The sequence below is a fragment of the Zingiber officinale genome, chromosome 1B, assembly GCF_018446385.1.
Source record: "Zingiber officinale cultivar Zhangliang chromosome 1B, Zo_v1.1, whole genome shotgun sequence".
NCBI classification, from domain to species: domain Eukaryota; kingdom Viridiplantae; phylum Streptophyta; class Magnoliopsida; order Zingiberales; family Zingiberaceae; genus Zingiber; species Zingiber officinale.
The window spans coordinates 4,208,911-4,273,272 of NC_055986.1; the positions used below are offsets into that span (position 1 = coordinate 4,208,911).

At 36.8% G+C, this 64,362-nt stretch overlaps 3 protein-coding genes across 3 annotated transcripts; 2 read left to right on the forward strand and 1 right to left on the reverse strand.

Annotated features, from left to right (window-relative positions):
• The first annotated feature begins 19,234 nt into the window (after positions 1–19,234).
• LOC122047446 (kinesin-like protein KIN-5A) lies at positions 19,235–26,853 on the forward strand. The gene is made up of 23 exons (XM_042608762.1): positions 19,235–19,509; positions 19,867–20,047; positions 20,147–20,276; positions 20,348–20,506; positions 20,592–21,065; positions 21,243–21,340; positions 21,424–21,580; positions 21,659–21,728; positions 22,061–22,137; positions 22,256–22,309; positions 22,382–22,462; positions 22,555–22,666; positions 22,965–23,051; positions 23,166–23,341; positions 23,503–23,664; positions 23,752–23,859; positions 23,948–24,106; positions 24,190–24,273; positions 25,570–25,775; positions 25,861–25,962; positions 26,044–26,153; positions 26,227–26,378; positions 26,457–26,853. The coding sequence occupies exons 2-23, from the start codon at positions 19,878–19,880 to the stop codon at positions 26,670–26,672; spliced, it is 3,144 nt and encodes a 1,047-aa protein (XP_042464696.1). The 5' UTR covers positions 19,235–19,509; positions 19,867–19,877; the 3' UTR covers positions 26,673–26,853.
• Positions 26,854–27,630: 777 nt separating this feature from the next.
• On the reverse strand, positions 27,631–28,266 carry LOC122050964 (WUSCHEL-related homeobox 3-like). Its single transcript, XM_042612204.1, has 2 exons — positions 27,913–28,266; positions 27,631–27,813 (listed from the first exon to the last, which is right to left on the reverse strand). The coding sequence occupies exons 1-2, from the start codon at positions 28,264–28,266 to the stop codon at positions 27,631–27,633; spliced, it is 537 nt and encodes a 178-aa protein (XP_042468138.1).
• Positions 28,267–52,439: 24,173 nt separating this feature from the next.
• Positions 52,440–53,129, forward strand: LOC122047473 (histone H4). The gene is made up of 2 exons (XM_042608806.1): positions 52,440–52,576; positions 52,680–53,129. Exon 2 carries the CDS (start codon positions 52,713–52,715, stop codon positions 53,022–53,024), a length of 312 nt encoding a protein of 103 aa, XP_042464740.1. The 5' UTR covers positions 52,440–52,576; positions 52,680–52,712; the 3' UTR covers positions 53,025–53,129.
• Positions 53,130–64,362: the final 11,233 nt, after the last annotated feature.

Genomic DNA, 64,362 nt, shown 5'->3' on the forward strand with positions numbered 1-64,362 from the left:
ACATCCACACTATCGTGGCATACAAAATTCATGGGGATTTTTAAGGAGTTGATCTTGACCAAATATTTTTGTGATTCTTAGAATTTAAATATTTGTCAATCCCCTAGTAGTCATACTATAGAAAAGGCTTAGTAGTCCCAATTGTAATGATTGGATATAGGACTTGGACATTAAGGTAGACTGTCTTCTTAGAACTAAGAACAATATAGGTGTATTTGATTCATTAGTTGAAACATGTTTAGTGGTGTTATCTACCAGAACCTGGAGTGTAGATACAGATCCCATTAATCATGTCCGCAATTCATTGCAGGGTTCCAGGAAACCCGACAACTAAATGAAAATTAAAACACCGTCTACATGAGCACTACTGTAAAAATGGTAGCTGTTGCAGTGGGAGATGTTTATCTTTTGATAAGAATAAAACATGGATTTTTGAGTAATTATCTTTACGCACCAAGTTTAGAAAGAACTGGTTTTCAGTTTCTAAACTATTCAAAGAACTTGATATTCTGCCTCTTTTAACAAAGTTGTTATTAAGAAAAAGAGGGAAGTTATCTGTTCTGGTACGTTGGTTGGCAATTTATAAATCCAATAACTCTCACGATGCAACAAATGGAAATTAGTAACACATCTTCTAACTTTAAGAGAAAGTAACCTTCGGAAATGAACCAATTATATCTTTGGCATCTAAGGCTAGGTTATATTAACTTGAGTATGATTCATTGGTAGCTGATGAACTTTTGGGTTCATTAGTAGTGGAAATCTTTCCAACCTGCGAGTCTTACTTGGAAGGAAAAATAACCAAGAAGCTTTCAAGTCTAAGGGGTATGGAGTCAAAGATATTGGTTCATTCTGATTTGTGTGATCCTATGACTATCCAGACAAGAGGTAGTATTGAATATTTTGTCTATTTTATAGACAACTATTTGAGATACGGATATATTTACTTGATGTGTCGCGAGTCTAAGTGCTTTGATTAGTTCAAAGAGTACGAGGCTGATGTGGAGAAACGACAAAGTAAAAGTATCAAGACACTACGGTAAGATCGTAGTGGCAAGTACCTCTTGGGAGAATTTAGGAGTCATTTATCAGAAGTAGGGATTAAATCCCAACTAACTGCACCTGGTACACCCCAACAGAATGGTGTAGGAGAAAGAAGGTATAGGACTCTTATGGAAATAAGTAGATTGATGATGAGTTATTTTACCAAATTCATTTTAAGGATATACTGAAATGAGTGAACATAGTACCTTCCAAAGTCAGAACTCTCTACTCATATAAGAATTGCTGAATAGGCGTAAGCCTATTTCGAGGCATATTCGGATTCGGGTAGTCTAGCACATATGCAGAAGAGAGACAATGATAAGTTGGACAGGAATTCACTTGTTTGTGGGTTATCCTAGAGAAATGAAAGTAGGTTTATAGTCTTAAAAATCAGAAGGTCATTGTTAGCATCAATGACCGATTTTTAGAAAAGTACTATGTAATAAACCATGTGCCCATAAGAAAATTTGTTCTTAAGGAAATAATAAAAGACATGTCTAATCTAGTACCAACTGTACAAGATGAGATACCACAAGGAAACTGCAACACGTATCACAAATGATACACAATTGCAGAAAGTGTCTTGTCGTAGTGGGAGGGTTGTTAGGCAACCTAAAAAGATTCATGTTTTGGGAGAGTTTTTGGACTCGATCCCGGAGGACATGAACCCGATCTCCGCATATACGACGAAGCACTCCAAGATAAAGATGCAATATCTTGGCAAAGAGTAATGAATAATGAATTAGAATATATGTATTCTAATAAAATTTGAACTTGTAGAACCACCAAACGGTGTAAAAGCCTTGGGTATAAAAGGTCTATAATAGGAAAAGAGGGATAGACAGGAAGGTAGAAACTTTCAAAGCAAGGCTAGATGAAAAAGGAAACTTTTTCACTGGTAGTCATGCTTAAGTCTATCCGGATTCTTTTATCTATTTGGTAAGTGGATGTCAAGACAGCATTCCTTAATGGAAGTCTTGAAGAAAGGATCCATATAAAGCAACCAGAAGAGTTCATTGCAAAGGGCTAAGAGCATCTTGTGTGCAAGCTCAATCAGTCTATGGACTGATACAAAGCATCAAGGTCTTGGAACATCCAGTTTATCAAAGTAATCCAGACCTTTGGATTCATTTAGTAACTGGATAAGTCTTGTGTATACAAAAGGTGTGATGGAAGCGTGGTGGTATTTCTTGTACTATACATAGATAACATTTTTGGTAGTTGGAAACAATATCAAAATGTTGTCAGAAGTAAGGGTATGGTTGTCCAAATAATTCGATATAAATGACTTGGGAGAATGTATATATTCTTGAGATCAAAGTAATAAGTGATCGCAAGAAAAAAATATTTTACTTATCCCAAGCTTCATATATCAGAAAAATCCTTGCTCGTTTTAAGCATGCAAAACTCCAAGAAAGGTTTCTTACCTTTTCAGGATGGAGTAACTTTATCTAAAGATATGTCTCTGTAGACATCAAAGGAGATAAAGGAAATAAAGGCAGTTCTTTATGCTTCGGCTGTTGGAAGCCTAATGTATGCTATGCACGAGATCAGAAATCTGTTTTGCCAAGGGCATAGTTAGCAGATATCAAAGTAACCCTGGAGAAGGACAGTGGATTGCAGTAAAGCATATATTGAAGTACCTTAGAGGCACTAGAGATTATATGCTAGCTTAAAAGGCAGTTAATTTGGTCCTTGTGGGTTGCATGGATTTTGATTTCTAATCGGATAGGGACAATAATAAGTCAACCTTGGGGTTTTGTGTTTACTTTAGGAGGTAAAGTCATAACTATGGAAGAGTGATAAGCATAGGTATTTTTCTGGACTCCACCATAGAAGCTTAGTATATGGCAAGCCTCTGAGGTAGCTGATAACCATGATTTTACTTTATTATTTTCATTCATACAATCATGGTTTGATATAGTTTCATATATAGAACCCATATTTACACTACATTTTTATACTTTGTGTTAATTTTGGACTTAATTGTAAATTAGTCTATTTTCATGGTATTTTGATACTGATATTTGTTCATTATCTTGTAGGTATCAAAAGGGTCATGGACCCGATCAGATTAGGCTGCATTTGGGCTCAGATTTAGGGTTAAACGAGGCGATCAAGCTCTGGATTGATTTGGATCGTCCATTGAAGTTTGAAGTAGATCTACACCATCCATTGAAGATCTGGACCATCTGACCTAATGTAGAGCAGATCTTATCCGTTGATGAAGATCCAGAGATTTTTGATCCAGATCTGAGCTCATTCAACCGTTGATTAAGCCCAGATTGATTTGGACCGTTGGATCAGATGAGGAGAGGTTTAAAAACGTTGAGAAGCTACAGTGCTTTCCCGAGCTCGGTCGCGATTTCTGTCTACAGTGTCTTCGTTCTCTTCGCGAGACGGCCGGCGCTCCCATTCCCAAATTCAGATCCGAGAGTTCATCTTCTTCTCCGACGACGATTCCCTAGCTCCTGCGTTCATCTTCCGGCGATCAGAGAGCAGCCGAGGGAGGTTTCTCAGCCGCGCCTTGTTCTGTTCCACCGCCACATTGCCGATCGGGGAGGTTTCCGATCAGTGATCTTCGCATCCACCAGGGCTTCGAGGGAGGTTTCTTGGAGTTTCTGTACCTTTTCCGCATTTCATTCCGCAGCGAAGCTGGTTTGTTCTGATCAATCGGATTAGCTTGGCAAATCACAGAACAAACTCTGTTTTTCTTCGGTTGATGATGATACCAGTCAGATGCGAGCTTGAGGGGAGGTTTCCAATAGCTATGAACGTCATCTGGTGATAGTAGAGCGCTTGGAGATTGTCTGTTGGGTGTTGAAGGGAGGTTTCTGATGCACCTCTGTTTCGGCAAAGTGAATGAGGTTTGAGCTTAGATCCGGATTAAGGAATGTTAGGGTTTTTGTTTTCTTTTGTTTTTGTCTATAATATGTTCTCAAACTAGCTCAGATCGACAGATCTGATTCATTTTCATCATTGTTTCTTCTTGATTCAGTTACTGTAGTTTTTATATCTGTTTTACTGCTTTGCAAACCCCAGTTCTAATCTGATTTGTTACATATTTCTATTCTGATTTCTAACTTGATTTCCATTTTACTTGGAATTTATTGTTTAGGGTTCAATAGTTAGATGTAGTTCCAATCAATGAATTTTGGAAACTCTTATTAGATTCATTGGATTTTGTTGTGGTTGTTAGCAAGCTTAAATTGTGAATGCTTATCTTGAGATTCGGTTGTGATCCTTTGTTGAAAGTTGCTGTGATTGAGCATTTAAGTTTAATGGTTGAATTAAGTGTAAATGAGAATTGGATGATACTTTGGTTTCACAAGTTGTTTGAGATTTTGAGTTTAATTGTTATTTGTTACCTTTGTTTTGTGAATTGGATGGTTATGGCTTACCTTGAGTTAAATTGTAAATGAATAACCTGAGTTTTTAATTGTTTACCTCTATTTCACATTGTTGAATGAAGTTGAGAATGGATGGTTATGGCTTACCTTGAGAATCTTGATGATGTAAGAAGTTGATTGGAACCAATTCTAGAATTCACACATTTTGCTAGTAACCCTTGGAAAAAAATACGACTTGGGACTCGTTGCTACAACGCTTGTATTAATTTTAATGAGTTTCAATTTTAATTAATTTGATGTGCCACGTGACATGAAAATGGCCGACACCAAATTTTGGCGCCGTTGCCGGGGAACAAAACTAGCAATGTGTGTTTAATTTTAGATTGATCATTGAGTGATTTTAATTGTTAGCATCTTTCTTGATTGATTTGATTGCTTATTTCTCTTTTGTATTTTCATGTTGGGTTGTTCTTGAATTATTAAGTGCTTTTACTGTTTATACTTTTATGTGTTTGAAACTTTATGCTCTTGAGTCTTCTAACATTGATTTCTAGTGTTGTAGTGAAGAACAGGAGATTTCTTTAGCATGGATCCATATTTTCAGAATTTTGGAGGTGGAATGGAGAGTTATCAATGTTTTCAGCCTGAGTATCAGTTTTACCCTAACATGGATCAACAAAATAGGTATGAATCATTTTCTAATGGTTTTAATGCTAATTGGGTGGATAATTCATGTTTCAGGTATGAAAGTGCACAAGGATCATTTATTGAGTCATATCCTACTTATCAGAGTTCATATGGGTTCCAGGAAGTTTCAACAAATTTTATGCCAAATTTTTTTCAACAAAACGAACCTCAGATGGATGAGTCAACATGGAAACTCAAGGAGATTATGCAACAAATGAGTAAACATCAAGAGCAACAATTTTCAAGGATTCAGAACATACAGAGTCAGATAGATCAAATTGCATCATCCATTCATCAGTTACAAATACAAAACTCCAGTGGAGAGATGGAAAGTAGCGATTCTGTCAGGCCTGACCCTACTCCCATTACTTCACATGATTTTTCTAATATTTTTTGTGATGATTATGTAATTATGCAAATTTTTGATCCTAATGATTTTGTTGTTGAAGATGTTGTTAGTGATTCAGGTTCTGAACATGTTTTTGAAGATGATTTAAGTGTAGGGGAATGCTTACTGGAAGCATTACCTCAAGAATCACCAAGAGTTGAAGATGTAAGTGTAGGGACTTGTGCTATGGAGCCAAGCACCCAAGAATCACTACATGAGGATGAACATTCACAAGAACAAGAGCTTGAGCCATATCATGATGAAAAGGAGGTAACAATCACCACTCCAGGTACCTTTCAACATGAAAAGGTGAGTTTTTCTTGTGATTTTTTAGGAAATTTAATTAAGGTACCAATTGTTGATTTTATTAGTTGTGATTCATTTCGTGATATATTTTATACCCACACTAATACTCTCCTATTTTCTTGTTATCCCACACGCATGTGGGAGGTGTTTTCTTTGATTGATGTTGTAGGAGAACATGAGCTTCCAGAGTGGATGCTTACACTGAACCGCCTTAGACCTCCAGAAAAAGTTTGCAATGGAAAAATGATGAATAAAAAGGATATCATTGGAATCACAATTCCGCCACTGCCGGCATGGAAAAGGGGAGTTTGTTCCAACTTAATTTTCTTTTGGCATTTTTATTCATGCTTAATGTTTAGTATTTTCTATAATAAATTCTTTGAATACAAATGTTGATTTTCTTTTTGCATTTAGTTATATTTACAATTGGTAATTTTCTTTTTACATTTAATTTTGAGTGTGAATAAGAAAATGACACCCCTAGCAATTTTTCTATAACATGTTAGAAGTAGAGAATGTGAGCTAGCTTTGAGAATCTATTTTGGAGCTTAATGTCAAAAATGGATTTTTAATTTTCTCAAGGTTTCTACTTAATGATAGACATTTGATTGATAATTTGAATTGATACATTTTCATGCCTAGTAAGGATGAGCCTTAATTGAGTGATGCTCTTGTGTTATTGCACTCTAGAACTTGCTTTGATTCTTTCAAAACCACAATATAATGGATTAAATCATGTTTATGAAGGTAAATCTATTTTTTATTTCTTTCACACAAATTCTTGCTATTCTTCTTGATAGTCATCATGGGATAGTCTTTCACACAACTTTGAAGAAGCCACTGGAGACAAGCTGTTCATGGGAAACTCAATAACCTCAGACATCATTGTTAGGATGTATACTAAAAACCTAGCTTTTGGTATAAACATTTATCTAGAAATAAGAATCACATTGGTCAAATATCTACATTTATGATAAATGTAGTTGTTCAATTAATTTATATTGTCGATAACATGGTGTGTGGTGTCACACACAGAAGATCATGTTATCGGTTCCTTATAAATTATAAACAGTAGCTCATGACCAAGATGGAAAGGAACAAACTATTGGAAGGTCGTAGTGTAATTAGGTATTAGTTTATCTTAACTATATAATTACACTAGTACACTTAGAGTGTATTGAGTAGGACCATTTGAGGTCGTTCCTTTTATACTGACTTTATGAAGGAACAAAGACCTCAGTTATTATGGAAGTGTGTGCTCTTAATCCTAATATAATAACAAGCACATATATTTGATATTTATTTCTTTAATTTATCAATGGGTGAGATTTAGTTCGATGAATCAATAAGCCCGATAAGTTGGGAAATGATATCACTTATAGTGTGTGTTGTTGATTATAGAAGGAAACTGTGTCCTAGTAATCTAGGTTGAGAATGTCCCCAAGAGGAGCTCATAAGGATTGTCATGTTAAACCCTGCAGGTGGATTTAGTCCGACATGACAATGAAGTTGAGTGGTACTACTCTTGGAGCTAGATATTAATTAAGTGAGTTGTCAGTAACTTACTTAATTAGTGGACATTTGTTATCTTAAACACAGGGAGACTAACACACTCATAATAAGAAGGAGCCCAAAATGTAATTTGGGATTGGTGCGGTAGTTCAATAATAGTTCTTTAGTGGAATGAATTATTATTGATGAAATTAAGTTGTGTGTTCGGGGCGAACACGGGATGCTTAATTTCATCGAGAGACCAAAACCAATTCCTCCTCTCGGTCCCTATCGTAGCCTCTTAATTATATAGTACTATACCCACCTATACCCACCTTCTTACCCATCCTATAGGGGCCGGCCAAGCTAGCTTGGAGACCAAGCTAGGGCCGGCCATGGGTATGTTCATGGGTGAATTCATGTGGCTGGCCCTATTAAAATAAAAAGGAATTTTAATTTTAAAATTTTTCTTATGTGGATAATATAATTTAAAAGAGAGCTTAAAATTTTAAATCCTTCATTTTATAAGATTCTACAAAAGATTAAGATAAGAGTTAAAATCTCTTTCCTTATTTGTAGATTAAAAGGTTGATTTTAATTTTGATAAAAACTTTCCTTTTAATTATATTCATGATTTAAAAGAAAGTTTAAAAATTAAAAATTCTCTTTTATTAGTTTCTACAAAAGATTAAGAAAAGATTTAATATCTTTCCTTATTTGTAGATTGAAAGGAGATTTTAATTTTTAGAGATAACTTTCCTTTTTGGAAATTATCCACATGTTTAAAAGAAAGATTTTAATTTATAAAATTTTTTTTTATTAACCAATCATGAAGGGATTAAAATTATTGGAGAAATTTTTATAAATTTCTAGAAACAAATTAGGAAATTTTAATTTTTGTTTTAATTAAAACTCTCCTTGTTTTGGGGAGAAGAGTGACCGGCCATTATAATTTGAAAAGAGAAAATTATTTTAATTAAAATAAATTTTCCTTTTCAATGGCAAAAGAATTAAGGAAGTTTTTATTAAACTTTCCTTATTTGCCAAGATCAAAGATTATAAAAGAGGGGGTAGAGGAGGCTTCAATGCTAACGACTCTATTCTATTTTTCCTCTCTTTTCTCCTTGGGTGTGGCCGACCCTTTCTTTCCTCTCCTCTCCTTTGTGTGGCCGAAACCTTCTCATGGTGGAGATAGCTTTGGTGGCCGGATCTAAGAAGGAGAAGAAGGAGAGAAAAGAAACCTCTTTTCTAGCATCCCTTGGAGCATGGTGGTGGTGGCCGAACCTCTTCATCCAAGGAGAAGTTTTGATGGCCGAAACTTGTAAGGAAGAAGAAGGTGCTTGGTGGTTCTCATCTCGGAAGATCGTTGCCCACACAACGTCCGAGGTTAGAAGAGGAATACGGTAGAAGATCAAGAGGTCTTTCTAAAAGGTATAACTAGTAATTTTTGTTTCCGCATCATACTAGTTATTTTTGGAAATAATACTAAATACAAGAGGCATACGATTCTAGAGTTTCGAATTTTTTTTTCGATATAGTGTTCTTTTATTTTTTTTCCTTGTGATTTGATTGTTCTTTTCGGTTAACCTAAAGTTATTTTAGGAAATTAAATATTAGCTTTCCATAAAAGGTTTTGTCTAGTCGGTGGTGGTTGCTCCCATATCCAAGAAGGCCATGTGCCTCGCCACGTCAGTACTGGGAACCAATTATGGAAATTAATATTTAATGGAATTAATAACTTAAGGTGATTTGGGTCGAACGTGTTAAGTTCCGCAGGAGACCCAAGTCAAAACATAAAAGAACGAATAGATTAAGTTTTGGATCAAACGTGTTAAGTTCCGCAGGCGATCCAAAATTTAATTTAAAAGAACACATGGTAGCTAGGAAAAGGTTCAGACCTTTGTACAAAATTTTTGTACAGTGGAACCTCTAGGTTTTCCGAGTAGCAACCAACAATCATGGGTCAAGGAAAGGTGGTGCTGAAGATGACCTTATGCAAGAACCTTACTCTGAACAATGTGATGTATGTTCCAGATATTTGGAAGAATCTAGTATTCAGATCATTGTTAAGCAAGCATGACTTTCGTATTATTTTTGAGTCAGACAGAGTTGTATTATCTAAGAATGAAATGTTTGTAGGAAGATGTTATGTATCTGATGGGCTGTTCAAGCTCAATGTAATGACCATTAGGTCCAAGATAAATAAAAATAAAAGCTCTTCCACTTATATGCTTGAGGCTTTGTATTTATGGCATGGTAGACTAGGACATGTTAAGTACGATATGTTGTGTAGATTAATAAACATGCAAAACATACCTACATTCCACCTTGACTCAAAATACAAGTGTGAGATTTGTGTTGAAGTGAAAATGACAAGGTCATCCTTTCAACATATTGAAAGAAGTAACGAACCACTTGACCTAATTCACACTGATGTGTGACCTAAAAGGTACGCCAACACGTGGTGATAATAAATACTTCATCACTTTTGTAGATGATAACACAAAATACTGTTATGTGTATCTTCTCAAAAGTAAGGATGAAGGTATAGAGAAATTTGCTCTCTATAAAATTGAGATTGAAAACCAACTTAATAGAAAGATTAAGGTGGTTCGAAGTGACCGAGGCGGTGAATATATATCACTGTTTGCTGAGTTGTGTTGAACATGGGATCATACACGAAACAACAACTCCTTATACTCCTTAACAAAATGGAGTTGCCGAGCAAAAAAATCAAACTCTAAAAGATATGATAAATGCTCTTCTATTGAGCTCTAGATTGTCAGAGTCTATGTGGGGGAAGTTATGTTAATAGCTAATTACCTTTTAAATAAGGTGTCATGGAAGAAAATAGATAAGAGCCTTTATGAGTTATGGAATAGAAGATAACCGTCTTACAAATATTTACGAATGTGGGGTGTCTTGCCAAAGTGTTGGCGGCTGATCTGAAAAAGATTAAGATAGGACCAAAGACTGTTGATTGCATATTTATTAAATATGCACAGAACAGCAGTGCATATCGATTTTGTGTGTATAAGTCACACATATTGGAGATACACATGAACTCGATAATCGAATCGAGAAATGTCTTTTTCTTCGAGCATGTGTTTCCTTATAAGACCCGTGATGATGCTAGCTTCTCAAAACGGGCATATGAAACACAAGATGAAGATTATGATGAGGAACCTGTGGAGGTTGAGCCTAAACGGAGCAAAAGATCTTAGGTAGAAAAATCCTATGGATCGAATTTTATCACTTTCATGTTGGAGAGTGAATCTCGAAGTTACTCAGAAGTTGTAGGCTCTTCTGATGGACCTTATTGGAGAGAGGCAATTACATCTGAGATAGAGTCTATCTTACAAAATCACACTTGGGAACTTGTGGATCTTCCTCCGGAAAGTAACCACTAGGTTGCAAATGGATTTTCAAGAAGAAAAAAATAAGTCAGATGGCACGATTGATAAGTATAAGACCAGATTGGTAATCAAAGGATACCGACAACAAGAATGCATTGATTACTTTGATGCATATTCTCCGGTATCGAGAATAACTTCCATTAAAGTATTGTTGGCTATTGCCGCTCTATGGAATATCGAAATACATCAAATGGATGTAAAGATTGCCTTTCTAAACGGGGATTTAAAAGAGAAAATCTACATGGAGTAACCTGAGAGGTTTTCTATGCCAGGACAAAAAAAATAAGGTATGTAGATTGGTGAAGTCATTATATGACTTGAAACAAATACCAAAGTAGTGGCATGAAAAATTTGATAATGTCATAAAGAAATGTGGATTCAAGATCAATGAATGTGATAAATATGTTTACATGAAGCCACAGAGAGTGACTATATGATCTTGTGTCTCTATGTAAATGACATACTTATCATTGGAAGTAATGATAAGATAATAAAATCCACTAAAGATATGTTAAACTCAAGATTTGACATGAAAGACATGAGATTAGCAGATGTGATTCTAGGAATCAAAATTCTTAGAATGACAAAAATACTTGTTCTTAGTCAATCTCATTACGTGAACAAGATTATTGAAAAATTCACCAAGGGTGATACTACGTTGACACGAACACCGATAGATACGAGTCAACATCTATTGAAAAATTAAGGTAAAAGTATCTCTCAGATAGAGTACTCTCGAGTGATCGGAAGTCTGATATACTTGATAAGTTGTATACGATCAGACTTGGCCTACGCAGTAAGTAAACTGAGTAGATACATGAGTAATCCCGGTATTGAGCACTGAAAAGTGATAACAAAAGTACTGAGATACTTGAAGTATACTCATGAATATAAACTGTACTATACGAGATATCCTGCTGTTATTAAAGGATACAACGATGCGAGTTGGATATCTGACATAAGAGACTCCAAGTCTACAAGTGGATATGTATTCACTCTAGGAGGTGCAACCATTTCCTGAAAATATTCTAAGCAAATCATAATAACCAGATCCACGATGGAATCTGAGTTTGTAGCTCTTGACAAATGTGGTGAAGATGCTGAATGACTACAACAATTCTTAGAAGATATTCCTAGATGACCGAAACTTGTGCTGACAATTTGCAGACATTGTGATAGTCAATCAACAATTGGTTTGACACAGAGCCATCTGTATAATGATAAGTCTAGACATATATATCGTAGACATAATATCATTAGACAACTGTTTGCAACAGGAGTTATCACTATTGACTATGTGAAGTCAAAGGATAACCTAGCGTATCCGCTAACCAAAGGGTTAAATCAAGAGTTAGTTGCAAGTTCATCACAAGGAATGGGCTTGATGCCGTTGTCAGCGATCAGTGCAGAGAACACCCAACCTATGCAGACTGGAGATCCCAAGAACTAGGTTTAAAGGGACAACTAATCTGCACTGACTAGACATACTGGGGGATAACCCAATGAAACAGTGACTAGACCATGGTAAGCCGATGTACTTTTAATGATCAAGAAGAATATATGACAACTCTTGAGGGATCACCTATGTGAGAAAGAAGTGGGGCTGCTTCGAAAAGAATTGGAGGCATAATTCTTAGAGCTTCTCACAGAACCAGGCGTATTCATGGCCAAGAACAAACACACTCATGAGAACTGAGTTGTATCAGGGAGAGTCTTGGGTGAGATTTGTCACTGCTTACATAGATGACAGTATAGTTCAGATCTTCACAAGGGAAGGTTCAAAGGGTCAAACCTACCTATCATATACTTGACTCAACTACTGAATGTTATCATATATCCTATCTCTATTCATGTGGGGGATTGTTGAATAAGTGTGAATAGAGAAGAGGTGGAAGAGGATAGAAATTTCATTGTGAATGAGACTTTAGTCCCACATTGGGAGTTTCATGGTATGTTGGTTAGTTTATATTGGTTCACATGCATTGAGGATGTGAACAAATGCATGGGGAGAGGCTCTCTCTCACGCGTGAGTGCGTAGGGGGGTGCAAATCTAGGGTTCGGATTGTACTGAACCATGTTGACTCGTGTGCAGGTACAATCTGCACCGCCGAATGTTGGACCGATCGATCGGGGCAAAATTTGCCCAAGTGGAACAACCAACATTTTGCCATGAAGCTCTCCACCTTCATTCCCTCATCCTCTATTGTGCAACTCTTGCTCGCCAAAGTGTCCGTGACCACTAGTGCTTGGTGGAAGCATGGTCAACCGTTGCATTTTAGGAAATAGACGATAGACGACCAGAGTAATTAAGATAGAAGCATGGTCAACCACACTGCCGGAGGTGGGGCGAATCTGTTTCAAGGAAACTACGTCAATCCACTACTAAAAAACTAGGCTTTTGAGACAAAAATTTTAAGACAGTGACAAAATTCATCTCAAATACTAAGTAATTAAGACAGTAATAATAGATGTCTCAAACTTTTACATGGAGACATTAAATTTAAGACAGTATTTAAGATTTTGTCTCAAATTCAACTAAATATGACACCTAATAAAGACTGATCCTGTCCGAATCGCTGAACCAACGGACGTTGGGCACGTGGCGCTCTCCTGTGGCTGACGTGGATCTTCGACTGGTTGCACGAAACTCCGGCGAACCTGCACAGAAGTCGGGCCGGGAAGGGGTTCCCGGCGGCGACTCTCCGACGCTCAAGTCAGGCAAGCAGATGAAAAAGGTGGCTCCAAAGGTGTCCAAAAACGCATACCTCCGGCGAAGTATGATGCTCTTTATATAGAGCGGTGAAAGAGCTCCTGCACGTCCACCAAGGCGCATACGTGTCCGCAGCCCATACCTCGGTATGTGTTTGTCAGAAAGCTTACCTGACGCCATACTACTACAGTCCAAGCACGTCCTCGATGGGACAACAGAACACCTCGTTGTCAGACTTGGAGTATGGCCTAGCCCTAGGATTTGACAGCTGTCATAAGATGTTCTGGTCCTCCTCTACCGGCCACAGGCCGGGGCATCCGTCCGGCCGGCGGGGCGGGTCTTCCGTTCGGCCGATGGGACGGTGCGTCCGCCCGGCTGGCATGCTGGGGAGATCTTCGGTAAGATGTTATGTAGGGACTACTAGCAGTATGTTGCGTTGCCCTTGGACGATCATGACGTCCGCTCGGCTCTTCGCTATTGTTCAATTGAGCGCCGGAACCCCGACTTCTGTCAGAGCACCTCTTGCCATCGGTTACTCACTGGTCGGCCTGCCGGGAGGCCGACCCATCCCTCTCCGGTCGGCCACCTGGCCCTTTGACTCCCACGCGACAATGACCTCTCAGAATGGGGGTCCCTTGCTCTAACCGCCGGATCAAAGACGGTTAAAAATATAATTATATAAGGCATTCAAATAAGACGGTAAAAAAGGTATTTGTCTTAAATTATCTTGAATATGCTTCGTCGGAACGGTCACGATAATCGTTATATATATTATAATAACATAGAAAAATACATCTACAAATTTAACTTAATAATTTTTTTAATTTATAATTTGTGTTTAGATTATTGATAATTTAAAAATTATGAAAAAAAAATATATTAAATATTTAATAATATACTATCTTTCGATAGGCCTAGGATATATATTGAGATAAATAATAAGTTTATTATATATCTACGTTAATATAATTAAAGGTTTTAAGTTTTTTATTTTAACATTAAATTTACATTTGTTATTATCTTTAAAGGGGTTATGTTTCTTTTGTTTCTTTCGTACAACAAAAGAGAACACGGCGACAGCGAAGAGGGCGACGGAGACAACGACGATCTCCACGGTAAATCTCATGTACTTCTTTAGTTCTTCTCTTCTCTCCATCCAACCTATTGAGATTGCCTCTCTTACCGCATCCGCCGATGTCGAACCTGACCTGGATTTTATTTTAGAGAAGATGGAAATCCCCTAACCTGAATTTTTTAGATAAGGTTATATAAAAGCCAAAAGCTTGACCCTAGGCGCTTGTTCTGTAATATTCAAAACCCAATTGAGATTTTTTTTTTCTAAATTTGTGTTGGTTTAATTTTCTTGGGTGAGACATGTTTGGGTTCTACCCACCACTAGTTTTGAATATAGTCTACTTTATCGGTTGCTCTAGTCTAGATATCATTTTTCTTATGGGTAAAAGGAGCTGCATTATATCTGCCATGGGCATGTTTAGTCATTGCTATTAATGGGTATATGGCTAAATCAATAAATCAGAATTATCTTTGTTTATTTTCTGGTATAAGATCATGTGCTTGTTCAAGTATTACAATAACAACTTGTTGTCGCTCGCACGACCAACTCACACTCCCTGCTCCTGTCCTACCGCTATGCCGCACGTTGCTTTGGCCGTGGCTCCTGTTGTGCACATGGCCATGAGAGACTCCTGCTTTCCCAAGATCACAGCGCGACCAAAGCATCGCACGACAGGAGTTGGCAGTAGTGACTCCTATTCAGCTTCCTGCTTCTAATAGCTTGAATAATTTTCTTATGTTTGATTTTTTTAAATACATTGATGCCATTTCTATCAATTTCCTTTGATTTTTCCGTTCTCAAAATTTGCATTTTCATTTTCTTCATATTTTTTTTTCTCAAATTTTGATTTCATTAATCTTTTTGATTTAATTTTGGTAACCACAGACAAAAAATACCCTAAATCTAATTTAATCTAGGAATATATAGATAAGGCTTCAATTAAATGGGTTACGGATATCAAGATATGACTTCAATTGGATGTGTATTTCATCTCACCAAAGTGGTAGAACTGCCACAGTCAGAGCTTAGCCTCTTTATGGATAATTTATAGCTAGCTTAAAAGTATTTCTTTACTTTTTTCTCTTTTATCAATACGGAGAAAGCTGTAGCAGAGTGTATGAAAGTAGTGACTCCTATTCTAAATCAAATGAAATCTCAAATAAATGTACTTCAATCAAAGTTAGAGAATCACGAATCCCCATTGACTCATCTTCGTATAGAATCCAGTGAATTTAGAAATCAAACTGTATATTTACTTTATTTAAATAACTGACTTTTATAATGAATTTTGATAGTTTTATGATACGTACATTATTTTTTATTTAGGTTGCAAATAATATTATTTCACATGAACAAAGATTAGATAACCAACAGGTACATTAGTAGTTGTTTTCATAAGAATTTTTTTTAGTTTTATTAACAATTTTGGTGATGTAGTAGTGTACATATTTTTAAGCTATAGATAAATTTATTTTACCGATGCAACAACTTGAAAGGCACAAAGATATTGACAAACACATAAACCATCATTTCTTATTACGAGATGAAGAGGTTTGTTTAACTTGGGGTTGTTTATGTTGTATATATATATAGTTGCAAGAAAGAGCATTATGTGTTAGATGATGAGATTTCTTATTGAAATGTTCTATTTATTGATTTTTTAAATAGTATATATTATAAATCATCTTTACCTCTAATAAGAGTTTTTTTTATGTTCAGGATTCTGGTGGAGAATGATTATAGAAGTTATCTCTAGATCACGAAGAATTGTTCTTTAGACTTTCTTTTGTGTAACTTTCATGGGAATAGTTATTTTTTTATTATCAAATTAATGATAGATATGTAGATATTTCTGTTATTGGATGAATGCTGGATGCACTTCAATTAATGATTATAGAATTTTATATTGTGGATATCATTTTTAATTTATAAAAAGCGAGTTTTTCCTTTTGTTTTGAAATGATAATTTAATAAATTTAATCTAGATTAATTTGTATAATAAATGTTCTTTAAAGATTATTAATTTTTGTCATAATTGTTGCAGCTAACAAGTTAAAATATTAGAGACAGTAATTTACTGTCTTCACTTCTATTTGAGATAGCACATTACCATCTCGATTTAGTGTCTTTAGTTTTTTCATAGGATAAGACATAACATTTGAGACAAAATAATAACTGTCTTAAATACTTTTGAAATAATTAAATAACTGTCTCATCACCGTCTTAAATAACATTTGAGATAGTACAACTGCCTCAATATTTTTTTGAGACGCTTGTATTAGGGACGACTACATTACCGTCTCATCACCGTCTTAAAAATATTTTGAGGCACTAAATTTATAATTTAAGACATATTTTGTTATGTCTCAAAACCTTTTGTTGTTGTGTAACTGATGAATTAAAGTCGAGATTAATGCAGAATCAAAATAGTCGAGCAATAATGAGTGCAATTGTCGTTGATCTGAACTCTTATATAAGGAGGCTGCGATCACAGGCAAAAGACACACAACAACACAAGCAGAAGCTCTCCACTTTCATTCCCTCATCCTTTGTTATACAACTCTTGCTCGCCAGAGTACCCGTGATAGTATTCGGGTGTCACTCAGTTTGCCGTGACCACTAGTGCTTGGTGGAAGCACGGTCAACCATTGTATCTTAGGAAATAGACGATCGGAGTAAACCTCGAAGCACTGTCGGAGGTCGAATAAATCTGTTTCAAGGAAACTGCGTCAATCGCAAGCCTCGGTCTGCTCACCCAGTAGGCCTGTCTGTTCGCCTGACGTATCTGCTCGCCCGATCGACCTATCTGTTTGCCGGATCGGCCAGTCTGTTCGCCCAACCTGTCTGCCCGCCTAGCTTGTCTGTTCGCCTAGTCTGCCTCTCACCAAGCCTGTTTGCATGTCTGATTGGTCTTACTGCCCGGTCGGCCTTTTTGCCCGGTCGACCTTACTGCCCGCCCGATCGTACTGCTCGGTCGGTCTCTTTGATCGGACGACTACTTTGCCCGGTCGACCTTACTGCTCGGTCGACCTCTTTCTGTCTCCCGATTGTGCTGCTCGGTCGGCCTTTCTGATCCGCTGCGCCCGCTCGTGCTGCTCGGTCGATCAACCCGCTCTATCAACACCGTGCAGACTGCCTCATCACCTGGCAGAAACCAACCCCTACTAACATTCTGAGATTAATCCCTCAGGTCATCTCTATGATATGTTGAATTTAAATTCGGTGTAATTTTAAATTCAGCTCAGTCCCTAAAATCTCCGACAATAAATTGTTGATCCAACAGTTATCCCCGCTTTCACTGCCTACTGTTGAGGATGCTTTTTGTGCCATTTTTTCGGCATGGGTAGAATTATTTGCAACGTAAGATTGTACCGATCTCATTGATTCTATACGATTCCATTACAAAATCCGATCTCAATCGATCATGTATCGATTTACCGCTTCCGAATTGTACGATCTTACTTGTGATTTTACAAACTATGGTTATATTACAACTAGCTACTACAATATAACTACATGGTAACTATTTAGTAGCTTCTATAATTATTTTAAATTAATTTTAAATAATTTTAATTAAGTTGATAACAAATATTTGATATAACAGTGCTCTTCATAGTTTTAGTTTGGGATTTAGAATCTCGTTATATCTGTATTGTAACTCTTTATTAATTTTAACTTTATGATAGCTATTAGTATCTTTTACATTTATTTTAATGTGATTTTAATTAATTTAAAATAGAAATTTAATAAAGTTTTAATAATTTTAATTAAGTTGATAAAAATTATTTTGATATAATAATATTTTTTATTAAAATAAAATAATCAAAATATCATATTATAGCATTTAATCGCACTCTATATAGAATAAAGTGTATTTTGGGTATAAAATATTTAAAGAAATGCTCTGACTGTTTTTTTTTTAAAAAAAACATCCTTTTCAACCATTTATAAAATTTAAGGATCTTTTTTATTTTTACCTAAATATTACAATATTAATATGATACGAACCCTTCCTACTGTAAGACATGGCCAATTTATACAGTATTTTTATTTTCAGATTTTACATTTTTCACATTTAAATTAGAAAAATAATTTATAGAGAAAAAATCTTTTAAAAAAAATTTAGGGATCATAAATTTATATATATATCTTTAAATTTTTTTAAAAAAATTTCTCTCTACATATCATTATTTTAAATTAATAGGTTCACATCGTAAATATAGTGTGCAAACTATTATAAAAATTAAAATTTAAAGTGATAAATTTGGATTTATTTTTAGGAAGATTATTTTATTGATAAGGTTAATTGTCGAGAGGAATTCTAGTGTCTTATCCTCAAATACTAGAGTATTTGAAGTATTATCTTATTAAAATAACCTAAATTAAAGAAGCCGTCGACCGATTATTTAATTTATTTGTCAAATTTTGCAATCAACGGCGGAGATGGATTCAATGTGTCGAAGAGCACAGATCTGCTTTAGGGTGGTTGCCTTTTATAATTACTTCCAAGTTCGGCCAAAAATAAAAAAGACTTTTTTTTTTGAAAAAAGAAAAACAAAATGATGTCTATTCGGATCATTATTGCCTTATTTGATTTGATTATCGATCACGTGGGACCTGCCGTCCGCTCCTCTTTCTAACGGTCGGATGCCGGCCCGAACGGCTAATTGACGGCTTCAGTGACGGACTCCGTCACAATTCAAACGAAGCCTACCTGTACGGCACTAATTTAATTCCATGAATTCTAATTTCATTTTTTGTTTCATTTAACTCATCGTCCTACCTCTCTTCGTTCTCACTCGCCTCATCTTCTCCGCGATTCGATCCGTCTCCGGCATTCCAAAATCCTCTTTTGACTGCAAAATCTCATAGAAACCCGGAGATCTTGTGCGGCGATCGGAGGGGCGAGAGAGCCCCGACGACGAATCTCTCTCCGTCTCTTTCTGGCCCAGTAATTGGCGTCGGCTAAAGATCTTTCGATTCTAGCATTCTCTCCCAGATTTGTGGATCGCGTCGATAGTTCGCGCCTTGATCTATTCGTGGTGCGTTTTTTTCCCCTAAAGGTTTCGCCGCCTCCTCGACATTGTCCTTTTTCTAGGGTGCCGGCCGCGGTCCCGAGTTTATTCATGATGGGGGTTTTGGTTGGAATTGGCTGTATTTTTCGTCTTTTCTTAAAGCAAGATGTTAATTTTCTGCTCTATTTGATCTTTCTTCTTTTTTTCCGTGCGACTTCAGCTGATGATTAGGGATCTTGAGCTTTTGAATTGTTGTTTTCCGAGATTACTCTTTAATTTCTCGATCCAGAAACACAAATAATGATGCATCTGAGGTTAAAGAACTCTTAGTATTTCTTTTGAAAATTTGACGAGATGTTAAAGATTAGGATTTTCATCTCCCAGGTAGAAGGTTGATGGATAGCTCGCAAAGGAAAGGGGGATTTGTCCCGGTGTCGCCCTCACAGACTCCCAGGTCCACTGAAAAGCACGGAAGAGAATTCCGATCGTTTGACGGGAGTGGTAACTTGAGTGGCAAGTTTGATAAGGAGAAGGGGGTCAATGTCCAAGTCGTCCTGAGATGCAGGTGAAAAAAACTTTGGCGTCGAAGAGATGAGACTTGTATCTTGTATATTTATGGTTTTGCTTTGCTGAATTTATGTATATTTTGATTGCACAATTTCAGGCCATTAAACGATGATGAGAAAAAGGCGAACACCCAGGTGGTCATATCCTGCAATGAACACCGTCGAGAAGTTTCAGCTGCTCAGAATATTGCTAATAAGCTAATTGACAGAACCTTTACCTTCGACAAGGTATCTGGAAGCTCTGGCTTCAATATTCTGTCAATATACCTTTTACTATAATTTTTTTTTTTGAAATGTAGGTTTTTGGCCCAACCTCGAAGCAAAAGGATTTGTTTGACCAAGCTGTTGCTCCTATAGTGAATGAAGTTCTTGAAGGCTACAATTGCACCATATTTGCATATGGGCAGACAGGCACGGGAAAAACCTATACAATGGAAGGGGGAGGAAGGAAAGCAAAGGTAGGCTTTCCCTGAAAATATAATCTGAAACAATTGCTGCTCCTGCACTTCTATTTTGTTTGTAAGTTATTTAACTTCATTGTAGCTTGGAGAGTTTCCAAGCGACGCCGGAGTTATCCCAAGGTCGGTGAAACAAATATTTGAGATATTGGAGGCACAATGTGCTGAGTACAGCATGAAAGTCACATTCCTTGAGCTGTACAATGAGGAAATAACTGATCTTTTGGCTCCTGACGAATCAAAATTCTCTGATGACAAGAACAAGAAGCCTATCGCTTTGATGGAGGATGGGAAGAGTGGTGTTTTGGTGAGAGGATTGGAGGAGGAGGTTGTCTATACTGCTGGTGAAATCTACAAAATCTTGGACAAAGGGTCTGCAAAAAGGCGTACTGCTGAGACTTTACTAAACAAACAAAGCAGCAGATCCCACTCTATCTTTTCCATTACAATTCACATCAAGGAAATTACTCCTGAAGGAGAAGAAATGATTAAATCTGGAAAGCTTAATCTTGTTGATCTTGCTGGTTCAGAAAATATATCACGATCTGGAGCTAGAGATGTGAGTAAATATTTTATTTTTACAAGTAGGAAAGTAGGAATAGGTTTTTGTAATTGATACTTTTCTGTTTTCCCTTGTAAAATTGACTATCAATTTACAGTTCTTGCCACCCATTTCCATCACATTTACATGACTTATTCATATTGAATTTGAGTTCATGAACATCCACCACTACAGGGTAGAGCAAGGGAAGCAGGGGAGATTAATAAAAGTTTGCTCACACTTGGCCGTGTAATTAATGCTCTTGTTGAACATTCTGGCCATATTCCATATAGGTAGTATCTAAAATTTCATGTCTTCATTTGTTTCTCTTACATGTTTTGATCCTCTAGGCTGAATTTTGCGTATTTGGTTTCAGAGACAGCAAATTGACCAGGTTACTTCGTGACTCCTTGGGTGGAAAAACTAAAACTTGTATTATTGCCACTGTATCACCTTCCATTCTTTGTTTGGAGGAGACTCTAAGTACCTTGGATTATGCACACCGTGCAAAGAATATCAAAAATAAGCCTGAGGTCCTCAATTCATTTAGCTTCTTTCTCGTTATCACATTATCTTTGTGTATATTAAATAGTTGTTAAATTATATCGCAGGTTAACCAAAAGATGATGAAATCTGCAATGATCAAAGATTTATATGCGGAAATTGATCGACTTAAACAAGGTGATTATTTATGTTTTTATAACATCTTAAATTGTTCTCACAGTTCTTTTATTTTGACTTGTCATACTGCAAGTTGAGGCATCCAATCCAATAGTCTCCGATACACTTGATGCCTTGTAATGTTCACAGTGATTAAGAGCTCCTGATCAATCTCTAAGCCATTCTTTATGCATTCTGGTTTTACTAAAACACTGCTTCCATTTAATTGTTTATTACTCTGCATGTCAGCTAAAAGCATTCTTTTAGTTGTCAGCGAATGCATTGTTTTTCCTTTTGCAACTATCAAACAGTTGTGTGATTTATGTCTTTTGTTGTAAAATTACATACAACAGAGGTATTTGCTGCAAGGGAGAAGAATGGCATTTACATACCACGTGATAGGTACTTAATTGAAGAAGCTGAGAAGAAGGTTGGTTTTGAATTATTTACTTAGATTTTCTCTTAGTTTATGTTAGTTGCTAAACTGCTGTACTTTGCATTCACATCTTTGCTTGTACCATTCCGTTTAATAATGTGACTCAATTCAGGCCATGACTGACAAAATAGAAAAACTGGAAGTTGATTTGGACTCAAAGGATAAGGTGCATGGATTTACTTAATAAGATGTTATTCTTTTCTTCTGTAGAGGTCTGAATCTGATTATTGTTTTGCAGCAATTAGTTGGGCTTCACGAGCTTTATAATTCACAAAAGATACTTAGTGCAGATTTAAGTGACAAACTAGAAAAAACTCAGGTAAGTGCTGTTTGATTAGCACAAATGATTATATTACTCCTGACTCTCCTGGCTAGTGGCCTAGTGTCTATATAATTTTTGAAATGGAGCAGAAAAAATTGGTGGACACTGAAGACGCATACTTTGACCTAGAAGAAAGATATCGCCTAGCAAACTCTAGAATAAAAGAAAAGGAGTTTTTGATATCTAATCTGCTTAAGTCAGGTGAGATGGGACGTTTCTGGTTTAAATCTTAGAAATTGACAGGATTTCCTTTGAACTATTCTGCCATCTATCTGTTCAAACAAACATTTTACACTGAATTTCTTGCATCCGTAATGCTTGTAAATGTCATTGTTCGCAACAAAAAATCTGGCGACATCTATCAGAAATGATCATGCAATCTTGTACTATTACAGTTGTGATAGTCTTCAGTATCTGGTTTAGAAGCATTTTGTTGCTTCTTGGGTAGTTTACTATTATTTATTTTAGTGCTTAATGCCTCTAAAAATTATTGCAACAGAGAAGGCGCTTGTTGAGCAAGCTTATGATCTTAGAGCAGAGCTAGAAAATACAGCTGCTGATGTTTCTGAATTGTTCTCTAAAATAGGTGTGTAACCTACTACTAATCCTTCTCATGCTCTTTATTGTTGTTTCTTGTATTCACCTTTTTACTCTTGCACTCTCAACCACTAATAGCATCAACTTTTCATCTGATTTTTAGAAAGGAAAAATAAAGTAGAGGAAGGAAACAGAATACTTGTCCAAAATTTTCAATCCCTGCTAACCCAACAACTGGACACCTTGCATAAAACTGTCTCAGCTTCAGTAGTAGAACAGGAGAACAAACTGCAAGAAATGGAGGAGGACATGCAATCCTTTGTCTCTACAAAAGCCAAGGTATTACTACATTAGATATTTAAAAAAAATTATTTTGTAAAATCTGATCTTATTTCATTTGTTCTTGATAATTTCTTGTATACATGTTCTAATAAGTACCTGAATCCTCAGATTATCCATATTGAGCAGCTGTGTTTTACAATAACTTCTTTGATACACAGGCAACAAATGATCTTAGACTACATGTTGAAAGGCTCAAAAATATGTATGGTTCCAGGATTAGATCTTTGGATGACTTAGCTGATGAGATTGATAAGAATTCAGGAGACACACTTGGCAGATTGAATTCCCAAGTGTTAATTCATTCTTCGGCTCTTGAGGATGTAATAATCATTTTATTCTGAGGCTATGTAAACTTTTCAGAGATATCTCTCACTATAATTTAACATATACATTTGTGATTAATGTAGTGCTTCAAAGGAATAGCATTGGACGCAGACCATCTTCTAAATGAACTTCAGCTGAGTTTGTCTCAACAAGAGGATAAGTTGGCTATGTTTGCTCAGCAGCAACGTCAGGTAGATGACTATTAGAAATCCACAAAGTTAACAAATGGAACATTCTAGGGAATACCAAACAATAATTTTTCTTTTTGTGAATGCACAGGGTCATCTTAGGGCTGTTGAATCTACAAGGTCCATTTCTAAGATTACGTCTGTTTTTTTCCAATCCCTGGATAATCATGCATCCAAATTAACCGAAATCATGGAAGAATCACAAACTCTGCAAAACCAACAACTGCATGAACTTGAGAAGAAGTTTGAGGTAACTCCATGTTGACCAGCAGCAATACTAGATAGATGTACTATGACATGTTCTTACTTCTTGATTATTGCCTGTTCTTGTAGGAATGTGCTGCCAGGGAAGAGAGGCAATTATTGGAAAAGGTGGCAGAGATGCTAGCCACTTCAAGTGCTAGGAAGAAGAAGCTGGTATATGAGCTACCTTTTTTAATTGACATGAAATGTGTGCTTTCTTTATATTTGTAATAGCAAAAACACATAGAATTTAAGATATTATCTTTTAACTTTGCTGATGTCATTTTATAATGATAGTGCGATATGCATTGCTTTAGGGATTAATTAAACCAAATTGGAAAATGATAATAAAGCTAATCCTGCATTTTGTTTATCATGTCTACTTTCACACTTTTTTCATTTGCGCTTAGACACCACATAGCCTATAGGAGTAGCACAATATCTGAAATTTGGTAACCACAAGAATCATAGATGAATTAGACAATACTGTCATTCTCAATATATGTGCACTGGTACAAATATCTGGATGTTCAGTACTTGCACAAAGAGATTATCAAGAACTATCACAGAATATGATGAATTTATCTTCCTCATTATCAACTAAAGTTCATATTTGTTTTATATCGATGTTATCAGGCCAATCATTCCTAGTGGGAGTTTGGGACCTATTTGTGCCATTTATTTTAATTTGGACTCTCAGATGCTTGTAAGAAATGGTCAAAAGCTAAATTTTGTTTTCAAGAACTAGCATAGAACATTAAATACTCAATACTTTGCATATAGATGTACCTACAATAGTTTGAATAGACATATTTGCATGTGAATGTTAGATACTTGATAAGGGAATTAGTTACTGTTATGCCTCAGGACAACCAAACTTTTAAAATCATACTGCACATAAATTGTGTTACAACAGCAGAGTTACATAAAGTGAAAAATGGTCTATCAACAATAGTCGAACTTAAATTCCTTGATACAAATTCCTATTAGCATATAGGAATCATGGCAATGAACTATTGACATTGCTAAGTAAGATTTCCTAGATACTAAGGTCAAGCATAAGGCCTGAGAAACCAAGAGAGCAATTGACAAAACACCATGCAATTAAAGAGACAAACAGGATGCCATGAATGAACAACACGTGATGTGCATATAGAGTTTAGCATTGAGTTTAATAACATGAGAACAATAGCAATCAGTATATCATGTAAAAAAATATTCTATAAGCATATCATCATCTATCCAGATGAAAATGAGGAAGATAAATTAAACAACACGCGTCCATCCATCCATTCACATTCATCTGCCAATCCATCCATCCTTCCAACTCAGGCCGCCCTTGATCTCTCAAAGCTGTTCTGTCAAGTGTCATCCCACTGCTAAGTGTTTAATTCAACATTCATTGAAAGAAAGAAATGCTATTACTGCCTTTTTTTACTGCATATTTCAAATTTTGAGTGTCATTTTTAGGTTCAAACAGCTGTTGACAGTCTCCGCACTACTGCTGCTGAGAGAACAAGTAATTTGCAAAGGGAAATGCTGGCTGCTCATGATTCCACTAGTTCTATAAAAGAACAATGGAAAAAATACACAGATGATTCAGAAACTTACTATCTCGAGGATACTGCATCAATAGAAAGAGGCAAAAATGGTCTGGAAGAAGGTTTCGGAATCTGGTAAGTGTTGAAAGTAGAAAGAAATTTCTTCCTCATGGCTTTAGTATTCCTTATTATTTATTTGTTATTTCCTTTTCACTTTCAGCAAGGCAAAGACTAAAATGGGTGCCCAGCAGTGGATAGATGCTCAAAATTCCCTGCTGAAGCTTGGTGAAGGACATGTATTGTCAGTAGATTCAATTATTAGGTATACTGATTGATTTATGACATCTTAGAATTTCTGTTCTCTTGCTGATTATTGAATCATTTCTCATTAATCTTTGTGCAGGAGTGGGTTGGATGCTAATCAACTTCTCCGTGCCAAGTTGTCATCTTCTGTTTCATCAACCCTTGAAGATGTTGATGTTTCAAACAAGGATCTTCTATCCTCCATTGACTGTAAGTCATACTTGTGATATCCTTGCTTCCTAATATTTTTAAAATCGGTATCCAATAACTTACAATCCAACAGGTTCATTCAAACTTGACCAAGATGCTTGTGCCAACATTGATTCCATGCTTATCCCCTGTCATGGTGAGCTGAGAGAATTAAAGAGTGGCCACTACCATAAGATTGCAGAGATAACGGACAACACTGGGAAGTGCCTTCAAGAAGAATATGCGGTAAGTTAATTAATATGAGTCCTTCTGCCAGTAGAAATTTTTACATAACCTCAACTGTGCTTATAACAAACTGATCAGGTGGATGAACCAACCTGTTCGACCCCAAAGCGTCGACCGATCAATACGCCCAGTGCAGCATCCATCGAGGACCTGCGCACTCCAGCTTTTGAGGAACTATTAAAGTTGTTCTGGGAAGCAACCCCAACTGTTAAGCTGGCAAATGGTGATGCAAAAAACTACTCCGGTGCAAATGAGCCAAGGGATTCCAGAGCCCCACTAACTGCCATCAACTAGGGCCTTGAATGATGGCATGTACAAAGGTATAATTTGGCATGGAACACGATTCGATGATTCTTTATCTGATTGGTTTAGGGTTTATTAACCCAGAATTGAGCTGTTTGTAAAGAGGAATGAGGTTCTATATTGCATGGTTGTACTAGTCCAGAATAAGTAGATTAATTATTTCTTTCATACATGAGCAATGAGTTGCACTTCAATCATGGTTTCATAATTTTTAACCATCATCTGGTCAATGAACAATAATTACGCTAGCAACAAATTGACATACTCGTCTAATGGCATATAGTTATTAATGTTTGGTCAATGAAAAATAACTGAGATTAACGTTGAAGTTGAATCAAACCAGAGCAGAAACAAAAAGCCCAAATAATGGTTTGAGTATATAAATGTGTTTGAGAATTTATGCATCTTGGTTTATTAACGTTTTAATGAACAAAATTATATATATAATATCTAGTCTAAAGTTCTATTAATTATGATATATATAACTTACTAATCTTAATTCAACTATAAAATATATAACACGAGTATTATTTTTATATTTTCAATATTTTATGTAGGTATTACAATCGATTAAAAAAAAAGATGGATGGAAGGAACTCAAAGATCATTTGCTTAACAATTATAGAAATTGCTTAAGTTTGTTGTATTTAAATGTAAATGGAATATAGTTATTTATTATTATAAGGAGAAATTGCTTGTTTGATTTATATATTCTTAAGTGCACTGATTGAATGTAATTTCTCTACTCTGAGCCTCTGATTCATTTGTACACAGAGAGAGATCTGAAGCCCTGATCAAATTAAAACCAAAACAATTAATGTAATTAACATAAGATCAGCAAGTTAATTATAACCATGCACGTATGCAAACAGATAATTAACGTACAGCCTCACAGATATAATATCAGACCACTCCTATCTATTCATAATAATGTTAATTATTTAATTAATTAGCGAGCTTCCCCCCTATTTACTAAACTAATTCCTTGTGGTTGCGCCATTAGAGGCACCGTTGCAGCCTTGGGTTCTTCCTCCTCCGCCCCTGCACTGCTGCTGCTCTTCGTGGGGAAGAGATCAAGCGTTTTGAGAGGCGCCCTGCAGCAACCAAAGTTCGTTGCTTCAGCATTTACCTCCTGCAACGAAACACCGCTAATAAGTAATTTAATTTGTAAAACTCTCGACAATTTTAATCGAGGGAAAGATTAACACTGCAAATTAGTCGATCAATTAACCTGGCTATTGAGAAAGATTGAAGGAGGTGGAGCCGTGTGATAATGTTGCAGAGCATGGTGTGCAGTAATCAGAGGCGGGGGATTGTTGAAGAAGGAGGAGCGTTGGCAGTAGAGGAGGTGGTGGTAGTGGCGGCTGAGCCTTCGCCGGAGCTTCTGCCTCTCCCTGGCCTTGTGGTTCTGGAACCAGTAGAAGACGTTCTTCCCCTCGATCCTGCCGTAGCACGACAGCTGCCCGGTGATCTGCTGGATCTGGGCGGCGTTCGGCGTCCGCACGCCGCTCCGGTACATCTCCTCCAGCAGCATAACCTGCTCCGGCGTCGGACACCACCTCGTCGTCGAGCCACCCGAAGCCATTTCTTAACCCTCTCTCTCTCTCTCTCTGCTATGGCACGCAGCGAGCTTGAAGGTCTATTTATAATACGCAGTGAGCTATGTCATCATGTGATCACTGCTTCAGAGTCGGTGTTGGAATTCAAACTGATCACTGCTTCAGAGTTGATGTTGGAATTCAAATTCCTTTTTTTTTTTTTTCATAAAATCTTCGATTCCATTGTAGATCATAGAGAGAGAGCATGGTGCCTTAATTGGTTGGCAGAGGAGGGGAGTTGACAAAGAAGAGAGAGGAAGAATGACACGAAGCTTAGCATACGCCTTTTTGTCGACTGATTGATGCAGAGTTGGGAGTGAAGTACATTATTAACGTTATTGAATTATACGACCATCATGATCAACCTTTACTGCTGCCATTTCTTACTTTTTTTTTAAAAAAAAAATCTTTCAATATCATAAATAGCTTTTAACCATCTTAAATAAAACGTTTTAGTTGCATCAGAATGGAAATGATATGAATGCCCTTACTATTTGATCGTATCAAATACATGTAATTGGGTATTAATATCACATATATATCATGCAATTTACAAATGCAGGCCTAGTGTATACACTCCTTCTGTTCCTAGCTAGAGATTTCAAGACCAGTACAGTAGTTAAGTTTGCCTTGGTAATGTGCTCTCTAAGTAGTGCTCTAAGAGCCAGGCATCTGTAGCTACTCCTACACTCGTATACCCTACTCCATGCTTGCATGAATCCCAAAGATCATATATTAATGTAGATTTATGAAGATCAATGAATTAGAGAATAATGCTTGTCATGCTCGTGCATAGGTCCAGACTCCCAAAATGACTCAGTGAGAGATTACGTATCCCTATTTGTTGGCATCTAAATGAATTAGCCGCATCAAATTAGTTCCCAGTTGCCAAGAGAATTCATGTCTCAGAAGTAGCCTAATTCAGAGACCCCTTTTCCTAATCGTACTGGAGTTGAATGCTTTTTGACTTGTCGAAAGAAGTCATTAATTAATCAACGTTTATAGGAGCGACCGGCCTGGGAAACTTAAACCAACGAGGGTACATAATTTTTGATACGTTTACGAGTCAACTCAGTGAGTCCTGTTCTCTCCTACATAATTCAACCTGCTCTGTCGTCTCTTTGCATTTGTCATCTGAGGCTGTACATGCATGCATGCCTGCCTGCAAACAGACGTACGCCTGCAGCTTTTCTGAACTCTTATCGAGTGACAAGATGTGGGTATCAGTATCGACGACGTTGGAACATTTCAACGTAGGAGAGAATGGCAGCAGAGCCGTGATATGCTCGCTTCATCGATACTGTAGCATGCATGGCCGCAGCTAGCTACATACTATTACTGATCCAGTTCAGAGATCGCATTTAAAGCCCTCGAATCAAACAGAGATGGATTATATTAGTGCAGCTTGGCAGGCATCTACTGTAGCAGATGATGCAATGCATGAAAACAGAGGAAAAATATATATTAGAATTTAGGGGAGAGAGTTTAGTATAGTAGAATAGGGTAGGAGTATAGGAGATGGGGGCTACAAGAGCATCAGAGGAAGTGAAGGCACGGAAAGGCAGTGGGCGACATGACTGGTCTTGTAAGGACTGATCATCTCATTCTCTTCTTCCCCACGCAAGCTTTTTTCTTTTGTTTCCTTTTTGTGGTTAATTATATATGGGAGTGTGGCTTTAATTTGAATGAAGTGCATGGTTCTGTCTCAGGCACTGTGGATATGCTCATGGAATCATCGATCTTCTACTATTGCTGTTGCTGTGCATGATTAATTTATGATCATCTCGATATCCCAAACTTTTGTCTTTACCAATAATATTCTATCTTGTTTACGGTATCTCTTTTATACTAATATATGGATAATTGTTCTAGAGACCCTTCAATCATCGAAGAATTAAAAATGATGGTGATCGAAGTCGCTGATTATACCCCGAATTTGAGAGGAGAAAAAAAAAGTAGAAAAGGATTATAATGACGGTCAAGGGTACTATGATGTTATCATTCCAACACTCAAATAAATTTTGACAAGAAAGGTGGAGAAAATTATAGAAGATGAACAAGACTTTAATTAAGGATCTACGCATACCTCGTCCGCATGTGCAAAAGTCTTTTAGAGTACTATCGCCAGATACCTCTATCTTCTACATTAATGGTGCATTAATCATTGATGAGACGCATATTATACTACAATAAGGGGAATGTCATATCGTATTTAGTAGTATCATGTGGAGCAAGACATGGAGGATAATACCCCTATGTACTTTGACATTCCGCGTGCTGTGTCAATATAAATGTTGTTGCCCTTGGGTTGTAAAATAATTGGGTTGAAAGTTAAGTCTTCTTAAAATAGAAGAACGTTGGATTGTCAAGGCAAAATAGAAATGGACAAGGCATGCCCAATTGGTACAAAAGGTGCACCTCCGGTTGCCCTGACCATCTGGGGCTATATTGCAGCATATCCAATCGGAAGGACCGACCAAGGATAAAGGGCATATCCAATTTGAGGGCGAAGGATGCCCGATTGGTGTGACCCATTGGGGAGAAACAAAGAGTATCCAGTCGGTGGAACCAACAAAGGGAGGCAAAGAGCAACCAATCGGGGTCCAAGGGACCACCCGAGCGGATCTGCCACAATTAGGGTCGACTGGGGAGAAGTGAAGAGTATCTGATCGAGGTTCAAAGAGTTACCCAGACAGATCCCTATCAAAACCGACTATGGAGAGGTGGAGAGAGTCCAATGGGGGTTCAAAAAACTACTCGAGCGGATCTGTCTTTTTATTCGACTTATCTATATTTTGATCTCCACTTGCGTATAATGCTTAACACTTGGGAATATGTGAAGGCTTCCCATATTCACCATATCAATAATTATGTAGTTTAGTCAGCTAAACTAAATTCATTAATAAAAAAATAAAAAAATAAATAAATAAAAAGAGGGAGGGCAGACTTTGCTCAATTTAGAATCTTGATGTGCATTTCTTTCAAAGTAAAATTCCTTTTTATCAAAAAGGTGATAGTCCGTCCTCAGGTTATATGAATAAAGATAAATCTTATAGTCGACCGTTGAATAGTTAGGGTGTAGGAGGGATTTCAAGGACATGCACTACATTTTGTGATGATTTTTTTTAAAAAAATTATCGCAAAATGAATTTTTAATGAAATCTGCGACAAAAAAGTTATCATTGTGAATAAATCGTCACCAAATTTTGAACATGAATATATCTGAAAAATCTAATTTGTGTTCAAAAATTTATTGATCTCAATATATTAGATTAAATTAATATTCAAAAGCTGGATATAATAAAGAGAATTAGGCGAACGCGAATTAGTTTCATATCATTTCAAACTCTCTAGATCCATCAACCGATTCCAGATAATTTTATTTTTTTATTTTAAAAAATGTTGGTGCAACATCCCTCAGGTCAAGGTTGACCTGGTTAACCAAGCTGAGTCTTGGTTTGGGTTTAGATGTTTGACAATAAGATATTGATCGAAGAAGAGTCAAGTAGGTCAAGGTTGACCGGATACTTGACTGGGAAGTCCTAACAGTGAAGCTAGGCAGATGGGAAGTCCTAGTGAGTGAAGCTAGGCAGATGGGAAGTCCTAGTGAGTGAAGCTAGGCAGATGGAAAGTCCTAGTGAGTGAAGCTAGGCAGATGGAAAGTCCTAGTGAGTGAAGCTAGGCAGATGGAAAGTCCTAGTGAGTGAAGCTAGGTGAAAATCCTGGTGAGTGAAGCCAAGTGAAAGTCCTAGTGAGTGAAGCTAGGCAGATTGAAAATCCTGGTGAGTGAAGCCAGGTGAAAGTCCTAGTGAGTGAAGCTAGGCAGATGGAAAACCCTAGTGAGTGAAGCTAGGTGAAAGTCCTGGTGAGTGAAGCCAGGCAAGGAAGGAAATCCAGATGGATCAAGGATGATCGGACATCTGGTGTTGGGAAGTCCAAGTAGGTCAAAGGATTGACTGGATACTTGGCAAGGAAGGAAATCCAGATGGATCAAGGATGATCGGACATCTGGTGTTGGGAAGTCCAAGTAGGTCAAAGGATTGACTGGATACTTGGCAAGGAAGGAAGTCCAGATGGGTCAAGGTTGACCAGACATCTGGTGGAAGTCCAAGTAGGTCAATGGAGTGACCGGATACTTGGCACGACGAGTAAAAGTCCAAGTGGGTCAAAGGATTGACCGGACACTGGTGGGGAGTCCTAGCAGGTCAAGGGAGTGACCGGATGCGAGGCATGATGTACCAACAGTCAAGGTTGACCGGATGTTGGTTAGGAGGTTTGGGACTTGGTTTTGGGCAAAATTGAGTTGGATCGATCCGTGGATCGACCGTGGATCGATCGCTGGATCGATCCGCATTCTTCCCAAAGAACAGAAGCTCGGATCGATCCGTGGATCGATTCAGGTCCCGATCGATCACCGATCGACGGACGATGCCGCCGATAGCGCCGGATCGATCCGTGATCGATCCAGCGCGCTTCTGAGCACGGACGCTCTGGATCGATCCGTGGATCGATCCAAAGCCTCCCCGATCGATTCAGAACATTCGAATCGATCGGGATCCGACCGTTGCGTCGGGTTTAAAGCCGCAGGCGAGCGTGGTCTTCGGTATCTCTTCACGAGCTCTTCTCAGATTCATTCCAGCTCCTCCACAGCTCTCTACAAGCACGTGATCGCCAGTTCTTGAAGGTTCTTGGAGGCTTTCCAAGTCAAGAGGCGGATCTATTGCAAGAGGAAGAAGTTAGGGTTAGGGTTTTTACTGCACATCTTGTAAGCTTTTGCTTAACTTGTATTTCCCTTTCTTCTTCTTGTATTGAGAGTGTTGTAGGGCTTCTCCGCCTTTGGTAGTTACCATAAAGGAGTGTTATTCATAGTGGAGGGTGTGTGCGTTGGTGTGGATCCTTGGATTAGTCACCTCTTGTGAGGTGGATACCAAGTAAAATCCTAGTGTTAGCGTGCTTGTGTTTGTTTCTGTATTTTCCGCTGCACATCCAAGAAGAAACAAGCAACGCCAAGCAACGTCGAGGAACGAGCGAGCGACGAGCTATTCACCCCCCCTCTAGCTACTTTTGGTCCTAACAAGTGGTATCAGAGCAAGGCCGCTCTTCACCGGAATCATCGCCGGAAGGGTCAAGCATATCAAGAAAAGCTAGAGGGTGAAGAAGTTGGAGCAAATTCTTCAAGTTCAAGATTTTATCAAGCTCAACTTCAAGATGCAATTCCAAGATGGACTTGGATTTGACACAAGGGTGGCTCCACCATACACTTCTACAAGTTTTGATTCTTGGAGATCAAGAATCGAAAACTTTCTTATGATGGAGATAGAGCAATGGTTTGCTCTAATGGAAGGCTTCAAAGCTCCAACGAACTCCAAGGGCAAGCTTCTAAAGAAAAGCAGATGGAGCTCTGAGAAAATTCAAAGGGCGAGGCAAATGACAAAGTGACCAAGCTTTTGGTCAACTTATTGCCTAGCCACATCTTGGCTCGAGTTGGAGAATTCGAAGATGCCAAGGAGCTTTGGAGCAAATTGGCCAAGCTTCATGAAGAGATCCCCTCCACTGTACAAGATCATGAAGAATCCAAAGAGGGTGACTCTATGGAGCAAGACCAAAAGGAGGATTCCGAGGTTGATAGATGCTCAACCTCCCAAGAAGAGGAAATCCAAGAAGCTTCATCCTCAAGGGAATGCAACGAAGGGAACAAGGAGGGAGCATACTCCTTGTTTCATATTCAAGATGATGAAGCCTCCACCTCTAGGATTGAGGGGGAGCAATCCTTGGTGACGCCGGATCAAGAAGAAGGAGAAGCTTCTACATCCGGGTCAAGAGAAGAAGAGGAGGAAGAAGCTTATACCTCCACAAGTCAAGAAAAATCAAATGGAGGAGAATCAAGGTCCGATCAAGAGGAAGCTTCTACCTCCGGATCCAAAGGAAAAGATGCCACCCCTACAAGCAAAGGTATAAATATTTCAATTAATAATAAAAATCATATTATATGCTTTGAATGTAGGGAACATGGGCACTACAAGAGCAAGTGCCCTAAATTAGCCAAGAAGAAGGGCCAAGTGGCACAAAAGGGCAAGGTGAAGCCCAAGGAGACCATCCCCAACACAAAGAAGAGCAAGGAGCATATCATATGCTTCTCTTGCAATCAAAAGGGGCATTACCGGAGTCAATGCCTCAAGGGGAAGAAGATGGTCAAGGCTCAAGGAGGCATTAGTCAAGGGGGAGCCTCCAAGGTAAAGAAGAAGGTAACATTTATTGAGCCTACTCCTTTACATTATGGTAAAAAGCATGATAGTTCTAATTTTTATCATTTTAATGCGATTTACCATAAGAATAGGAAGCATGAGGGCTTTAAGGAAAAGCATGTGGCCCTACATGCCAAAACTACTACACCTAAGGCTAGGAATGTAGGTAAAAGTCTAGGCAAGAACTCTAAGGATTGTAGCTACAAGCCTAGAAACAAAAATGCTCATGGACTTAATGGAAAACCAAAAACTAAGGATTTAATGATAGAAAATCAAGTCTTGAGATCAAGACTTGATAAAATGGAAAAGACCCTAAAAAGGATGGAAAATATCCTAAAAGGGCAAAATGAGCAAAACCTAGGGCTAGGAAAGTCAAAGCCATCAATAGCCATAGAGGTTTGGGATACAAACCAAAGGCTAAGAAGGATGTGCCTAGTTATCATAGGGTTCCATATAGTTATGGAACCAACCCTAGGTTTAGTGGTCAAGTCAAGAATACTAGGAAGTCATCCCTAAGAGTATTTTTGCAACCAGTGACTAAGACTTCTAAGAAGTCTAAGAAAGTCACTAACAAGGTCACAAGGGAGGCTATCCCTAGGGTTGACCTAGAAAATGTGACCAAGGCTTCTAAGAAGCCCAACAAGGTCACTAGGAAGGTATCTAGGGAAGTTATCCCTAGTGAGTACCTAGAGCATCCAAGGAGCACCAATAGGTGTTGGGTTCCTAGGAGCATCTTCTCTACCCCATAGATGGGTTAGAGAGTGTCAACTCCGATTAGAAGGGTAGTTAACCCAACTTTGAGGAAATTGACACTCAAGGAGCATTTTCAAGGTTTTTGTTAACCTTTGAAAATGAAATGGAATTATTATTTACTCCTTGAAAGAGTAAAATGTGCCTAATGGTGGAAAATTGATTTTAATCTTAAAAGGCACATATTGGGAAATTCATAAGAGCTACCAAGTTGGGATTTTGGTATGTTCTTAGGAAATTTAAGGCAATCCGGGCCTTAACTTTGAAGTGCTACTCTTGTGGAAAAATGAAATATGCCAACATTTGAGGATATGCTTAATTTCGACTGGCATAAATTAATCAAGGGAATTAGAAATGCCAATTTAGGCTTTGACATTTTCTTGAAGCACTTTAGGGCAATCTAGGTTTAAGTTGTAAGTTTAGCTAAGGTTTTAAGGATACTTAGATAGTTAATCTAGGTATATTTTATTTATGCTAAATCTTGCCATGATTGTTTGCCCATCATATGTCATGACATCATGTCTATTTTTGCGTTCATGTTTTATTATGAAAAATCCAAAAATACCATGTCATGACATTCATACATCATGTAGTTATAGGATTTTTTTTTGAAAATTATTTCTTTTTGATGTATGTCATAACATTATCATGCATTAAGTTTAATTCCTTGTAATTAAGGACAAAAGGCATTTAACAACACTTATTAACAAGTGACATCCTAGGTGGGTGTCTAATATCTCCAAAATGCCTAGATAGATATGCATGATCCCTAGATTAGGGCAAAACCAAAATCTACATCTCACAAAGACCTATAAGATGACTTGTATGTGTTTTAGTGCACATTAGATACAAGTGAGATGTTAGGATGATGAACAAAACTCAAGATGCTGATTTAGTGCATTCTTTTGAGTTTTAGTTTCATCAAAACACATAGATATGTGTTTTCCCATCATTGGGAAAGCTAATGTACAAGTCATGTGCATTAAGCCCAAGGAATATGGTGGGATATTGGTTTGAAAAAGTTTTCAAAATGATTTTGGAAAACCTTGGTGAAGGCTATCTTTTGATAGTAATCACCATTAAATAGTTAGACACAAACTTAAAGAAAACACTAAAGTTTTTGCAAGTTTTCAAGTTTGTGTCAATCTTTGAAAATATGATGTATTTTCATAGAAAACTATTTTTTCTTGATAATATATGCCCTAAACAATGTCTACACGAAATTTCATAATTTTTGGATTTTTGTAGAATTTTCTAGGAGTTTCTGAAGTTGACTGAAATGGAATTTCAGCAACTATCAGAGTTCCGATCGATCCATGGATCGATTGGAGTGCCTGAATCGATCCATGGATCGATTCAGAAGGCAAATCTCGCGAGCAGTAGCTCGATCGATCCAGGTAGTCTGAATCGATCAGTGGATCGATTCAGAAAGGTTCAATCGATTGGAACCCAACTCCAATCGATCCAAGTTGCTGATTTTGGCTGGGAAAGCCTGATTTCAGCACTTTGAACCTATTTTTAGTCTAGGTACTCATTCCAAACCCTTAAAATACATTTGTATACATAAAAAGGGTGTTTTCGTGTTGAAAACAAGGATGGAATGGTAAAGGAAGGCTAAGTTGAAGTTTAGGTTGAGGTTTGTTTCAAATTTTGAACATTTGAACCTCAAAACTTCTAAATCTGGGTTTCCTAAAGGTTTAGGGATTCCAAGTCATTGTTGGTGCAATGACAGAAGTTTCCACCATGTCTTTAGGGGGAGGGACTCTTTAAAGACATGAAAATTATTTTTCATGAACCTTGGAAGGTGGTTAACCTTCTGTTGTGAACTTGCTCAAGGTTGAGCATTTAAACTTGAAATGGGGATAAATGGGGAGTGGATATCCTCATCATTTCAAGTGGCAACTCAAGTGGTTGAAAATGCTCAAGGTTGGGTATTTGTCAACATTGAGGGAGAAGTTAAGGATAATGAAGGGTATGAGACCTTCGATATTAAGTTGATCACAATGAGTGAAATTGTGATCACGATGAGCAACTCTTCAGGGGGAGAGTCTTCAACAAATGGAGTTGTTGAAGTGTGCCCAAAATTGGAGCATAGGTTGATGTGTGTCCAAAGACGGGTTGATGTGTTTTATTAGTAGGAGGTTGATGTGTGCCAATAGGGGGAGAATGAAAGGAAGTAAGTTAGGTTTTCATTACCTAGAGGGAGTCTGCCCTCTTAGGGGGAGAATGAAAAGCTTAATTTATGGGTTCATTACCTAGTGGCATGAAGAAGGAGGCTATAGGATTAGCCTAACTTACATGTGGGATTGTAAGTGTTATTGTGGTATTGTCAAACATCAAAAAGGGGGAGATTGTTGGTGCAACATCCCTCAGGTCAAGGTTGACCTGGTTAACCAAGCTGAGTCTTGGTTTGGGTTTAGATGTTTGACAATAAGATATTGATCGAAGAAGAGTCAAGTAGGTCAAGGTTGACCGGATACTTGACTGGGAAGTCCTAACAGTGAAGCTAGGCAGATGGGAAGTCCTAGTGAGTGAAGCTAGGCAGATGGGAAGTCCTAGTGAGTGAAGCTAGGCAGATGGAAAGTCCTAGTGAGTGAAGCTAGGCAGATGGAAAGTCCTAGTGAGTGAAGCTAGGCAGATGGAAAGTCCTAGTGAGTGAAGCTAGGTGAAAATCCTGGTGAGTGAAGCCAAGTGAAAGTCCTAGTGAGTGAAGCTAGGCAGATTGAAAATCCTGGTGAGTGAAGCCAGGTGAAAGTCCTAGTGAGTGAAGCTAGGCAGATGGAAAACCCTAGTGAGTGAAGCTAGGTGAAAGTCCTGGTGAGTGAAGCCAGGCAAGGAAGGAAATCCAGATGGATCAAGGATGATCGGACATCTGGTGTTGGGAAGTCCAAGTAGGTCAAAGGATTGACTGGATACTTGGCAAGGAAGGAAATCCAGATGGATCAAGGATGATCGGACATCTGGTGTTGGGAAGTCCAAGTAGGTCAAAGGATTGACTGGATACTTGGCAAGGAAGGAAGTCCAGATGGGTCAAGGTTGACCAGACATCTGGTGGAAGTCCAAGTAGGTCAATGGAGTGACCGGATACTTGGCACGACGAGTAAAAGTCCAAGTGGGTCAAAGGGATTGACCGGACACTTGGTGGGGAGTCCTAGCAGGTCAAGGGAGTGACCAGATGCGAGGCATGATGTACCAACAGGTCAAGGTTGACCGGATGTTGGTTAGGGAGGTTTGGGACTTGGTTTTGGGCAAAAACCAAGTTCTGGATCGATCCGTGGATCGATTCAGCCGTGATCGATCGCGGATCGATCCGCATTCTTCCAGTCAGAAGCTCGGATCGATCCGTGGATCGATCAGGTCCCGATCGATCACCGATCGACGGACGATGTCGCCGCGATAGCGCCGGATCGATCCGTGGATCGATCCAGCGCGCTTCTGAGCACGGGCGCTCGGATCGATCCGTGGATCGATCCAGCCTCCCGATCGATTCGAACATTCGATCGGGATCCGACCGTTGCGTCGGGTTTAAAGCCGCAGCGAGCGTGGTCTTCGGTATCTCTTCACGAGCTCTTCTCGGATTCACGGCTCCTCCACCGCTCTCTACAAGCACGTGATCGCCAGCTTGAAGGTTCTTGGAGGCTTTCAAGTCAAGAGGCGGATCTATTGCAAGAGGAAGAAGTTAGGGTTAGGGTTTTTACTGCACATCTTGTAAGCTTTTGCTTAACTTGTATTTCCCTTTCTTCTTCTTGTATTGAGAGTGTTGTAGGGCTTCTCCGCCTTTGGTAGTTACCATAAAGGAGTGTTATTCATAGTGGAGGGTGTGTGCGTTGGTGTGGATCCTTGGATTAGTCACCTCTTGTGAGGTGGATACCAAGTAAAATCCTAGTGTTAGCGTGCTTGTGTTTGTTTCTGTATTTTCCGCTGCACATCCAAGAAGAAACAAGCAACGCCCAGCAACGAAGCGCACCGAGCGAACGCGACGAGCTATTCACCCCCCCTCTAGCTACTTTTGGTCCTAACAAGTGGTATCAGAGCAAGGCCGCTCTTCACCGGAATCATCGCCGGAAGGGTCAAGCATATCAAGAAAAGCTAGAGGGTGAAGAAGTTGGAGCAAATTCTTCAAGTTCAAGATGATTGTATTCAAATTCTTCAAATTCTTCAAATTCTTCATATCGGAAATCAGTTGATTGACCTAAAGAGCTCAGAATAATATGAAACTAATTTTTATATATTTATATAGTTCTCTTGATTATATTCATACCTTTTAATATCAATTTGATCCAATGTAATGAGATCAGTGATTTTTTGAACATGAATATATGTCAAAAATCTAATTAATGTTTTAAAATTTGTTTATATCAATATATAAGATCAAATTAATATTTGAAGACACGAATATAATCTAGAGAATTATACAAACACGTAGAAACTAATTTTATGTTATTCCGAGCTCGCTAGGTCTATCAATCTTTTTTGGATAATTTTATTTTTTATTTTTTAAAAAATATCCATTCTGCGATAAATCTATGGATGCATTGTCAGATCTACGACGAATTCTCAATTCGCCTTAGAGTTTGCAACGAATATTGACTTCGTTGCAAAATTTGCAACGATTATCGACTTCGTTGCAAAATTTGCAATTAATTTGAAATTTCATCGCAAAGTTTGTAATGAATATTGAATTTCATCGCTAATTGACAACCAATTTTGCAACAAAATATAATTTGTTTATTTTGTTGCTAAATTTATTATAGATTTGGAACGTTTTTTTTTTTGTCTAATTTTTATCCTTAATTCCAATTTTTTTATTGTGCACTGGAAATTATTCCTTACTCTATTGTAGCATATTTGCCTCCTCTAACTAACTGAACAGTTAGGACAAATTTATAAAAGTAAAATTCCTATACTATATTAATTGTGATAGTATTTCCTATTTAATGTTAAAGCAACACGTCTATTCTAATTTAATTAACATGGTTATTATTGAGATATCAAAATGGAATGATGAAATGAAGAAGGATTATGAAACGAACCCTTAAATAAATGAATTTAATTATTGGGTTAACTAGCGATGTAAATGAATCAAATGGTTTATGAATTATTCTGAGCTCCATTCGATAAAAAACTTGTTTGAGTTTGTTCACTACACAAAAACAATTATTTAGGGATGAAAATTTGCAACAAATAATTTTCGTCGCAAATTTACCACGAATTTAGCAATGAACCACTAAATCGTCGCTAATTAGCAACGAAAACAACAACAAAAAAAATTGTGGGAAAATAGCAACAAACATTATTTCGTCGCAAATTTTGTTGCAAATTTAGGACGAAATATGAAATTCGTTAGAAATTTTACGAGGTTTGTGAAAAAAAATATTTTTGTCACAAACATAGAGTAAATTTTCTTTATTCCAGTTTAAGAAAAAACAGATCTGGGACAAACTTTACAATTCGTCCCAAATTAGGGACGAATTTCATAGTTCATCCCAAATTTCAATTTTTTTTTAAATCAGAAAAAATGTGACAAAAATATGAATACACGAGCTAAAGACCTTCTCGGAATCATACGAAATGAGTTCATATTCGTTCGTATCGATCTTCTGATCACAATGATGACATGAAAAAAAAATTTCACCTAATATTTTGAGGTTTTAAAATTTTCGGAAATGAAAATTTTAATTGTGATATAAAAAAATTTATGAACCTCAAAATATTGAGTAAAAAAAATATTTGAGGCCATCATTGCGATCAGGAGATCGATACGAAAGCATAGGAACTCGTTTCGTGTCATTCCGAGGTGTTTAGAACATGCATCCGTATTTTTATCGCTTTATTTCATAATTAAAAAAATACAGATTTGGGGCGAACTTTGAAGTTCGTCCCAGATCTGGGACGAATGTTGGAGTTCGTCCCAAACTTTAAATCTTTAAAAATTCTAAATAAAATCTTTCAAAAAATAAAAACTAGACCTATAGAGCTCCGAATGATAAAGAACAAATTTCTATGCATTCGTATTGATCTTCTGATCATAATGATGACACGAAATAATTTTTCATCTAATATTTTGAGGTTTTTAAATTTTCAGAAATGAAAATTTTAATTGTGATATAAAAAAATTTATGAACCTCAAAAGATTGAGTGAAAAAAATATTTGAGGCCATCATTGCGATCAGGAGATCGATACGAACGCATAGGAACCCGTTTCGTGTCATTCCGAGGTGTTTAGGTCATGCATCCGTATTTTTATCGCTTTATTTCGCAATTAAAAAAAATAAAAATTTGGGACAAACTTTGGAGTTCATCCCAAACTTTAAATCTTTAAAAATTCTAAATAAAATTTTCCAAAAAATAAAAACTTGACCTATAAAGCTCAGAATGACATGGAACAAATTTCTATGCGTTCGTAACGATCTTCTGATCACAATGATGACCAAAAATAATTTTTTTACCTAATATGTTGAGGTTTATAAATTTTCGGAAATGAAACTTTTAATTGTTGATAAAAAAATTTATGAACTTGAAAATATTAAGTGAAAAAAATGTTTGAGGTCATCATTGCGATCAGGAGATCGATATGAACACATAGGAACTCGTATCGTATCATTCCGAGATGTTTAGGTCATGCATCCGTATTTTTATCGCTTTATTCCGCAATTTTAAAAAAATAGAGATTTGGAACGAACTCCAAAGTTCGTCCCAGATCTAGGATGAACTTTGGCATTCATCCCAAACTTTAAATCTTTAGAAATTCTAAATAAAATCATTCAAAAAATAAAAACTAGACCTATAGAGCTCAAAATGACATGGACCAAATTTCTATGCATTTGTAACGATTTTCTGATCACAATGATGACACGAAATAATTTTTTTTACCTAATATTTTGAGGTTTATAAAGTTTTGGAAATGAAAATTTTAATTGTTGATATAAAAATTTATGAACCTAAAAATATTGAGTGAGAAAAATGTTTGAGGTCATTATTGCGATCAGGAGATCGATACGAACGCATAGGAACTCATTTCGTATCATTCCGAGGTGTTTAGGTCATGCATCCGTATTTTTATCACTTTATTCCGCAATTTTTAAAAAATAAAGATTTGGGACGAACTTTGGAGTCTGTCCTAGATCTGGGACGAACTTAAAGGTTCATCCCAAAGTTTAAATCTTTAAAAATTCTAAATAAAATCATTCAAAAAATAAAAACTTGACCTATAGAGCTCGGAATGATGTGGAACAAATTTATATGCACTCATATTGATCTCATGACCATATTAGTGAACTCAAAGACCCAATATAGTTTGCGATAATTAAATTGAAAATATCAAATTGATAGAACCTATGATTTAGTAAAAATAAGAGTTGATTTGAAAAAGTTAAAGTCATGTTGATATTCGAAAATTACGGATCTAATTTTGTTAAGAAGAAAAAATGTTTGAGACCACTAATGTGGTCATGAGAGTGATACGAGCACATGGAAATTTGTTCTATGTCATTCCGAGCTCTCTATGGCTAGTTTTTAATTTTTGAAAGAATTTATTTTGAATTTTTAAGGAAATTAAATTTTGGGACGAACTTCAAAGTTTGTCCCAGATCTGGGACGAACTTCACAGTTTGTCCCAGATTAGGGACGAATTTAATAGTTCGTCCTAGATTCGCGAGCCGCCGGATCCGGGCCTTGCTCGCCACTGGCAGCCCCTGGGAGCTATTGGATCAGGCCCTTGCTGGCCGTTGGTAGCCGTCGGCCGCCGAATTCGGCCCTTCCTGGCTGTTGGCAGCCGCAGACTGCCAAATCCAGACAATACTGGCCACTGCCAGCCGTGCGTTGCCAGATCTGGACCTTACTGGCCGCTGGCAGCCATGCGCGATCGGATATGGCCCCTACGGCTGCTGCCGGCCCATAGTGTAGTAATGTTTGTGGGTGTCCAATAGTATATGTGTTTGTGTACTCGTATATATAATTGTAAACTTCGTATTATTATTTATGCAGGTTAATTTGTATTTGGCGTGGCTTGGAAAGACGCTCATCTTTGTTCTCCATTGTTAGGTATATGTATCTAGATATGTTATTTTAATCATGATAGTATTAGTGTAAGGATGAAATAAATGTGCCTATTATACTATCTAATGTTATTATTTTATTTGTTATATTTTATTCATTTGTATGTGCACTAAGTACATATTCATCATTACTATATTATCATTAGTAATATAGTTTATTGGAAATAGACAAAATGCAAAATGAAAGAAGTTGGATGTATAACAAGAACTTGCCTGATCGTCGCGATTTAACTGATGAGTTTATCACTAGCTTGAGATAATTTTTGAATTTTGCATCTAGTCAAGTTGATTATATGGATGACAATAATATAAGATGTCCTTGTAAAAAGTGTCACAATGGCAAATTTTTACTCTACAATAAAGTTGAAGAACATCTTTGTAGATTTGGATTTATTTCGAAATACTATAATTGGACATCTCATGGTCAATCATTCATAACTGATGATGATTATGCACGAAACATACAAGTCTCAGTTAGTGGTGAGTAGAGTTATTATGATCAATTAAATCCATATCAGAGAATGATTATTGATACAGCAGATCAGAATTTCAATCCCGACATGCATGATACAAGTTCTAGTTATCCTCCACCAGTTGAACAAATGTATACTACTTATACATCACTTTTGGAGGAGGCAGAAGTACCAGGCGTTAATGAAACATATACTAAATTTCAAGAAGTGTTGAGTGCTGCTGATGAACCATTATGGGTTGGTTGTAACACTCACACAAAATTATCTCTCACTACAAGACTGTTGAATGTCAAGGCTGAGTGTTATGTGTCGGAATATTGTTTTAATAAGTTTGTTCAAACTTTTGAAGAGGCATTGCCGCGTGATAATATATTGCCCAATGATTTTTACAGTATTAAAAAACTCATTAAAGAATTAGGTCTTCCAGTGGAAAGAATTGATGTATGCAAAGATGGTTGTATGCTATATTGGGGAGACGATGCAGTGCAGATGTTTATAAATTCTGTAATCAAGATAGGTATAAGACCATCAGAAAAAGTCAACGACGACGTAAATCATACAGTCATTTATTTTATTTGCCTTTAACTCCTAGGTTACAAAGAATTTATGCATCAAAGACAACTGCTGAACATATGACGTGGCATGCAAATCATCAAACAGAAGATGGACTAATGTGTCATCTATCAGATGCAGAGGCGTGGAAAAATTTTGATAGAACATATCCTGAATTTGCAAAGGAGACTCGAAATATTAGATTAGGTCTTTGTGTTGATGGATTTGCTTCGTTTGGCAAATCAGGGAAAAATTATTCATGTTGGCCAGTTATTTTAACTCCGTATAATCTTACACCTGGGATGTGCATGAAAACACCTTATATGTTTTTAACATTGGTTGTACCTAGGCCGCAAAATCTGAAGAAGTTAATAGATGTTTATTTGCAACCTTTGATTGCAGAATTGAAACAATTATGGGATGAAGGTTTTCCTACATACGATGTGCATACTAATCAGATGTTTATAATGAAAGCTGCTCTTCTTTGGACCATAAATGACTTTCCAGGTTATGGTATGCTATTAGGTTGGAGTACTGCTAGGATCTTAGGATGTCCAACATGTATGGAGAGATCAAAATCAATAAGATTGAAACATGGGAAGAAGCCAAGTTATTTTGATTGTCATAGATAATTTTTATCACTAAATCATAAGTTCAGAAGGAATAAAGATGAATTCACTAGGAATAGAATTGAAAGAACACCTCCTCCATAAAGATTGACGGGTCAAGATATTTGGTACAGAGTGTTACACTTTTCATCTGTTATTGAAGACCCACATGGTACAACATATGAATATGAAAGTACACATAAATGGACAAAACAGAGTATTTTTTGGGATTTGCCATATTGGTATAGTCATTTAATACATCATAATCTCGTTGTAATGCATATTGAGAAGAATATTTTCGGTAATCTGATAAATACAGTGATGGATATCAATGGGAAAACCAAAGACAATCTCAATGCTAGAAAAGATATGCGACTCCTTTGTAAAAGACCCACTCTTGATGTCGATGAAAATAGTAGGGATCAAAGCCAAAAGCAATTTATACATTGAATAAAGATTAGAGACGTGTTGTTTGTGAATGGTTGAAATTTTTAAAATTTCCAGACAGTTTCATTTCTAATCTTGGAAGATGTGTCGATATGACAGAATACAAATTGATTGGTTGAAAAGTGATGACTGTTATATATTTATGCAAAGACTTATTCATATTGTTTTAAGGAAGTATTACCAAATTTTGTATGGGGTACAATTACAGAGTTAAGTATTTTTCTACACGATATTTGCTCAACTGTTTTGAGACACTCACACATGGAGACTTTAGAGAGAGACATTCCAATTATTTTGTGTAATTTGGAAAGAATATTTCCACCCTCATTTTTTGATTCTATGGAACATCTTTTGGTTCACTTGCCATACGAGGCTAAAGTTGGAGGACCTGCCCATTTTCGATGGATGTATCCATTTGAAAGGTAAAATTTTCATCTGCTATATTTCGACAAATTGAATGCATAAAAATATACTCATTTTATTATATAATTAATCTAATATAATTTGTTTTATTGCAATCAGATTCTTATATCATTTGAAGAAAAAAAAAATCAAAAATAAGGCACATGTTGAAGCATCTATTGTTAATGCATATATTATGGAGGAGGTAACAACTTTTGCTTGATATTATTTTGAGCCTCATGTTCAAAGCAAACGACAGCGATCAGGAATAAACGATGAAGGTTCAATTGATCCCAATATAAACTCATTCTTAATTTTTAGCTACCTTGGTTGACCAAGTGGAACATGTAAGGAGAGATACTTAACTGGTCAAGAATGACAGACAGCTCATGCATATGTTTTATTGAATTGTCCAGAAATATCATCATATTATAAGTTAGTATATATTTTTAATTTTTTATATTTCTTATGTCGTAACTTTTAGTGTTATAATTTAACTTTTTTATCATAGGATTTTTGAAAACTTATATTCTGGCTTATCACCACAAGAGTTTGATCGCTTATGCGAAGAAGAATTTGCACCATGGTTGAAATCATTTGTAAGTAGTCAATTTAAATTTGAATTTTAAATATGAATGTTTGTAATAATTGTCAAATTTGAATTTAGGTTCATGATAATCAAACTCAGATTGAGCAAGAATTGCTTATCCATCTAGCATGGGGTCCGAAAGCAATGGTACGCACATGACCAGTGTATTTCATAAATGGATATAATTTTCATATTCAAGAATATGGAATGGGAAAGAGTACGATGAATAGTGAAGTTTGTGTTAAGTCATCCAATGATGGAGATGCAAGAAATGATTTTTGTGGCTTATTGGATGAAATTATAGAGGTAGCATACCCTGGCCTAGAAATGCGAGTTATTTTATTCAAGTGTTGCTGGTTTGACCCTATCAGAGGGATGAAGGTGCATCCACAATATAATTTGGTTGAAATAAATCATAAAAGATTTTATAAAAAATATGAACCATTTGTGTAGGCACAACAAGCAATTCAAGTATTATATGCTTCATATCCTAGTTTGAAATGTGACAAAATTGATTGGTGTGCTATGTGTAAAACGAAGGCACGAAAAAAAATTGAGGAACATTGGGAGGACATTGCTTATCAGCAAGAGGAGGTTACTAATACATTTCATATAAAAGAATATATTATTCCAACGTTACAAGATCCCACCGGAATAGTGATAAATGTGGATACAACTGAAATTGATGATGATGAGGAGGAGGAGGAGGAGGAGGAGGCGGAGGAAGAGGATGAAGACTTTGAGTTTTTATAATGAGTAAGTTTTTATATTTTATTTTCATATATTATACTGCTTTATTAAGAATAAATTTATTTTCAATTTGTAATTCTCAAAACTCATAGTTCAATTAGTTTATTTGTCTCAAATATATACAAAATTGTTTCATTTTTAAAGTTATATGTCTTATCTGTTAATACTCTGTATTTTTTTATAGATAATTACAATTTATATCTTATCGTCTTCTCGGGGTTCGTGGATTCACTTTTTTCTTAGGAAATATGGTAAGTTCTTTGGTTTCATATTATTTATTATGAAACAAATTTGTATTAAATTTATCATTTGTTTGAATTTTCAGAATCTCTTTCCACGAGGTGGTCGCAGACGGAGCGCTCAGCATACACCACCTACAGACACTATATCTACGCCCCCACCTAATCAGGCAAGCACTGCAGGATCGTCGCATATACCTTCAACAATACCTTCCTGTGCACCATCGCCTTCCCCTTCCCCTTCGGCTGTACCTTCGCCGATCGAGTCCCCAGTAGCCTCTTCCATTCCTTCCCAACATCCGATTGCTGAGAGGCAAGACACTCGAGAGTCTATAGCCCCTTGTGGAGATTTGTAAGTAAAATTAAAATATTTTATTTTATCAACTTCCATAATTATTTAACATGTTTTTTTGTAAATTATAATAGGTTCGATAATTCTATTCATGTTATTCACGAGATTAATAGAATCGTGAATAACCATTGGAGAGGGGACTCGATGAGTTATAATAGCACTCCAGCACCGACTAGAGAGCTATGGTGGAGTGAATTTAAGGTATATCTCATTTGTTTTATATCTTAAATGAAAGTAAATATATAAATAATTATTTTTTCTATTACAGCGATCATTCACTTGGGACATGAGTGATGACATGGAAATAAGAAGGATTTTCATGAAAAAATGTGGCGATCACATTCGCCATGTACTCAATCATGCGAAGTCAAAGGGAAAAAAACTACCATTCGTTACTGAGGAAAACTGGATAAGGATTTCCAATTATTGGGAAACTGAGGAGTTTAAAACAAGAAGTCACTAGAATAAAACAAATCATTCTTTTAATTCTGGAGACATGTTTGCTACATATACAGGAGGATCTATCAATATTGATGAGTATAGACGTAGATTGGTAATTTTTTAACACTCCCATTATTTTCTTACTCTATTTGACACTATTTAATTATCTTTAATCATCTTTTTTTAGTCCAAAGAACTAGGAAAGGAGCCTACATTTATAGAAACTTTTACCGGCACCTTTCAGAAAAAAAGATAAGACTTGGAGTGGGGACAGAGCTAGAGCAATCAAGGTTTGAATAAATTTTTGATCTAAATTTATACCTTAGATTCTATTATTAATGTACCCACTATTATAACTTAATGTTATTATAATTATAATTTATTTTTTATTACAATACAGGAGAAATATGATGAACTAGAGGCAGCACAGAGATGTTCTAGTTCTACTAGTGCAGATATGGAGGGGTCTGAGCCATCTGTTGGTACTAATTTAAATTTATGGCTACAAGCGAGTGGAGGGTCAAAAAAATGAGGAAAGATATTTGGAATGAGTTCTTTGAGCAGAACCTATAGAGTTGGCCGTATTTCTTCTTCCTCCTCACATACCCAACAGATGAACCACTTGACTGAAGATGTTTCACAGTTGAAGGATATTTTAAATGAAAGGGATGAAGAAATGAGACAAATGCGCCTAAATCAAGAATTGATTTTACGCTATTTTAAGTTAATTTCTGCTCCAAGTCAGAATCCTCCCGGTGACAGTGATGATGGTGATCACGATGATGGCGATGGTGGTGGATCTTAGTTAAATTATGGTAAGTTTTATATTAGATTTTTTTTTTTTTTTTTGCATTTATGTTATAGTTCCTTTAAAAATTTTATTTTACCTTGATACTTTGCATGTTATGCCATGTTTTATATTTTTGATTTGTCTATTACTAATCTATACAAATTTAGTTATATATGTTTCAATACTTTTATTTTGTCATAACATTTGATACATGTATTTTGATTATATTATCTATATATTTTTATTACACTTAATTAAAAGTTTTATTTCTTGTATGTTTCATGCAAATAAAGATAAATGATATTTTTTTTGCTATCTAAGTCTTTGATATATTATGATAACCATGTATTAGGACCATGTCTCTAGATTTATTTGGTTAATCTTTCCTGGATTTCTTGCTTCTTCTAGCTATGAAACTTCACTGTTTATGTTGAAGTGATCTTCTAATAGTTAGTGGGTTTTGTGCAAAGTTGAAGCTCGCCTTGAAGAGATGAAAGAAAAAGAATTGGGATAATTGAAGAAAACTTATTTCCTACTTTGGTTGATTTGTTTACCCCTCTCTTATCTTTAACAGAATGACCAAGATTTCCTTGTAGCCATTAGGAATCACAAGGAAATTTAAAGAATGAGACAAGCAAAGATAAAAGCAAGGGGACATGGCATTGAAAGATTTATTTTTATCATGCACTCAAATAGCCAATTTTCTTGTAGGTTACGTGATACTCCAAATGAACATGAAAAGATTTATTTCTAACCAAATACAAGTTTCTTAGGAAACGTTACAGAATTATTCTAGGATCTTCTTCATGTGAACAATAACTGCTAACAATTATATTTCTAATTTTCATTTATGTTGAGTTTCCAAATTGCTCTTGTTGTTATTCTGAAAACCCATATTAAGAAAAGCAAGTTCAATATAGGATGCTATCATGAGCATAATCCGGCTTGTAAATCTACAAGATCTAATACTCAATTTAGGATGCCATCAAGGAATTAATTAATTACTTTTTCTTTATTATAGAATCGTTAATTTTCTTAGTTTTCTTCTTTTTAAAACAAGACAATATTTAACTTGTTAGTTGCATAATTTTTAGATGTCTTATTTCAATATGATATCATTGATATGTTTTAGATATATATTTTTTTGTTATAAATGTTAGTTATTATTCATTTGTAATTTGATGTAGGAAAAGGAGAACGAAGCATGGAAGAAGGTGCATGAAGCTCCCGAAGCATGACGATTAGTATTTTATTTTATGCTTTGATGTATTTGTTATTTGGATTGTGAGTTGTTGAGCCAAATTAGTTCTTGTTTTTATGTGTAAATATGATGTTTGTTGAATTGACATATTTGAATGTTAGATATGGGATGCGTAGTTGTTTGGATGTGTATAAATATGATGTGTGTTGAAGTTTGGTATATATTTTAAATTTGAATGTATTTGATATGGGATGTGTAGTTGTTTGGATGTGTAGTTTTGTTTGTTTGGATGTGTATAAATATGATGTGTGTTGAAGTTTCGTATATATTTTAAATTTGAATGTATTTGATATGTAAAATAGGATAAAGAAAATAAAGATGTAAGGGTTCTGAGTTATTATATTTTGGGATAAAATTTGGGACGAACTAGGGTTCGTCCCAAATTAAGGACGAATTTGAGTTTGTCCTAAATTTGGGACGAATCCAAAATTCGTCCCTAATTTGGGACGAACCTTAGGACGAATTTGGGTTCGTCCCAAAATCTGAGTTACCTTGATTTTCCACAAATTAGGGATGAATTTTGGATTCGTTTCTAATTTAAGACGAACCTTGGGACGAATTTTGGTTCGTCCCAAAGTTGGGACAAATCTTTTTCGTCCCAAAATCGGGACGAATCTTTTTCGTCCCGAATTCGGGATGAATTTTGGTAATTCGGGACTAATCTTTTTCGTCCCGAATTCGGGATGAACCTTGAGAATGCGGGTAAACTGCATTTTGGGATGAACCAAAATTCGTGCCAAATTTGAAGACACTATGCAGTGTATATTTGCAACAAAATTTGTGACGAAAACTATAGTTCGTCGCAAAATTTGGGACGAATAATTTTTTTTCGTTGCAAAATTTAGCAACGACTGATTTGCGACAAATATATTTTTGTCACAAAATTTGTCGCAAAAAATTTTGCGACGAAAATTTGTCCCTAATTTTTTTTTTTTTTTTAGTGGTTCATTTATCTTATCGAGCCGAGCTCGAGCCCGATTTCGAGCTCGACAGTTTTATCGAGTCGAGCTCGAGCTCAAGGATATTCGGCTCGTGAGCTCGTGAATATGTTCATTTATAGGCTCGCGAGCTCGAGCTCGAGCTCGGCTCGTTTAAAGGGCTCGAGCTTGGCTCGTTTAAAGAGCTCGAGAACATGTTTATTTATAGGCTCGTGAACTTGGGCTCGAGCTCGGCTCGTTTAAAGGGCTCGAGAACATGTTTGTTTATAAGCTCGTGAATTCGGGCTCGAGCTCGAGCTTGGTTCGAGTAAACGGCTCGCGAACATGTTCAATGATGTCTTTAGTTTAGAAATTTAATGTAGTAGTTTGGGATGTTCAATAATGTGTTGAGTTTATATTATTCTAGTTGTTAGGTTTGTTGAATATTTATACAAATGAGTTTTCGAGCTCGCTTAGCAAGTCTGCAAAACAAGCTCTAAAACGAGCCCGAAAACGAGCCTGCAAATGAGCCCGAGCTTGCTTAATGAGTTAGACTCGTTAATTATGATAATCGAGCTAATAACGAGCTAAACTCGAACTGTTCGCGAGCTTGGTAATTCCAAAACGAGCCGAGCTCGAGTCTTTTGATAAAAGTTCGTTTCAAACTCGAGCCGAGCTTAAGCCCGAATATAACTTAAATGAACTAAGCTCGAGCTTAATACTATTTAGCTCGATTCAGCTCGTGTACATCTCTAGGGTTAACATACCCATACAATGCATATTGGGGCTGGAAAATCAACGAAGTTAGAACCGACTTAAAGGCCCATGAAAAACGTTAATGGGTTTACCGGTCCAAATTCGTCAACCCATTAGCTTTGGTTGTTCTAATTACAATCAAACTCGAGAATCGTTTAGTTTTTTGATCTTTTATATATAATAAAGTGACATATTTATGGAAAATATGTGTTAATTAGTTAATTTTCAAATTTCATATGCAAAAAACAAAATTGGACCGAAATAAAAAGAGAATACTTCACATCCTAAAACTCGATCTAAATATGTTGCCACTTTAAAATATGAAAAAGTCAATTTGATTTTTTTTTTTACTTCGCATTCTAATCATATTTCCATTTTTTTTACTTCTGTTTTTACCCGTGCCAATTAAAAAATAAAATAAAATTTTAAAAAGTTAATTTGATTGTTATTTTTTTATTTCGAGTGAAAGGCGAAATCATTAACGATCCGTGTGACCCCTATTAATGCGTCATCTGCCGTCCGTTTCCTGTTAATCAAGGGTGTAGATTTTACACTGCTCCGCCTCACGGTTGCGCCTTGCGCGCATCGCCCTATTGCGCTATAAGCCCGCTCGCACCCGACCCAACTCCATCGCTTCCTCCAAGTTTCGCAGATCTCGCAGCCTTCAGGTACGCACCGAATCCCCGATATCTCTTCCTCAATCGACGTTTCTCATCTTTCGAGCTTCAAAATTTTTTTTGTTTGCTGTAAATTGGCCTCGAATTTGGGCAGAAATCAGTCGATCGAGAGCTCGATTAGGCCGAGATGTCTGGAAGAGGAAAGGGCGGCAAGGGATTGGGCAAGGGCGGCGCGAAGCGCCACCGCAAAGTGCTTCGCGACAACATCCAGGGCATCACCAAGCCGGCGATCCGGCGCTTGGCAAGGAGGGGCGGCGTGAAGCGCATCAGCGGCCTGATCTACGAGGAGACGCGCGGCGTCCTAAAGATCTTCCTCGAGAACGTGATCCGTGACGCTGTGACCTACACGGAGCACGCTCGGAGGAAGACCGTCACCGCCATGGACGTCGTCTACGCGCTAAAGAGGCAGGGAAGGACTCTGTATGGCTTCGGTGGTTAATTAGAGATGCCTATTTACTGGAAATAATTCCAAAGTATAATGTCGTAGTTAGATTGTTGTTATGTAATGTGTTTTGAATTTGATCGTGTTGTCTTATATTACTAATCTTAGTTCTTAGATTTCCAGAATTAGTTTTTAATATAATTTAAGTGACTTTATATATTTGGGTAATTAAAAAAATGATTAATTAGATTGGATGATTCGATAATATTGAGCTTAGGATTGTTGGCTTGGGGTAAATCAGGTGCTCTTAGTGGGCAGTTTAGGAGCTCAATATTTTTTAATTGCGTGTTTTATTTGGAATAATTTTTTTTATAAATTTGTCGTAGTATGGATTTGAATTGTGGATATTTGGAAGATGATGTTTTCCTTTAAGTCTTGGTATGATTAAATATATGTTAGATGTGATTGCTAAATCTTTTCTTGAAAATTCTTTTTATTTTAAACTCTTCATTAGGTTTTCAAATGAATGATCACTCCAATAGAAAAAAAATGATTATATATTTACTTTTATTTAAATATAAAATAAATGTGACATACCTTAAATTTACTTCATCATATCTCTTTTGTGGGTGATGCAATGTTTGTATAAGTCATTGAATCTCTTTTTCAATGATTATTCATGATTTATTAATCTTGTGAATTAAACGTACAAAAATTTCAAACCTATCATAAAGTTATAAACAAAGTTAAAAATCAATGGTTATTCATGATTTATTAATCTTGTGAATTAAACGTACAAAAATTTCAAACCTATCATAAAGTTATAAACAAAGTTAAAAATTATGATAGTTGAAAAAAAATAAATTAATTTTTAGTACTTACAAATCTCTACAGGAATTATACATTTTTGAATGCGTTTCAACTCAATAATCGAGTATCTGGGGAAAGATGATGGATGAGTACTAGTGACTTTCATAGCGAAGGTGAATAGAAGGTAGTTGCGAAGGTGCATGAGAAGGACTTGCTTGATGACAAATGCTGAATCTGACAGTGACTGGCTCTGAAAACTCCGCCTACAATCACTCCGTCGAAAGATGTTCTAAAAATTCAAATATAGGATAAAGTAAATTATAAATTTGATGCATAATGAAAAAATATTAAAAAAATTTACAATATTCACTAGGAGATATCGGAATATGTGTAAAAACTATGATGACAAGATGAATAAAATATGATAATTTTTGTTAAATTAAGATAACAAAACATAACATTACCAAAAATCAAAGTCTTCATTGTCATTGTCTTTCTCATCCCCATCTTCATTGTCATCCTCCCCCCTCTTCATCATCATCATTCTCATGAATTTCATTTGCATCAATGTTTATCACTACTCCACTAAGATCTCGTAACGTTGGAATGGTTAGTTAGAGTCCTAGAGCCAATCATTTGATGATTGTATGGACTCATTGTATCATATTCTTGTATATTAATAAAGGCATTTGTTTGGTTATTATACTTATTTGTATTAGTGCCAAATAGACTAAGTATAATAGCGTCCTTGAGTAAAAGGTTCATACCTATATCAATCGATTAGTTGAATCGATAATGAGATGATATAGGGAACACTACTCTAAATCATTCCTAGTCGAGTATTAACATTCAGGGACAATGTTAATGCAATAAGACTAGCATGTAGGTCAGCTCGATGACTTGATCTCACAAGTCATGGATATAGAGATATCAAGCTGACACATGGGTATACATTGGAGAATGTATACTGAATGACCCGCCATGAGAAAGTATCATGGATCGTTATATGAGTGTCATATACTTTCTCATATGGCTATTAGTATGACTATTAGTCCTTAGACCTGAAGTCACCATAGATCCCTACATAAGGAGTTATGTACTTTGGTTTCGTCAAACGTCACCGTGGCGGGTGGACTATAAAGGCGATTCTTGGGTATATAACGATTTATGCAGAGGATGTGAGTGATGTAGATGGGATCTATCCTCCTATATGTGGGAGTGACATCGATATTCTTGATAGAGTAAGACCACGAAGTGTATGGCCATACCCAAATGAGTCAATATGAGATATTGAGCTCATTTGATTGAGTGAGTCTACTTGGAATTCAAGATTTAGATTGGTCAGAGGATGACACGGTCTATGTCTCACATTGATCAATCTAGATGTCTAGGATAGAAGGACACTTGTCATATATTATGAGGAGTCACAATTAGTAGTCACAAGGTGATGTTGGATCTCAACATTTCTTGTAACTTGGGTAGCAATGATGTATTGCTAGATGCCGCTCATTGCTTATGTTTTCTAAAGGAATTTAGAAACATTGCCAACGTTACAAGAACCTATTGGGTCACACACAAAGAATAAGTGGATGGAGATTGAGTTCATATGATGAACCAATTGGATTAAGTTCATATGATGAACCAAGATGATTAGATTCATTTGATGAATCAAATTGGATTAAGAGTAATCCAAATTGGGCTAATTGAGTTGGACTCAAGTTGATTCATGTATTCAATGAGTCTAATTTAGATTATGACTCATTAAATCAACTTAATTTGATGAATTAGATTCATTATATTAAGTTGGCTTGAATCAAATGGTTAGATTAGATCAACCATGGAAGAGATTTGGTCAAGTTTGACTTGACTTGAGAGGGAGAGGAAGAGTCAAGTTTGACTTGACTAATTTCCACATCATTAGTGAGATGGCAAGATGTGGACCAATGATGATGCTCCACATCATCATGGTATGCCACATCATGGAGGTTACAAGCCTCCATTCTCATTAATGTGGCCGGCCACATTAAATGAGTATGAGTTACTCATGTGGCCGGCCACACAAGTGAATCAATGGGAATGAATTTTGATTCATTGCTCTCATTCATTTCATCTTCTTCCTCTAGCCATTCTCTTCTCCCTTTCCTCCTTCTTGGCCGAGAGTTTCAAGCAAGGTGAAGAGGAATGTGTTAAGGTCCAAAGAAAAAGGTGAAGTGAAGGTCACAAAGGAGGACACCTAGAGGAGTATGTGAGATTCCTTTCCTTTCTCTCCTTTCTCCCTTTTCAAATCCTATCCGAGAGCTCTAGAAAGTGCTAGCACACTTGGGGCTCTCTTCTCCATCCTTTGAGTGTGAGAGACACTCCTTGTTCGTGTGGATATCACTAGAGAAGTATCTATCTTGATACTTTAGAGATCCGACACGTACCTTGGACAAGCGGGATTTTGCGAGGGCACGCATCGAAGGTATAAAGTGTTTTCCTTTGTAGATCTATTGTAGATCGTAGTTTATAACTCGTACTTGTGTTTTCGAAATTTTTCCTTGCACGGATCCTACGGCTTTGGGTGATTCGGGGTTTCCGCGACGCGAAAAGCGGTTTTCGCGGTCCGAAAAACCCAACAGTGGTATCAGAGCCACGTGCAAGGCTTGTACGAGTTTAATTTTTGGTTTTATGAAAACTAAAGTTTCTGTAATTTTCTGTAAAATTATGTTTTTATAGTTTTTATGGGTAATTTTTCCGTAGAAGCGAAGCACAAGTGTCTCGGCTACTGGAAAGATTTTTCCAAAACGGCTTCGTTTTGCCCCAAATCCGTTTGGGACAGCGGGCTTGGGTGCCATTAGATCGCAAAGGAGCAACTCACGATGGTTAGATCGTGGGTAGGGGTACTGCCCCTAACCCCGCAAGGGGATTTGCTCCGCGATTGCACCTGAAATCGCTAAAAACGAATCCGCCGGGAAGATTTTTCCGAAACGGCAATGTCTCGGCCCAAATCGTTTTGGGACAGCGGGTTTAGGCGCTGTTGGATCGCAAAGGAAACCTCGCGATGGTTAGATCGCGGGTAGGGGCGCTGCTTCCGCGATTGCGCCCGAAACCGCTAAACGGGACTGCCGGGAAATTTTACTCGTAAAAATTGTAAAAATTATTTTTAAAATTATAGAAAATTATGAAAATATATAATTTTGTGATAGTCATGGCCCAAAACCCAATATGATTGGATTGTGTTGTAATTCATAATACGGCCTGCGTGCCGTTATGTGTTTGCGCGTGTTGTATGTTTTATTTTTCCGCGACCTGCGCGTCGTGCCTTTCTCTTATATTCTTGTTGTAAATTAGATTTAGACTCGAATGTAACTCGAGTTTCAAATTGTAATGTACAAATTGGAGCGGTGGAGGGTCCACACGAGACGGAGTTCCGAGGCGGGCACGAGCAACACAAGGTGGTCAAAGGGAGGAGCTTGGAGAAGCTGTTGACCCTAGGTTGACCATTCGATCTTCTCATTGGCTTGAGAAGATCGTAGTAGGGCCATGACTAAATCACAAATATATTAATTAGTTAATTGCTTATGTATATGATGCATGTTTAATAAGTAATTAATTAATTAGTGCCTTACGATTAGATTAGATCTAAGTCGTGCACATGATGCACCCTTGCGATTAGATTAGATCTAAGTCGTGCACAAGATGCATCCTTTTCGATTAGATTAGATCTTGATCGAACCAACTCTAAATGCCTAACCGTGCCGTGATACCTATCACTACCTCGATCACATGTATTGTTGAATCTGCCAAAGCAGAGCAATACATATTATCTTGGTAGGGTACGGAGGGACAATCTTGGTCCCGCCTATCAACGCATGGGTGAATACAAACTCAATTAGATTGAGTATTCCTAGTTACTCGGTTGGATCGAGTCAACTATAGGCATTCTTCCAATAGTTGGAATGATAGGTCAAAATCACATCTATATTAACTCTCGGGCGTATTAGCCAAAGCTAACTCGAGTTTTAATATAAATGCGGATATTGATTTTATAAACAAGAGTTGCATAGAGATGTAATTGGTAATTGTTACCTACCGATCATACTAAGCCTTGGGCGTATTAGCCAAAGCTAACTCAAGGGTTAGTATGATGTGGATCTTGTCCCACAAGAATTATAGAATTCAGTGGGAGCATCATTTAATTAAAGGCCTAATTAAATGATTTTAAAAGAATATGATATTTATTTATGCAAATTTTTCTGTTGTAGATAACCATCACGTCGAATACGAACTCTTTCTCCTTGCGTTCTGTCCTTAAGAAGGACAAGCTCAACGGAGCAAATTTCCTGGACTGGTGCAGGAACACGAGAATAGTTCTCACTCGGGAGCGTAAGCTGTTGGGCGGCCCATTCAAGGCTCCTCCTTGCCACGCTGGTGGGATGCTTACAAGCATCGAGATGACGCATTAGATGTGTCCTGTCTTATGCTCGCAACCATGAACTCTGAGCTTGAAGCAACATGAGTTGATGAGCGCTTACGATATGGTTGAACATCTTTGTCACCTATATCGAGGACAAGCAAGGCCTTGGAAGAGGAACTCCAAAGAATACCTGGAAGAGAAGAAGAGAAATAAGATTTCTACTTGGTATACATGTTATATAAGTCAACCTCTCTATTTCTTCATCGTGGGTATTAGATACCGGATGTGCTTCGCACATTTGTACTAATGTACAAGCACGAGAAATAGCGGGGCATTGACGAAGGGTGAGATAGACCTACGAGTAGGCAATGGAGCACGAGTTGCTGCTATTCTTGTAGGAACTTATCATCTATCTCTTCCCTCTGGGCTTGTACTAGAATTAGATGATTGTTGTTATGTGCCTGCCTTGACTAAGAACATAATTTCAGTTTCTTGTTTGGACAAGAAAGGATTCTCGTTTATAATAAAGAACAAATGTTGTTCCGTCTATTTAAACGATATGTTCTATTGTAGTGCACCTCTGATAAACGGACTCTATATTCTAGACCTTGAGAGCCCTATCTATAACATAAATACCAAGAGGTTCAAGTCAAATGACATGAACCAAACCTACCTCTGGCACTGTCGCTTAGGTCATATAAATGACAAGCGCTTATCCCAGCTCCATAAGGATGGTTTGCTGGACTCATTTGATTTTGAATCATATAAGATATGCGAGTCATGCCTACGAGGCAAGATGACCAAGACTCCCTTTAGTGGGCACAGCGAGAGAGCGACTGATTTGTTAGGACTCATACATAGTGATGTATGTGGCCCTTTCAATGTCGCTGCTAGAGGCGGTTATAGGTACTTCATCACATTTACTGATGACTTCAGTAGATACGGTTATGTGTACTTAATGACACATAAGTCCGAATCCTTTGAAAAGTTCAAAGAATTCAAGAATGAAGTACAGAACCAGCTTGGCAAGAGTATTAAGATACTTTGATCCGATCGAGGTGGAGAATACCTTAGCCATGAGTTCCGTGACTATCTAGCTGAGTGTGAGATTCTATCCCAACTCACTCCTCCTGGAACACCACAGTGGAATGGTGTATCCGAACGGAGGAATCGTACCTTATTAGATATGGTACGATCTATGATGAGTCACACAGATCTTTCGACATATCTATGGGGATATGCTCTAGACACGGCAGCTTTCATACTCAACCGAGTTCCATCAAAGGCCGTGATAAAGACACCATATAGGATATGGACTGGGAGAGATGCCCAGGTGTCTTTCATGAGGATTTGGGGTTGTGAAGCTTACGTTAGACGTCAAGTCTCAGACAAATTAGGACCCAAATCCGACAAGTGCTATTTCATCGGATATCCCAAGGAAACTAAGGGATATTACTTCTACATTCCCAGTCAGCACAAGGTAGTTGTGGCAAAGACTGGGGTCTTTCTAGAAAGGGATTTTGTTTCTAGAAAGACTAGTGGGAGCGCGTTCGATCTTGAAGAAGTTCAAGATGCGAACAATAGCACTGATGCCTCGATGGAAATTGAACTGGAACCACAAAGTGTTGTGGATGATGTTGTTCCATAAGGAGTTGAGGAACAACAACCGGTTCAAGTAGACATACCTCTTCGCAGGTCTGATAGGGTACGTCGTCAGCCTGAGAGATACTCATTTCTCTTGTCTGACCATGATGACGTTGTGCTCATAGAGGATGAGCCTACCACCTATGAGCCTACCACCTATCAGGAAGCTGTGATGAGACCAGATTCCGAGAAATGGCTAGAAGCCATGAGATCCGAGATGGAATCCATGTACACCAACCAAGTATGGACTTTGGTTGATCCACCTGAAGGGGTAAAACCCATTGGGTGCAAGGGAGAAGAGAATGGCTAGAGGAAGAAGATGAAATGAATGAGAGCAATGAATCAAAATTCATTCCCATTGATTCACTTGTGTGGCCGGCCACATGAGTAACTCATACTCATTTAATGTGGCCGGCCACATTAATGAGAATGGAGGCTTGTAACCTCCATGATGTGGCATACCATGATGATGTGGAGCATCATCATTGGTCCAATGGATTTTTAGAATCAAGCCTTTATACGCTCCTCCATTTATTCAGCTAGAATTTTTGGAAATAAAGATCAAGGACTCCATCTCAGATTTGAAACTCACAGAAACTAACATTTTGAATTTCCTGAACATTAATTCAAACTCTGAAATATGATCTTACTGATTTCTAATCCAACTTTACATTTAATTTCTAAAGAACATCTCATTTAACACTTAATCAACAACAGCTTAAATTCAATTAGTTTCATCTTAGAAAGATCAGTATAACAGCTTGGCATGAAACCTGTACATTCAAATTAAACCAATATTGTATCTCTTCATCTTCACTGTTCCAGCTTCAAACTTATTGTCAAATCCTTCCCAATCGTCTCTTTCAACTTACAACTCATGAAACTACTTCTATTCAAAGCCTTTTAACTCCCCTTCTTTGAATTTTTACTCTTTGTTCTCAATTGCAACACTAAAACCTGTTCCCAGTTTTGTTCCCAGAATTTTTGCTGATGGGCATGATATTTAGCATATCAGGCCTAACATGGTCATGGGCTCGTTATCAGAATTTAGCTGGGAAGAAAACATCATTTGTCACTGAGGTGATGGAAGAGTGAATTCAGATTAGTTGTTGGTCAGATACAGCCTTGAGGATCAGCACTTAAAATTCAAACCACTATTTTCATAATTGGAAACCAAAATATGTTGAATATGGCAACAATAAAAAAAATTGGAATTCGAGATTTTGGAACTTCAATCCTGAATAAGCTGTTTCTGATCAAGCTTGTACATTTGATCCCTATAAATTCTCTCCAAGCAATCAATCAATAAAAGCTTGAAGAGTCTGATGAGAAAAGAATGGTGTATTTCTGGAATTTAAAATCCAAAACAAACTAATTGATTCTTAATAATGCTGTTCAAGAAATCCAAAATGGCAAGGAAAGAATTAAGATAACATTTGTCACTAAAAAAATGCAGAAACTTCACTGTATTTCTGTTCTTCAAGTAGACTAACAGTAATCTCATTAGCATTCCATAATCTCTTAATGACATATGACACTAGCAATTCAAATGATCAAATAACCTCTGAAATTACTGCTCACAGCATTGGTACACATAACAGGTTCAAATTCAATGATGTTTCCGAAATTCAGTGGTCTTCATTAACCTGCCATTACTGCATAGTAACCATGTTCAGATTTGAGCAGCTTCCTTTCAATTACTGATATTGAACTCCATTCTTAACTCTTCTTCATCAAATTTAGTTCTTCACCAGGCAACCCTTAATTGCAGATTCAGATTCCTGTAACTTCTACAATTATTGTACAGTAGCAATGTCCAGATTGAGCCATGTATCCGAAATTCAGCAAGCCTTAAATCTTCACTAGCATTCCATTAATGTACAATGGCAATGTCCAGAATTCAACAAGGTCCAGCAAGCCTTAAATCTTCACTAGCATTCCATTAATGTACAATGGCAATGTCCAGAATTCAACAAGGTCCAGCAAGCCTTAAATCTTCTCTGTAGTATCCCTATCAGCTCTTTCAGCCTCTCCATAAATTCAATTCTGTTGTACATAGAATTTAGATTCACTTAAGTTTCACATTGATTCCTGGTGCCTCTCCCGCATTTGGGTACATCTTGACACTCAATTTCAAACATCTACACTCGTCTCCATCTTCATAGTTTCAATTTTCAGAGCTCTGTCTTTGACCTGATATCAGGGCTAATATGGTCCTAATATGCACAATAACAGGTTTAATATGCCAACAACTCTCTCTACTTCAAAATTATTGTTCTTGAACCAGCCAAACACTCACTGACTCACATATACAAACCTAATGGATTTAATTATCTTTGGATAGAAAATTCATATACAAGTTCGGACCAAATAGATACTCAACAGATTTGATTCAACAGGAACTTCCAGAAGATTTAATCTCTACACTGTTTTTACTATCAACAGAAGATTTGAAGTCAGGAATGGGTTGTAATAAGCATCTTTTCAGCAACCATGCATCAACTAAATGTGACACCAAACTGGTATAAACTTCTGTTGACAATTCCAACAATAGTCCTTTAAGTCATCAGCTACACCAGTTTCAGATTCTAGTGCAGAGAAGAAGTTCTCATTCCTCTACTCAAAAGGATGTCAAGTCTTGCATACTTTGATCCATTCTCATTTGCAGCTGCACTTCCATCGAATGTAACTTGTGTAAGTTCTTCTCTAGCTCAATGTTTGACTGAAATTTCAGATACTTATATGTCCTGTCAAATTCTGAACATAACAGATTCCAAAGTTGCTTCAATTAAGACATTTACATTTCTAAATTCTTCAAATTTTGATGTGCATTTCAAGTCGTTCAACCGTCACACTAATATGAAGATAGTGAACTTATCCATTCTGCACTGTGACAGTTTCAGAATTTAGTTTCAATGTGACTTCATGTTTTGAATCATCAGATGTTGGAAGAGAAGTGCACAACAATTAACCATGAGAGGGTAGGAATTTCTATTGAACTCTTCACTGATAAGAAATCTGTAGGAAGGACTTGGCACACTTCAGTTAAAATGATATCTGATTTTGTAATTTGCTAACATTCAGCTAATCCTTCCTTTGAGCTCATCTTTTCTGGTTTTCTCTTGCATTACAATGGAGAACACAATTTAATTCAACTGTAGCTTCTAAATTTGATTCACAGATCTCTTAGTTGGCAACAACAGAGACACAGAATTCAGCATATTGCCATCCAAATCAGTTTACTAAGCACTAAATTCTAAAATCAATGCTAATTTTGCCTAGTTCCAGCTCCTTCATTTCGAAAACTCTTCTTATCATAGCCCTTTTATTGCATTCTAGCAGCATTGGCTATACTTCTTTCTTAACTTTCCAGTTGCAGTTAATCCACTTTGGTGTTATCCCAATTTGAGAGACCTTTACAAGCCTTTTCCTTTGTGGAATTTCTGCATTTAAATTCCTTCATTTTGCCACATCACAATTCTGAATTGCTGAACTTCTTTTGTTTCAGTTTCATTTTCTCTGATCTTCTCAGAATTTAGACCAAATATTAAATCTTTAATCTCAATAGCTCATCTTATTTACCTTCCAACCAAATTCAACTTGCCTCCAATTCTTTCCAATCAGAAAAAAAAAAATCATTTAAGACATTGATACAATTCTGTACAGTGAAAAATTCCCAGCTTTCCATTGAGTCTGTTTTGCTTCCTTTGTTTCTTTCGCTTGCTGTTAACTAGAAATGAGGTAATGCCACAATTCACTAAGAAGTAGCTGCAAGTACAAAAACTTTCAAGTCCATTAGCATTCTTTTCCATCAACAACTTTAGCAGCATACCATTTGTCCTCTTTGTTTATGATTTCAGCAACTCTAAACTTTTGTCACCTAAGTCAATGTTTGTAAAAGTCCTTGAAAGTTAAAAATACCTCTTGTTTCTGTGCATACCAAGGTTTCACTTACTTTAAAAGCTTATGACAAAAAATTTATACACTTTTGATACAACACCTAAAATTGAATTACTATACTGCCCTTTTCTTCAACTTTTCAGAGTTTATGATACCATCTTGAAGTGTTTCATGAGTGAAATGGTACTTATCAATTAAATTTCAAATTTTGTTCCATACTGATCATATTTCCAGCAGATCAACAACATTGTTTCTGCATTTTAATAGTTTCATAATTTCAGAAATTTGTCCACAGATTTGTGAAGACATGGAAAGGAATTAAACAACATTTGTTTCCCAAACTGAATTAGGCAAATTTTCCAAACTCTGTTCCATTTCTCAGCTTCAATTTTAGAATTTCAGATTTAAAGAAATTTCAGGTTTGAATAATGAAGAGTTTAAGCTTATCAGCAACAATTCAAAGTTGAACATTCTCAACACCTGTCAATGAATAGATGAATTCCACTTTGTAAGTACATCATATTGGAAATCAGTATCAAAGAACTAGTACAAAACTTCAATTGATACTTCAACTCCAAAATCCAGGTGCAACTAGTTCCTAACTATAACTTTAGACAATTCAATCTCAGGCATTAACATCATTTA

Coding starts and splice junctions, on each gene's coding strand:
- LOC122047446 (XM_042608762.1), top strand. CDS start 19,878: ATGGATAGCTCGCAAAGGAAAGGGGGATTTGTCCCGGTGTCGCCCTCA. Junction 20,048..20,146: donor CAAGTCGTCCTGAGATGCAG/GTGAAAAAAACT, acceptor GCACAATTTCAG/GCCATTAAACGATGATGAGA. Junction 21,581..21,658: donor ATATCAAAAATAAGCCTGAG/GTCCTCAATTCA, acceptor ATTATATCGCAG/GTTAACCAAAAGATGATGAA.
- LOC122050964 (XM_042612204.1), bottom strand. CDS start 28,266: ATGGCTTCGGGTGGCTCGACGACGAGGTGGTGTCCGACGCCGGAGCAG. Junction 27,814..27,912: donor CAATCTTTCTCAATAGCCAG/GTTAATTGATCG, acceptor GTTTCGTTGCAG/GAGGTAAATGCTGAAGCAAC.
- LOC122047473 (XM_042608806.1), top strand. CDS start 52,713: ATGTCTGGAAGAGGAAAGGGCGGCAAGGGATTGGGCAAGGGCGGCGCG.